Source organism: Spermophilus citellus, assembly GCF_964194105.1.
Source record: "Spermophilus citellus genome assembly, chromosome: 4".
In the NCBI taxonomy this organism is placed as follows: domain Eukaryota; kingdom Metazoa; phylum Chordata; class Mammalia; order Rodentia; family Sciuridae; genus Spermophilus; species Spermophilus citellus.
This window is the reverse complement of record NC_138185.1, coordinates 36687795-36759883: the sequence shown is the minus strand read 5'-3', so window position 1 is coordinate 36759883 and position 72089 is coordinate 36687795. Positions and strand designations below refer to the sequence as shown.

Genomic DNA, 72089 nt, shown 5'->3' with positions numbered 1-72089 from the left:
CTTGCTGAAAAATGGGAGGCCATTTTGGATCTCTTGGCAGAGATCCAAGGTGGACCAATTGAGAATCAGCCAGGGCTTGGCTAACCACTTGACAGCTGCCAGATATGTAATGGAGGCCATCCTAGATCATGGATTCTCCAACCAACCCTCTAGCTATCCCAATCTATTGGGAGCAGAGAGGGGACACAAACCCAGGTTATCACTTTCCAAAGCTCCTATTCTTAATAGGAACACTGTACTCAATTCTCTAAAATGTGTAACGTTCCTCAGGATATTGATGAAACTTACAGCTGTTAAATACCTATGAAGGCAGACTGGTATGCAGGGAAACAAAGGTAGATATTTGCCCTGCTTGTGAATCCCAAAATGTGTTTATACTCCAAAGACCTATGGGATAAACCTCATGGCAACAGAGATTCATAAAGATTTTTTAAAAACATTTTTTCACTTGTAGATGGACCTTTATTTTATTTATTTTTATGTGGTGCTGAGGATCGAACCCAGGGCCTGGCACATGCTAGGCAAGTGCTCTACTGCTGAGCCACAACCCTAACCCCACATAAAGATTTTAAACAAAGAGTGTTATGAAGGTCTTATTAAGATAAAACTTCAAGCAACAGGGGCATAGATTGGGCAGAAGGGAAGAATAGAGGCAGATAAAACTGGAGCAGCCGTCTAGGGGTAAATTCATGGATCCTGAGTCGAGATAGTGACAGCGATGGTGAGACCCAGGGCAGAGCTGCTTAAGAGGCATTAGGAGAAATATCTACAGGGCATGCCAGTTCAACCCTGTACAATCCCTCCAAGACTCCTCATGTCAGCTTCCATTGGGGGCCTGAGTTATGCAGGTGCTGAAATATGTTTGACTTGAAAGAGACTGAGATAGAGACAAAAAGGAGAAGAAAAAATAAAACAGAGAGGGATTAAAATATAGGAGCAGTGTAGTTTCACATGAAAATCCTTAGGAGGTCAGAAAATTGGAGTTGTACTCTTCCTCTGATATCATTTACTTTGGAGATCGAGTAAGTCACTTTACTATAACCCCCTTGCCTCAGTTTTCAACTCTGTCCAAAGGGAAGCCTCTGAAGGATAGTGTTTGTTAAGGTTAAAAGCACAACTAAATGTAGTGTCTTATTGATTTCTTAAATGGCTTTCTCTGTGAGCACTTCTCATGTGAAGGCACTTACAAGATCAGAAAGAGTGAAAAGGAATTTACCAGAACCCTCTTCATTAGTTTCCCATATATCACCAATTGTTAGATTAATTAGACACTTAGATTTTTCTCTAGTGGCTTTTGGGAATTTAATTCCCTTATCCTTATATTATCTGATAATATTTAACAAGAAACTTAGAAGTCTGTTCCTACACTCATTGAATCAGGCCATGAATTTCTAGTTCAAATCCTAGGCCCATGTCTTACTAGTTGTGTTATCTTGGTCAACCTAATTAACTAGTTTGTGCTTCCGTTTTTTGATTTGTAAAACGGGATTATAACATCTATTTTGTTGGGTTGCTATGAGAATTAAATGAATTCCCATATGTCCAGTTCTTAGAATAACACTTGGTATACTGGAAACTCTCTCTCTCTCTCTCTCTCTCTCTCTCTCTCTCTCTCTCTCTCTCTTTCTCTCTCCCTGTGTGTGTGTGTGTGTGTGTGTGTGTGTGTGTCTAACAGTTGTTGTCATTGCTTGTAAGTGTTAACTAAAACTTCTTATTTCTTCTACAGATTTGCAAAGTCAAGGCAAAGCCCTTATCACTGACCTCAGTCTCTGTTTCTCCCTGGCTGGTACTATTGGTCTTTGTTCCTGTGCTTGCTCTTCTTAATTTTATCATAGCAGCAACATATCAATGCCTGTGGTTCAAGTATGATTATTACAGGAATGAGATTTCCAAAGAACCAGAAATCATTATGACCAAGGACAATTTCAGTCAAAGTAAAAAAATTACTTAAGGGTTCATCAGGATTGTTCCAGGTCTTTGATTTTTTAATATCTATCAGTTATTTTCTTCTTAAATGGCAGAATTAATGTATCAAACACAACATTGTTCTGTATTGAAAAATTCCTAAGGTTCTGACACAAATTGGTATGAACATAATATGTACACAGAGATATGAAAAATTGTGCTCTATATGTGTAATAAGAACTGTGATGCATTCCACTGTCATATATAAATAAAAAAATAAATAAAATTTCTAAGGTTCTTTCATTACATTAGTCTACCCTCATTTATGGATTAGATGAGACTCAAATCAATTAAGTTACTCTGCTGCCCACACAGCTGTTTGGTGGCAAAACCACAAAGGTGCTTGCCTACTGGTTATTTAGAAGCCAAATTTAAATGTGCAGAATTCCAAAAGAAATGGTTATAAAAGTCTATTTTATATTACCATTGAGCTACACTGCTAGTAAAAGAATACAAGATGAATCAGACAGTGGGAAAGAACTATTGGTGAAGAAAACTCTCTATTACAAGATATTGGGTGATAAGTCCCCAATCCTGGGTTATGCCAGCTCCTCTGATGGCTGCTTCTTTTTTGTTTGTGTGGTTCACTCATTCTCAGGCCCTTATCATCAGTTAAATTGTACATCGTTCTACTCTTGGGTGCTCCACCGTGTTTGCTCAGATTCATACAATGTTCTTGGCTCCTTTATAATTTTTGCTAAACAAATACCAAGTGTTCCTCACTTCTGCCTCAGTTCCTTTGCCTTTGTTGTGGGCGCACTTTCTACAAAGTCTGGCAGTTTCTCCTAGAGTTACTATCTTCACTGTTTTTCACCCTACTGTGATGATAATTTTTTCTTTAAAACACAATAGATGCCCACTCATAAGTTTCCTTTTTTTTTGAGGGGGGAGGACCCAGGATTGAACCCAGGGGTACTTAATCATTGAACCACATCCCCAGCTGCTGCCCTCCTCCTCCTTCTTCTTTTTTAAATATATTTTAGTTTGAGACAAGATCTTGCTCAGTTGCTTAGGGCTTCCCTAAATTATTGAGGCCAGCTTTGAAATCACAGTCTTCCTGCCTCAGCCTCCTGAGCTGCTGGGACTACAGAAATCCCTTCTATAGTATCCTCTATTATAGGTTTTAAATATCCACATACTTTTAAGTATTGTTTCTTTTCATGGGTATTTTTTTATTTTTTATATTTTTGGTACTGGGAATTGAACATTGAATCCAGGGGGCGCTTTACCATTGAGCCTCATTCCCAGCTCTTTATAGTTTTAATTTTGAGACAGGGTTTTCCTAAGCTATTGAGGATCTTGGTAAGTTGCTGAGACTGGCCTGAAACTTGTGATCCTTCTGCCTCAGCCTCCCAAGTTGCTGGGAGTACAGGCATGTGCCACTGGGCCCAGCATGGGTACTAAGGCTAGAATGAGTTGCCCCCTCCTTTCCAAGTGTGTGAGTCAGCTTTTCTGTGACCAAAAGACCTGTCGAGAACAATTAGAGAAGGAAAAGTTTACTTGGAGGCTCATGGTTTCAGAAGTCTCAGTCATTAGATGGCCCACAATAAGGCAGAACATCAGGACAGAAGGGTGTAAGGGAAGAAAGCAGCTCACAATGTGACAAACAGGAAGTAGAGAGACTAACCTCCACTCACCAAGGACAAAATATATACCCCAAAGTCAAGGCCAAAAAGTCAAGGACAAAATATATACCCCAAAGTCAAGGCCCCTGCCTCCTCCAGCCACACCCTACCTGCCTCCCAGTTAATCCATACAAGTGGGTGAATGCACTGATTAGGTTTAGGCTCTCATAACCCAATCATTTCACCTCTAAACTTTCTTGCCTTGTCTCACACAGGAACTTTTGGGGATACCTCATGTCCAAAGCATAACACCATGTAATTGCTGGATGATAGGTTTTATTTAGCATAATAAACCTGGACCTGTTTGGGGATGGTCGAGGAAACTATAGCTTCATTACTGGGAGATGGACTTGGAATGCTGCTTCAAGTAGGAAGCTCAGAATCCTGGAGGACTATAGACGTACTCAATTTCTAGAGCAGGGTGAATGGAGAGGGGAGACCGTAAACCAGCATGGGGTCCCTAAAAGGTGAAATCAGTGCTTGAACAAAAACCTCAACTTATGTCAGGACATATTATGTCTGGCTTTTAGAGTCCATCTTTGCACTGGTGAAGTATTACTGACTCCTCTTGCTATTGTTCATTGTTTGTGCAGCGAAAAGCCCCTTTCTGCTCATTTGGAAAAAAAAAAAAGATAGGTTATTACTCCTAAATAATTATATAAAAGAGAATATAAAAATAAATAAATAAACAGGGAAGAAAGTTAAAATGAGCTACCTTGAAGGTTAAGTGAGATCTGTCTCCCAGGAGTAAAGAAGCTATTCCTGATTAAGAGCTGGAGTTTGATCACATTTTAGATTAATTTGATCCCAAAGAAGATAGAGGCCTCATATCCAGCTCTCTCCAAATGCAGGTGCCTCTGGAAAGTGCATTTCCTTTAAATGGTACCATCATTTTCTGAGAATGTCATGTAAATTGAAATCAGTTTCCATCAATATTTAATCTGACTGGCTCAGAGAGATGGAAGTCTGGGACCCTGAATTGATTAATCACTGAGTTTTAAAAGAGAGTCTCCTTCACAAAACTGAGATTTGGTGCAATCACATATACTAAGTTTTGTGATGTAGTTAGCTGAGGAGATGAATTTAAAATGCGAAAGAAATTCTCCTATAAAAGCTAAGAAAATAAGGTCTCCAGAAACCCTCTTCCGTTTTTCTGGGAAGGCTTTCTGTGCCTAATAACCTCAGAAATGGCCTTTATGGCTAGTATTGCACAGGAGAGACAGAGAGAGCAGGGTGGCTGAATACTGGGACAAGGCATAGGGTGGTATGTCTGTTACCCACTGGTATGGAAGTACTGTATTGTACTGTATTGTAGAAATTGGTATAGTCCTACATGCTTGCAGGTTTGAATCCTAGCTCTATATGAGTGGCTTCACTATATGAGTGCCTTCATACATGTATGTCAATTTTTTGTTCTAGGTGTGGTTGATACAAAGTAGTGAACAAATCTGAGTGCTGTATGCCCTTCACAAGCTTTCAGTAAGTGTCAGAGAGAGGACTACAAGTCATGATTATTCTAACAGGAAAAGGGAATGGATTTAGGGAAAATAGAAAAAAGGGTACAGTTTAAATCCAGAAGAGTTGGGAACATGAATATATGAATCACTCATATGAATATGCCTAGTCAGGAATTGGGCTGGAATTTGGGTCTGAATCTGTCTAATGATTAAGAATGAAATGATGTCTTTATGTTTCATATTGTAGAAGAAATATACTCTTAATTTTTCAATTAAAGGAATATATTTTTAATTATTTTTTCTTCTACTCACAGAATATCAGGGTAGGCAATAAGTGTTCCCCATGGAGGGCTCCCACTTGGCAATCATTATATGTGGTTATTAAAAATTTACTTGAATGTCTTCAGTGGTGAAGAGCTCACTACTTCAAAACACAGTGTATTCCATGCCTGGTAACATGCATAACGTATTCCACACTCTCATAATGTGCTCAAAGCTGCTTCCTCATTATTTCTATCCAGTCATTCTGGCAACGCAATAGATATGGAATTCACTTCTTCCCCAGAATGTTCTTCTTGATACTCTCCTCTTTGCCTTCCTGATGGTATCAGGGATTCATCCTCATCTTTTCCCTGACTGAGTATAAGCAATGCCACTTTCTTTTATTGCAATCATCCATCTTCTCCTCTCCTGGCTTTCCCTTTTAAAATGGTGAGTCTGAAACAGAACAAAGTGGCATCTGACCAGTATACAGAGTTTTCTTCTTGCAACCTGACCATTTACCTTACACCAGGACCGTAGTCTAGAGAAAAATGGACAATGCCCGACGTTCATCTCTGTCAAAGTGTTTGACATTCTTATTTCTCATTCATGTGTTCTTTCTTATAATCATTTGATTATAAACTCCTTGAATGAAGCTTCTACAATAGGTTTTGACACATTGCAATTATATCATAAATCTCTTTCCAAAGAAGTTCTTGAAATGGAGAAAGCCCCTCTGTTTACATTGAAAGATCTACTTCAATTTACTCCTTAAAATAAGCAGCTAAAAATCAGAAAATCCTATCATGAACATTCAACTTAAATCAGGACCATTTAGAACATGTGATTGAGGGGGAATCGTTGTTTTTTTCTATTGAGGGTGTAGGATGGCCATGTGTTAGTGGACCCCAAACATTTTCTTTTATTTGAGAGCAAATTTTAAATTTTCTTTACTTTTGGACTAAATTAAAATCTCTAACTATTTATTTTATTTTATTGCACTACTGGGGATTGTACCCAAAGGTGCTTTACCACTGAGCTATATCCCCAGCATGCCCCCTCCACACATTATTTTATTATTATTATTATTATTATTATTATTATTATTATTATTACTACCACTACTACCCAGGCTCTTTTCAAATTTGTGATCCTCTTTCCTCAGCCTCCTAAGGAGCTGGGATTACAGAAATACACCACTATGCCTGCCTTAAAATCTCCTCCCATCTCTGTATCTTTTTATTGTCTTGCTCAGCATTCAGTCAGTTTCTCCATGTTTTCTACAGTCCCACTATTTTCCAGTTTGCATCACTTTCCTCACCAGGAACAAATGCTTGCTGAGATTCTTTGCTTAAATATTCATTTCTTCTCTTTGCAAAACACAATCCACTTGGGTTTTGTTCCCTGAACGAGCTAGAGATTTCCCTCTAACAACATGTGGAAAAGAATGATCTTGTGTGTTGTTTAAATGCTACTTTCTAAAACCAACAGGAATCAGATGAGGATGAAAGGAGAAATGCAATCCTCTGAGAGAGTAGCAGGGAGCAGGCCAATAGGAACAGAAGCTTACATTTATACCATGGGGATACCAGGCATGCCTCTGAGTGCTTGCTGTTTACTCATCTGATTGTCACAACTCAATGAGGGAAGACTGACTATCATTGCCATTATAGAGATGGAAAAAATGAAGTTTCAAGCCATTAAATAATTTATCCAAGATTTCACAGAAAGTCAGGGTGGAAGTGGGAAGCAAAACCCTTTCAGCCCTGTCACCAGAGACTCTGCTTCTTAAGAAACCTATTCTGATGCTACCTACTGGGATTCCTCCTAGCATTCTCAGAAGCCATCTATTCCCGTGACTTTACACAATCTCATTCTCTCCTGACCAATCAATCCAGAAAGAACCCTCAATGGCAAGGATAAAAAACTACCCTTAAGACTTCTAAAAAAAGCCAAAGTGATGTTGACAGGAGCTCTGCACAGTAGTCAGGAGCCATAGCTTCTAATCCCTGTCCCTTTGCCATTTATCTGATCTTTACTCCAAAGTCTTGCATTACAGCCTGGAAAAAATTTTCTCTCATCTCTAGAATTCTATATTTATAATAAAACCAAAAATGTTAGAGCCTGAGAGGGTTAGCCAACGTGTCTAGCTACACTTCCTGAATATGTGGAATAGATGAGGTATTTAACAAGTTCAGACACTTAGAAGTTTACCCAGAGCTCATTCTTGTCCAATTACTCTATTAATGCAATGGGAGAATGGTTCAAGTCTCAGTGCGGCACTAGGTATCTTCAACACCTCTCCAACACTTGCTCATCTCCCTTTTTAACGAAGAAAGAGCAAGCTCCAGTTGCAGAGTCTTTGGTGGACAGTCATATTCATTGTAATGGTTTTGTGTTGACTACCAGAAGAGATTCAAGCAACCCTAAAACCTGGGCTTACCAAGTGCATATTTCACCTTGGAAAAGGACACCAGCCAGTGTTAGAGAAAGCAAACATTTCTGGATATGTTTATATGTTGGGCATGCAGGTGATAATGATGACTTTCAGAATAGGTGAGAGGGGCCAGAAGGTCTGCCTCACCTTGGACCTAGAGCAATAGTGTTGGCCCTCTGTGGACTGAGAATTCTGAAACCAGATAAACTTTTTTCCTCTATAATTGTTCTTATCAGGTCTTTTGGTCACAGTGGTTAAAAAAAATGATAAAAACGTGGATCCCTGAAAGACCTAATAGAAAGATGTCTTTAGCAGTAGGGCCTCTTTGAGGTTACCAAAGACCAGGAAAGTGTGCCCAACCCTGAGGGAAGCTTTCTGCATCTCTTCTTCTGTAGATCAATGCCCAGTAAGCTGTATGCTTTAACAGCTTTAAAGAAATATTTATCCTTCACCTGCAGCTCTCTGTTGATGTGTCCTGTTGTGACAACCACAGGGTATTTACCTTTGGTTGATGGCAAATTATACTGGTTCTCTATTTATAGATAAGACATAAAGTTTTCCTGTTAAATTGATTAATTTGAGTGAATTAAAAGCATGATATTTGCTCTCATTAAACTTACTATCTAGGGCAGAAATAGACTTTGTTGATTTTGATATAGTAAAGATGCAAAAGCCTCTCTCTGTCTGATAGAAAAGATAACCCATAAGGTGACTATTTGATTGCCCTGTGAGCCATTAACCAGTTTTGTATTTAACCCAGACATATTTGTCAAATGCCCATATATCCTCTGATTTTCTAATTCTCTTTGAAACCTTTTTTTTTTTTTTGGTACATGTCTCTTTCCTTTAAAGTTGAAGAATTCTTTAACATATGTTTGTTCTATATTTGTAGGTAAGACATGTTTTACATTTTTCAAAATCGTTCTTCTGACAACACCCAATAAGGGAAACTCAACAAGTATTTATTGGTCATATCCAGTGTTTCAGGCACTCAGATAATCTTAGTTCAAAATTGTGGTAAGTGCTTTAAAGGAAAAAGTGGGAGCTTACTTTCTATTTGAGAGTCAAGGAAGTAGAAGACAGTAAGATAAAAATATGCAAGAAAGTATATGAGGTTCATAGACTCATAAAATTGTGAAGGTGATATGTGATTGGCTGAAATTCTCAGTTATATGGATATATCCCCTTATAGACACATAGAGACTCAAAAAGGCCCCATGACTGGAATCCTAATCTGATGGATCCACCAAAAACACATAGAATTGCCTTTTTCTGAGACAAGATCCATTGTTGAACCATTCCCAGGGGCAACTCTGCCTTCTCCTCAGTCTTATGGTAGCATGTGCATGGTGAGAAAAAGGGACAGGTAGACAGAAGTAGCCCATGAAAGAGGCAGAAGCCACCCCTAAAATCAACTACTGCAGTGCTCCATCATTCTTAGAGGTGCAAATCTGGGGAACACTTTGCCAGTTCCCCCAAAGCAACCACTGGGTTCAAATTATTTTAAGGTCAGATAAGAAGATAAACTTGCAAGTGATTCTCAAACTTTCTTCTGCCCCCTCCTTGTTATTCCTAGAAAAATTTCAATAGAAACCTCTTTCTAATAACAGAGTTCAACTTCAGAAATTCTGTGGTGAAAAGGACGCTAAGGTAATTGGGGAAAGATGCCATCCCCCCAGATTATCATGCAACCCAGCCTCCTCTCTGGAAACCTTAGGCAGATGTTTAACTGCACAGACTGAGGACTATCAAGGTCTGAAATACACACCCCCTCAACACATTAGGAGGATGTTGACTTTTGTCTTTAACACCTTTCTACCTTCACTGTCAGGGTCTTCCCACCACTATCTTGACACTCTTCCCTCTTGGAAGTCAGTGGTTTCACAAGAAAAACACATCTCAGTTAGTTATCACATTTGATTAAACACCTCACCCTGAAGTGTAAATATCACATGGCTCCTCCTTTCACAGAGATATTTGCGCCCCTTAGCTCCATAGCAGCCCTCTCAAACAGTGGAATTCAGCTATCAGGGAAAGCCAGATAAGGTGGATATTTTGGGAAGGAGGACTTCCCCCAAAGTCTATTTCTCAAATCACATTGCTTTGGGACAATTATGACAGTGATTTATTGAGGTAACGAAGGCTATTACTTTGTTCTCGCCATTTAAAATATCTACATTTGTTTAGTGTAGCTGATTTCCTGGCATATCTGAAATATACTACAGAACTCTATAAAAGAAAGTTTGTCTTTTTTATTTTAAATATTTAAAAAGAAAATATTTAAAAAGAAATTCCTTTGAATTTCTTTTTAAATTCAAATTTAAATTTGAATTTCTTTTTAACAATTCCTTTGAAAACTGCAAGAAATTAATAGGAAAAGCCAAACCATGCACCAGGGCAAACTAAGACCAAAAGATGTTAAACTATAACCGAAAGCCAAAGTAGTAGGGAGCACATGCTACTTGGGAGGCTGAGGCAGGAGGATCATGAGTTCAAACCAGCTTCAGCAACTTAGCAAGACCCTTAGCAACTCAGTGAGACCCTGTCTCAAAATTAAAAAATAAAAATAATTGAGGATGTATTCCTGAGTTCTATCACCATACCCACTGCCTTAAAAAGATAGTAAAATATACATACCAGGTTGAGTTCAAAACACATGTGACTTAATTAAAAGCTAGCTAAGCAAAACAGTAAGTCCAATACTGGAAAAATTGTAAATCATTCACATGCACATGCCTAGTAAACACATACATGCACACAAGCATTTCCCAAACCCCTAAGTTAAAGCTGCCTGAATGTGAAAAAAAAAAAAAAAAGAGGAAAAATCATAAACACACAAAGCTAGTGAGTGGAACAGAACATTTTTATGAGGCGCCTTGCCTGCTCACTTTGTCCATATCACATGTCATTTATGCATAGTAATATCAATTAGTCATCTTGTCCCCATCCATGCAACAGGATTATCTATTTTATCACCATGAGTAATGTGCAGATAACACCAGAGTTTCCCTGATGGCTGACTGCATCCATTTATTTTCTATTCATTTCTGAGACAGGAGAATTATAAAGCTGTGTGTCGGAAATGCAACATTTGTCCTGTACAAACTTCTTTATCTTTATTTGCCCGATTGTTGGCTATATTTTTTAGCCTACTGGCAGCCAAGGGTCACATTTCCATGAAGATAAATTTCATATTGGACCCGCTGTGAGCTGATGTCAGTGCAAATCAGTGCCAACAGAGATTCGAAATGATGGTGAAGAGGAAGTTTCTGTATTTTATTTCTGTATTATATTGTCCTGTTTTCCTGCTAAAAGAGCCAGGGACGACTTGGAACCAGGGTCTATTTTTCTGCTTTGCTCATCTCCCGACAATGGATAAAATAAACTCAGTCCTCCCTGTTGGCCAGACTTCAGTCTGATTCTTGATGTGATGTCCTCAAATCCTAAAGGTCCTAGAGTCGGGCGCCCTCACCTACAGGCCCAGTTGGGCTCACCAGTGGGGTGTCTTGGAATTGGAGTAACTGAGTTTCACCCAGGGTTTTGCTGCCAGTGAAGGTCGGGCTCAACTGTGTCTACAGCAATGCTTCCTGTCCATTATCAGGGCTATTTGACATTGGATGTGTGTCCACTTTTTGTGTACACTGGAAGCCAAATGGCATAGCTCAAAGATAACATTTTGCCCTGTTTTCCTCCCATTTGAAAATGAATTCAAGTTTTCTGTATGGGTAAGCTCAGTTTGGAGTCTGGGGGGAATTCCAGAGTCAAGAATGTTCTGTTTGTGAAGTAATCCTAGTAACGTGTGGAATTTTCATCGTGATTTTTTTTTTCCTTGTGAAACCTAAATGTTGAAGAAAAAAATGCAGGAAACTGGCAATTAGAATCCATTCCCTTCATAACAACAGCAGGATATCAGCCAGAAAATATGTCCTTCAACTGGTGTAATAATTGTCAGCAGTAAAAATCTGGGGAGTCACCATGGACTATTCTGTTTAGCCTTGGGGGACTCTCGAGTAATGGTTCTATCACATAAAGAAATCATGTTTCAAGGGCTGGTTCACATGGTGTTTGGAATTCAGAACATGAGTTCTGATTGAATGCATGGTGTAAACAAGCATTCCAGGTTGAACTCCACAACCCCCAAATGCAAAATATATTCTACCTGAAAAGGTTACAAAATAAACAGTAGACCTTATGATGGAAGAAGATAAATGAGCCACTGAACCATTTGTAAACAATGAGTTTATTACATCAAAGACTGGCTTCTTAACATCAGTGTCACTCTCCCTGTTTAATGATTTCATGAATTTAGTCAGTATTTAGTGGGCACCTACTGTGTGCCAGATACAGTAGGTACATGAACAAAACTGACAAAAATTTTTGCCATAACATGAGGAGAGAGAGGGAGGGAGGGAGAGAAGAAGGGGGAGAGAGAGGAGTGCGGGGAGAAAATCAAGTACAATTTATAAGTGCTTAGAAGAGAACTAAAACCCAAGATAGGGGTTAGGAAATGTATGGAAAGGTGTGGTTATAATTCTGGATTTTAACACTGAGAAAGTACCATTCTACATTGGTCCTGAGGCAGATGGAGAAATAAGCTATCTAGCATTAATGGTAACCTCAGGCAGAGGTCAAAGCAAGTGCAAAGGCCCTGAGAAATGCCAGATTTGCTTAAAATAATAAAATATTTCCCAGAGGCTGGAAGCTGAGACATGGGGATCACGAGTTCAAAGCCAGCTTCAGCAAATGTGTTAAGCAACTCAGTGAGACCCTGTGTCTAAATAAAAAAAATATGAAATAAGGCTGGTGGTGTGGCTCAGTGTTTGAGTGACCCTGAGTTTAATTCCTAGTACAAAAAAAAAAAAAAGAAAGAAAATATTTGTTAACTTCTGTTTCCAAGGATGGACTTGAAAATTGTGCGATTAGTGGAACCCCACTAGGAAATACCCCAAGTTACAGAATATTTGAATTACATTCTCCACACTCTCTGGGTGACTGCTGAGCTTCTGCAATTCTCTAAGAGACAATCAGCAGGGCAGAAAGCTGGGAAGATTTATGTTCATGGCTTTCTTGTGTACTCTAATTTATGTGCAAAACAGAATCCAGGAATGCTTCCAATGTATAATCCTTTAGTTAATTTGTAAGCATGTGTTTTTATATGTGTGTTTTAAGGTATCTTCTGTAAGTACAGAAATTAGAAAAACTTTCATTGTGAAATGTGTCATACATACAGAAAAGAATGGTATATGGCTCAGCATTTTGTCACAAAGCAAACACCCAAGGAACCCTCCCCCAGGTCAAGAAGCAGGATGCTGACAGTAGCTCTGATGCCCCCTCTGACCACCCGCCTTCCCTCGAAAGGTAAAATGCTCTTCTGAGTTTAAATAATCACCTCTCTGCCTTTTTGAATTAAAAAACCAATAATAAATGGAACACCATGTCCCCTTGTCATTAGCTTCACTAGTTGTCAATGACAGGTCAATCATATGCCATATAAACCCTTTTATCCCCTTCACCCCTTTATCACCCCTGCCCAGATAAGTTATTTAAATGTTTTGCTTTATTTTTATTGAGTAATAATGCACATAAAATAAAATACATAGATCTAAAGAACAAAGTTCCGTGAGTTTTCACAATTGTTTATATACACATAAATTGACATAAACATTGGTCCTGATGAGTTTGTTTAGTATCTGTTGCAAGCTTTCTTTAATAATTGAGAACTCAGAAGCACAGTGTCTCTTGCAAGCCCTACACAACAGTGAAAATCCCAAAGCATCCAGCTAGCAGTCCGACAAGGTCTCTGAAGAATGCTTATATTGATCTTTTAAACCCTTTCTAAATGTAGACTGTTATCAGCTTCCCACTCCTTTTCCCGTCCCCTCCTGCATTTTCCTTCTGTCGGCAAAATAGTTTGTTATGGATTGGTGATAAGAATCAGTGTCCACTGAAAGACACGTCAAGACCACCGCCATGGGAGGCCTTCAAAGCATACCAGGCCACGTTACGCCACAGTGTGAAGGGGCTGCCTGTCAGGGGAGTGCAACCCATGCCCACCGACTCTCTTCTGCTATTTTCCATGGATAGAAGCATATGGGGTTTATAATATGATGGTTCAGAAAAGTGCACACAGCAAAGAGAGTGGGCAGAGTCTCTGGTTAGTAACTCCCCTTGGTGATGCACTCAGTGACACTGAGCAGGATTCAGCTCTCTTGCATCCCTTCTCTTTTTCTTCTCCATCATTTGGCATTCATTGCTAGTGATAGGTAATGGTGAGCCATGAACACCGCCCCCCGCCCCCCCCCACACACACACTTGGTTACAGGTAGCTCACAAAAGCAGAACTGTCTTCATTTCATATTTCTCATGAGGCCTTCTAACAAAATTTGCATTTTCACATGCAGATACTCAACACCTATTTGCTATTAAATGATGTTTGCAAATGAGTCAGAAATTCATGATCTTATGGTGTAATTAAACTTCATGTTATAATTATACTTAGACATTAACTGCATATTTTGCATACTCACCAATATTTTTATTAATCCACAGCTTTAAAAAAATAGCAAGCAAACTAACAACAAACATCAAACATTTTGGAGTTTTCTAAGGTACCCCTAACTTCTGACTGTGTTTAAATTGCATGTGTTGCATGTGGGGTATTTTTTGTTTTTTGTTTTCACCCTTTAATTTTCTTAATGTGATTGAACTTGGTCAAACAGTATCTGCTTCAGTGAGAGGCTCATATAAAACCTCTGCTGCAAGAAAACAAAAGTACAGTTTCCAAACTGGCCTGTGTTACTCACAGTTCAGAGTGAAAGAATCTCTGTTAGACAATGGCATTATAAAGCCACGAATGCCATTGCATGTACATGCAGGTTTTCAGTGGGCCTAAATATAATATAGAACCTGTGACAGACAAAGTACAGTTTCAAAACTCCAGGAGTCTAAATTTTTCACCTGAGAGGGTTTGGTGTAAAGGTAAATTGCTTTTCGTTTCCTGTAGTCCTTCTGCAGCCTTTCATGGGAAAGTGAATTCAAGGTATGGGATTCCTGTCTTTTAAGCACTGTCTCTCTGACATAACGTGTCCCAAGTGAATTTTCAAAGACTTGCCCAGGTTTTTGCTCTCTGGACTCTCATGGAAATTAACTATGGTTTTGCCGGCCTCTGCTTTGAAAAAAGCATCCCTCTTATTTTTGTGGGAACCTACATCCCATAATAACAGTGGTTCTCAGTGGGAGCAACATAAAAGCAAATTAACCCTTTAAATTACAGGGAGCAGACAGCAGTAAACTCACCCCCGGCTGAAGCAGCATTCCTGTCTGCTTTTCACGAGGCACAGAGCTCTTTTAAGGCAATGAAATGTCAGTTGGGAGGTAAAGACTGCAGAGACTCACTTCTGGGAAACGTCAATCTCCCTTTGTGGCTGTTATTGATCAAAATAAGGTCAGATTAAACTCTATGGAAGAGGCCCCTAGCCATCAGAGGACAAAAAGACTAATCAGAGGAAACAGGGACAAACTTCTGTTTAGCATTTCACTTGTTCCAGATCCTTTCTATAGATACTATTTAAATGTCACTCTATTCCTGTTCAGTTGGCCCTATTTTTTCTTACTTTTTCAATGACAAATTTGAGATCTAGAGAAGTTATAACTTATGGTTCTACATTATTTGAACATTAGTGATTGGGAATGTGAACCGAGCTCTCTCTGATCCTAGAAATAGTGGAATTGCTTCCCAGATTCCTAGGCTGAGGGTAGCCTGCTAATTTGTAGACGAAGTCACTCCTTCTATGCTACATCTGATATCCAGAACATTAGTCATGAATCACTGAATAAATGAAGGAATATATTCATCTCATCTAAATCCCTGGACCCCAGCAAAAAGTCAAAATTGTCTTTAATAACTGTGTGTCATATCATCAGGGATACATATTGCAAATTTTCATGTGCATGGAAATCTGTGATCAAGGCAGATAATGAAATGTGTGGGTTAGACTTTCCTGTCCTCTTTAAAAACTCACTCAGTTCCATATCTCTTTCAAAAGTTTAAAGAATTGGTTTTGCCAAAATCCCCAAGGCTGGCAAAAGAGGCCCTAAGTTCCCAGTAATGTCAATTCTCAGGTGCTGTAACATTTTATAAGGGCTTAATGGGTTTCCTTGCAACAAAGAAGAAGAGTATGGGTAGAATGAGTTTTAGTGGGGAATAAAAGCTGGACCTGAGTCAAGGGCAGCAGTAGGGACCTCAGTTATTAAAATGCATACCTAGAAGGATGTCTGCATAGTTGGGACCCAACCAGGAAAAGAGTTTAAATAAAAATAAAAAAGTCATGGTCCTGTGACCCAGAAGTATTAGAAAACATAGTGTGGAATGTGTCATCTGCAATAAGCAGTGAGGTCACCCTCCCTGCTTTGTTGATCCCTGTATGGATTTCTTTCCTTGTATTCTCTATTAACAGCTGATGTTCCTGCCCCCAAATGAGAGAGTGAAATAAAACTCCTGGATAATAAGCAAGGAAAACACACAGGCACACATACACACACACACACTCATTCACACACACACTCATTCACCCACACACTCATTCACACACACACAGAAACAACAAAACGCAAGTGCCACCACCCTTAGAGTGAGAGTCAGAATTCTCAAGCATTCTATAGATTTTCCATGTCCTCATGCACTTGGTTGTAGTTTCCATATCTACTAAAGAAAGTGATTCAAAATATTTGCATGGAAGCAACTGTCTTTCAAATCTTGACATTGTTTGTTGTTGTTGTTGTTGTTTTTGAATAAGCAGTATACATACCTTAGAAACAAAAAGGGCCCAGGTATTTGAATGGTTCATTTGTAAAGTAAAAATAAGGCTCATGAATTTACCTTCACCTACTCCGTAGCTTAGGACTTAGCAGACCTTCAATTCCTATTTGTGGGACGGAGGAATGGCAAGGCAAAAAATGCTTGCTCTGGAAACCAAAGGACTAGCATCAATAAGGGAAGAGCTAGTGCTTCATCTAAAGAAAAATTTCAAAGCACTCAAGATCTCTTCTATTCTCCCAGTAAAGATCTATCAAAATAAACAGAGCGTGATGCTTCATCATGTTGGTACACATGCCTCTGGAAAATTCTTTTGTTTATCTCTTTTCAGTGTATGACACCTCATTATTCCTTACTTCTTCCAGTCTTTTCCACTCTCACCGACTGGAGACAGTGCATTCTATTTGTTTGGGGCTAGGAATGATGCTCCAGAAGTAGAAGTTTCTAAGATCAAAATCTATTTACAATAGGTTGAAAATATGAATTGTCCACATAGCTGCCCTGGGTGTATCTAGTTGCCCAGATGTAAAATCTAAAGGAAAAAAAAAAGTCCTATCTTTTTAATGGTGTGGAAGTTTAATTAATGTAATGCGAATCAAAGGCTGAGAAAGGCAAAAACTGAACCTTGTTGGGTAGGGATGGAGATGCTGTATTTTTTTCTTCCCCTGATGGACAGCATATTTCCTCTCCCCTCCTAACTTTTACTAACTAGAATGTCTGTCTTCTGGAAATCTTCCCACATGGTCACTTTCCCAGGATTTTTCAAGTGGTATTCCTACCTCTTCAGAAGAGGATTGTGGTCTGTTTATTTTGATACGTCTGTTATGAGGGCAATAAGAAAGATCATCAGTATGTTGAGAGTTTCTTCTAAGTCACCAGCTCTTTTCTTATAGATCCCAGTTCACTGATTTTTCAAAACAAGCATTTCTTGGCTGTTTTCCCCTAAATTCCATAAAACACTTCCTACAGAAAGCAAGGTTTGTGAAGACCAGCATAAGAGTGAGGAGTTGGAAGATGATTTTATTTTTATTTAAATTTCAAATCTTGTAGGACAGAATATAATGACTTCCTCCCATAATATCCCCTAATCTCTTAAAGTCATCTCAATTAAATACAACCTAGGCAAGAAGTTGTTCACAATGCAATTGCGGCTTCAAGTCCCTGGGAACAAGAACATGTGTAACTCAGTTGAGACAATTATCTGCAATTGGCTTTAGATAAACAACTCTGAGGTAGGGGCCCTCTGCTTCTCTGCTTTACCTTTTGAGTGAATGAGAGAATGAGCCTCAAGTGCATGAGCCAGAGCTGAAAGTGAGAAGGCAAATACTAAAAGTAGAAATAAAGAAGCCAGGGACAAGAGAATTCATCCTGGTTTGGAAAAATGGGTAAACTACATATGACATCCAAACTGTAACCTATAAATAACAATCTCCAAAAAATGCATGAATGGGGCAGATGAAGCATTTACAGGTATATCACAACTCTTCGTTTGAGCTTATTGTCCAAAGCCACCTATTGCCCAACTGTGACTGGTAGGGAAAGATTTGATGAAGAAGAATCAGGAACATATTATATGTTGTGTTTAAGTGGAATATGGTAGTAAGCTTTTTATGTGAAAGCATCAAGATATAAGGAGACAGCTCAACTGTGTCATGGACGGTGTCTTTGATTGAATACATCTGAAATGTAATTTTACATCAAACAGAATGAACACAATTTCTTTCAGAAACAGTTTCTGAACTTCAATTTTAAAGCAAGTACACATAAGTGACTTTGGAATTGAGGTATAGCTCAGTGATTTGCTAGTGTTTGCCTAGGACGTGCGATACTGTGGGTTTAATACCCATCACCCAAAAAAAGCAATATTTTGTGTAAAGGACAAATGCATCCAAATCCCTGCTACCATCTTTAAATAGCATCTATACTAAAGCTTTCTGAAAGAGCAGGTGGGCTGCTGAGTTAATGTCCTATAACAGATTAGACTCATCAAAATATCATCATAGAAGCTACAATGTTAGTAACCTCAGGAGAAAGCAATAGTTAACTTTAGGACTACTTTCAAAACTTAATTAGTTTGGAAAATTTACTTTTTCTCTAATTTCTGAATAATTTGGAAACAGTTCAAACAGCATTCACAGTTCAAACTGAGTTTTTTCTAAAATAAAATAACAATATGTAACTCAACAGGTTTCCTGGAGCACTTTCACCTTTATTAATGCATTTGTTTTTCTGAATTATTTCGTGATGTGATTATGTGTGTGTGTGTGTGTGTTGGCGTGGGACAGGTCCTCCCTTCCAAAAATGTCATTTCATTTCTTCTGAAGTCCTCCTTTTATTTTCCCCACAGTGGATGTCTTCCTAAATGAGGTACAGCATAAGAGATCCTGACCCAGTGGTTCCCAAAATTTGTCTGCACATTGAAATCATCTGGAAAATTTCAGAACATACAGTGTCTGTGCCTTATGCCAGAGATTGTGATTTGTTGGTCTGGGTGAGGCCTGGACTTTGGGATTTTTCAAAGACCTCTTCATAATTCTAATATACACGCCAGCTTGGGAACAACGCACCTAGACTCTTTGGATCTCATTTTTCTCACCTGTAAAGTGCATGTGTGGGTGGAGTTGAAAGGGCTAGAAGGTATGGGGCAGTAATCACAGCTTCCTGAAGTAGGTTCTGGAGAACTCGGGTTTTCTCTGATCCTCACAAAAAACCCAAGAAGCATTCTCTGATAAAATCTCTTTGGGAAGGAATGTGCAGACTACATTGGTTGAATGAATAATAATTGTCTTAATGAATGAATCAATCAATCTATCAACCCCAAATCAAGAGTGCTGGTTCAGGTCCACCTGAACCACCCACTAATTATGAATCACTCCATGTCACTTACGTCACCAGAGCTCAGTTTCCTCATCTGCAAATTGAAGCATGGACCAAATCTCTAGTGAGATGCTTTATACATCTCACATTCCACGACCCCATGACCAGAAAAAAATCTCTGAGATTCCTTTTATTGTCAGATTCCATGAGTCAAAGGGAACCAATGATCTTATCTAAGTCACCCAAGTCTACTGCATGGGGGGGAATGTTTAATTGGTCTAATTTTACAGTGACTCATCTTTAGGCCTCTAGGCAATGTAGCTGCAGACTATGATTCTTCTCTCTAGTGGTTAAGACTCATTTTACTCCCAAAAGCTTTTTCAAATATTATCTTCCTTACTGTTGCAAATAAAGACAGTAGAGCCTCAGTCAGGCTGATTCATAGCTACTACTTCTCAGGCTCATAACTATACACGGCAGGCAACACAGGACTCCCTTGCTTTCTGTTCTTGTCCTGCCAGCACACTGTCTGGACCTTGCCTGGGCCATCTCTGGACATTAATGAATGCTGCATTCACTCCAGTGCATATGAGAAGTGACTAACAGAATATTTGGGTCATCTGCAGTCAAATTCAGTGTTCTCTTATGCCATCTACTCTTTTTCCTCACATTAGCCTGGCAATGGGTAAGGTCATACAAAATTTCTCAAAGCCCATAAGAACTTGGTGACAAGGAAAGAAAGTATAAAAGTCTGGTGAGTTCTGTACACCTTCTGCGTTTCAATGGCTTACCCATAAAACAGTTCAGATATGTTCGTTGTGCTTCCTTTGAGCAAATGCTGTCACACAGTCCTGCAAATTAATAACTGTAGATTAGTCAGTTATTTTGAGAATAAAGGATTGCCCTTGATTCTTCAGATCAGCTACTGACAGAAAGTAGTTCCTGGGATAAATTCAGCCCACAGACTGTTATTATAAAGAAAGTTTGATGGAAGCACAGTTACATTCATTTACTTGTACTTTATAGCAATTTTCCCTCTAAAAAGCAGCACTAAGTTTAAAAGATCCTATAAACTGCAGAGCCTAACATATTTATGATCTAACCTCTTGATATAAATACTTTTAAAAATGTTACTCCTTCCTCCCATCAATTTACAGATACTGAATTATCAAAGCAATGAAATAAACTCTATAAGGAATACAAAGAAGCAGTAAAATAATTTTCTGTTCTTTCAAAACATACCTGAATAGTCACAGTCATCTTGTTGCAATTATTTATGTACAGAATCCTTGAGAAGCTTAGTCTTGCACGCAGTCTTACACATAGGGCCTTTGGGAAGAAAAGAGAAACTTGCCCATAGCCTTCTTCTGTACTCTAACTGATTGAACCAATCAGATAAAACATTCATTAATTATAAAGTCATGTAATCTCGAGGTAAAGGGAACAATTACTGCTAGCCCATTCCCTCTCGTCAGTGCCACAGAGCTAAAGTTGGTGATAAAGTTTTATAATATATAGAAAACTTGCCTTTTCAACTATCATTTTATGTATATATAAACAACGCACAACCTTAAATATTTGTGGCACATATTTCTAAATGCTTCAACATACTGGGTTATTTTGCAACTTTTCTTTTTTAGAACTGTTACTAAAATATGTTTTCTCCTCATCTGGGACCCAGTGAGTAAATACTCGAATGGTTTTGTCTGGATTTCTTAAGGAGGAGGAGAAGATTGTAACAGTAATTTATATTTCAAGAAGTTTTAAAACTTAATCTCATTCAACTAATTTAACCCTGGATATTTTTTTTTTTCCTAGAAACTGTGATGTGATTGATTTTGGTTCTGAAGTAAACCTTTTTTTTTTCCAGCATAGCAGCAGATCTGACACCTACATGTTTGAAAAACAGAAGCTAGAACAAATCCGAATTAAATATGAATTACAAATAAGTTGCAAACTAGTTTAAGCAGTGCTATTTCCACAAATCATTCCCAAGCAATGTGCTCATGGAGTGTGTAATTCCACTAACAATTAACACAATGGATGATTCCTTAGTCTCATTGAAATAATAACAACAACAACAATAATAACAACTATAGTTATATTATAATAATATTATATCTTTGGGGCACTGCTTTTCTACTGTTCAATTTAAAATTCTAAAGTCCATGTCTTTGTTATTCACTTGCTGACAACCAATCCTTTCACTTTTCTAAATTATTCCATATTAGGATTTCATGAACTAGTAGATCAGGTTACCACTGCTTATAGAAAGCTGCTGGAAAGTGCAAACTCAAGTGCTGGAATTTTAATGCCATATTTCAGTGGAGTGAATGTATGGTAGAGGAAGATTAATTAGATTTAAGATACAAGGAGAGTCCAACTAGGTTTTGCCCCATTACTCAACATGCCTGAAAATTACACTTAGTGTGTGGGATTCTTCCCCCCAAGGGGAATGGCAACAGAGCCTCCTCCCCGTGTGGCTGGGCCTCAGGAGGGAGATGTGCACAGTCTTCTTGTGCTCATCTTGCTCTTTGCACACAGAGGCCTATTTGTGCCAGTAGAGCTCTGCAAGCCAGTGGGAGTTCTTTTCTGGCACAAGATTTGCAAAATGAGAAATGGGCCTCTATGGTTAAGGTGGATTGGCATGCAGCTCCAACTTTGATGCAAAGTTCTCAGAGAGGATTCGGCCCCCAATCGCTATTAGCAGGGAAAAGCAGAGAGAGGTATGTGACACATTTCAACCATTTGCAAGTAGATTCTTGCCATCGTGAATTAACCCTGGTTGAACAAGAAACAAAAAAAGACCTCCAGGGCTGAATCAGGAAACCTTCCAGATGAGACAGAAGGCCAAAAATGCCCCTTGCCTTTCTTCTCTCAAGAGCTTTACATTTAGAAGCCCTTGAAAAGCTGTCTTTTTTACCTATCAAAATGCTTTAAGCTTCAGTGCTCACTCATTAAACCTTCTGTAGTTCTTTTGAATCTCTGTCCTCTAAGTTCTTAGAGCACACATTTGTATCGCAGAACTTGGCAGTTAAACTCCAGAACTTTTTGCTTTCCTATCTACAGACTTGGAAAGACATAAGCAAACTGTGGGAGGTCGGACTAACCAACTGAGCCTACCACCATCAGAGGACTAAGCAGTTGGAATAGTGGTCTCGTGAACCAACCTCTTTGTTTAGCTGGTTGGTGTTCTCAGGGTATGTCACTGTTCTCAGCCTCTCTCACAGCAGAGCTTTTGAGAATTAATAGTAGTCTTCCTCAATATCTTGATCGTCTTAGGATCTGTGACTGAAGTTCCGGTTACCTTTTTCTTCCAGTGACCTAAATTCCTCCCAACTGATTTCAATTCTAGGTCTCATCCACAGGCCCAGTCCCTGAGCTCATCCTGGAGAATCCTGGAAATACAATGTTTTCATAATTCTAAGACGTTACCCATTTTAAGACAGATCGTGGACTTACTAATAATGAAAGTGACACTACATTCAATGTATTCAATTTTACTGATTATAAAATGCAGTGTAATTTTAAAAAATAGTATGGTTTAATATTTTATTATTTAATATTTATTATTTTTATTTATTAATTAATATTTGATATGCCTTGTTCACAGTGGAACAGATTTAAATAAGGTATATCAAGAGTATCAATACCAAATCCAGTGGAACCTGGAACTGAGTGATATTGATCACAGATGAACTTATGCTCATAAGTTCCAGAGTAGCAACAATTTAGCCTGATGCAATATGAAACCCTACCCATTGCAATGGTAAATTCTTGGTGTTACTATTGCTTCCCCATACAGCTGTTTTTTTTTTTTTTCCTTTGAACCCTTATCTTATTTGCTGGGATACTATCTGTGTCAGTTTGCCCTTGATGTTGTCTTTTTTTTTTTTTCTTATTGGTTCTGTATTTTCCTTCATATAATCTAGAGCACTTATGCACATTCCTAACACTTTCCAAAATACATGCACTTACATGATCCTTCCTAAAGACTTCATTGTATTTCAAACTATGTTGCCATGATTAATTGAACTAATACCTCGGTTGCTGAATGTTTATAAGTAATGTATACCCAAATATAATGCAGAATAAATTGTGAAGAGATTTTCCATTTTCCAATGAGAGCAGAGAAAAAAAATATTTTGGACAATTTCATTAGATATCCTAAGCCGTTCAGAAATAGTTGTTCATAGATTGTTATTGTGATTGGTTGCACTGAGGCAAACTCCTTTAGAAAAATTTCCAAGAACTGACAGTACTGGGTAAAAATAAATGAACATTTTTAAGTTCTTTCAGAATTTCTTCTAAAAATTTAAAATTATTTTAGGCCCATTAAGAGTATGTAGAAGTTATAAGTCAAGTTTTCTGTTTATGGTTGGTTTTTTGTTTTGTTTTTGTTTTTATATACAGGGGATTGCACCCTGGGGAACTTAACCATTGAACTACATCCCCAGCTCTTTTTATTTTTTTAAGACAGGGTCTCACTAAGTTGCTTAGAGCCCCACTAAATTGCTGAGGCTTGCTCTGAACTCATGATCCTCCTGCCTAAGACTCCTAAATTGCTGGGATTACAAGCATATGGTACTGGGGTGCCCAGCTCCATGTACTCTTAAGAAATTTTATTTGTGAGTTGTATTTTTCTAAAAGTGTTCAAAATTGGTCTAAAACTTCCATTTTATTCAAATGAGTATTTCTCAAGTCTTAACAAAGTCTATATTGGTGTACGATGATCTCTTTATTTTTTCCTGATGTTGGTTATTTATGTTTCTCTCTCATTTCTCTTTTTTCTTATTAGTTAGCCAAATGTTTTTAAATTTTATTTATGTTTTCAAGGAAATAAATTTTGGCAATGTTAATCCACTCTATCCTGTTTTTTAATTTTTATTACTTTATTCTACTTTGTGAAAACTTTTCCATAACTGTACTTTGGTATTTTCTCTAATTGGATTCAGGGATATATAGGATATGCACAGTTTCAGGGGACACCATCCTTACACATGGTATAAATGCCCCTCCTCAGGAATTTGTCATGTGCCAGATGTCATACTTTTTTTTTAACTGTTTAATTAGTCATTTACTAATGCATTGTGTTTAAAATATATCATCTTATTTTTAAATTTTCTTTTCCCCTTTCTTCTGTTTCTTTGTCTTTCCTTCTTGCAATCTTTAATTCTATTTAAATTTTTCCTTATACTAATTTAGAAATTAAAATATTAATATTTTCAAAGCATGAAATCAATAATTTAGTCACCTCCTAGGAATTATATTAAAACCTTTTCACTCTTTTTTACTACATTCCAAATCAACCTGTTAATGCTGTTTGGTATTTGAATTCTGTTTTGATGTTTAATATCTATGATCATGCCAATTATTGTTATTTTGTATGTTTTGTTAGACTTACACACATTATGATTAGGTTCTGTGTTCTTCGTTCTCTTGGTCATTTTTTATTTTGTTTGCTGGTTCAACTTGCTTCTGCCTGAAAAATAGTTTTTAGTATTTCCTGAGGTGTAGATTTGCTGATAGAAAGTATTATCAGTTTTTATTTACCTGAAAATAATTTTATTTTTTTCATGTGGACAGTAATTTTTGCAGGCGTAGACTTTCAGAGTGATAGTTACCTTCCTCAGCACCTTATAGACATTCCAATTAGCTTTCATTTTGTTGTTGTGAACTCAGTTGTCAGTCCATCTCTTCCAAGGTCTTTTTCTTTTTGTTTTCAATATTTTTCTTCTCTTTTTAGAATTTTCCAATATCACTATGGCTTTATTAGGTGTAAATACATTTTTATTTTCCAGGCTAGAGTTCTGTTAATCTTTTTGACTCAACATTTTTGTCTTTCATCAAGATTAGAAAATTCCTAGTTATTATTTATTAATATTATCTGTTAAACAGACTTACATTCTTTTTATTTTATTTTAATTTATTCTAATTTGTTATATATGACAATAGAATGCATTTCAATCCATATTATACAAATAGAGCACAATTTTTCATTTCTCTGGTTGTACACAACATAGAGTCACAGCATTCATGTCTTCATACATGTACTTAGAGTAATGTCATTCCACCACATTTACTCCCAGACCCCCTTCCTTCTCCTCCCTCCCCTTTTCCCTACCTAGAGTTCCTCTGTTCCTCCCATACTCCCCTCTCAACCCATTATGAATCAGCAACATTCTTATATCAGAGAAAACATTTGGTTTTCTGGGATTGGCTTACTTCACTTAGCATTATATTCTCCAACTCCATCCATTTACCTGCAAATGCCATGATTTTATTCTCTTTTAATGCTGAGTAATGTTCCATTGTGTATACAAAGTTTATTTATCCATTCATCTGTTGAAGAGCATCTAAGTTGGTTCCATAATTTAGCTATTGTGAATTGTGCTGCTGTAAACATTGATGTGGCTGCGTCTCTGTAATATGCTGTTTTTAAGCCCTTTGGGTATAGACTGAGGAGTAGGATAGCTGGGTCAAATGGTGGTTCTATTCCCAGTTTTCCAAGGAATTTCTATACTGCTTTCCATATTGGCTGCACCAATTTGTAGTCCCACCAGCAATGTATGAGTGTGTCTTTTCCCCCACATCCTCACCAACACTTATTATTGTTTATATTCTTAATAGCTGCTATTCTTACTGGAGTGAGATGAAATCTTAGAATAGTTTTAATTTGTATTTTTCTGATTGCTAGAGATGGTGAACATTTTTTCATATATTTTACATTCAAAAAATACAATTAAAGTATTTTAGATCTTAGTTAATTTTACCTCTAGACCTGTCGTCTGCATTCCATGCACTATCTCCCCATGCAACATCCTGATTAATTTTTGCTAAGGTTTCTTTTAATTATAATTTTCTCTTAGATTATAGTTAATAAGCATTTAAATCTATAATTTAAACATTTAATTATTTATTATATTTTCATTTCTGGAAATACGACTTTTTTTAAACACGCTAGATCATTTGTGAAGATTTTCTATTTTCTACAGACATTTCTAAATATGATCCTTTTTTATTTAAATCTAGCAAATAAATAGTTTTATAATCTATATTTAATAATTCTTGAGTATGACATTTTTTAGCGTCTGTTTAATTCTCTCTTTCTATCTCTTCATGTTTTTGCATTCTATTGGAAGTATTTGGAGGAATATACTAGTAGTATCTTTCTCTTGTCAGGATTATTATTACTTCTTTTATCCACTTATTGATACTACCAAGGATGGTGCTACTTTGACTTAAGTTTATGTGTGTGTGTGTAGGGGGGGGTGTTTATTTTTTATTCTATTTTGTCAGGGAGCACCCAGAAATTGCAAATTTGGGGCAAATGCATTTATGGTCACTTTATTTCTTCTTTACCTTTTGGCACAAGGTTTGGATGCCTACCTGAATCTGATGATTCTCCAGACTAAGAAGTTTCTGGTTGATGCTGTTCTCCTTTTTTCCACAAAGGTAAAGTTCTCTAAACCCAACTTTATATCAGTCGGTTTTGGCAGTTGTCTTCAGGGTAAAATCAAACTTTGTTTTCTATCTCTTGGTTTTCGTCTTTCCTTACAATCCTGACCTGTTAAATCTTTAATTTTCTCTTTTGTGAATCTTTAATTTCTCTTTTGTGACACTTTATAAAAATTTTAAATATTTTATTCAGATTTATTTTATTTTCAGCCGAAAGCTTGACATGATAACCTCATATGCTATGATTACAAACAGAAATGCTCCAATTAAGATCTTCATAAGTTCACAGTATTAATCCTTTGTCCTCTTTGCCATAAATATTTTTCAGATAGTTTTTTGTCCATTTTACCTTTGTAGATATTAAAAAATGTAATAGATTGGTTCATGAATGAGCAATCTATGAGCCACACGAAACGATCATTTACTGATAAGCTTTCAGAGATATTGTAAGTGTTTCTTATAATATACAGAAGATTGAACTAAATGACAATCAAAGAGCTTTACAAATCTAGGAATATTGGAATTTTCTATTTTTTCTACCTTAAAATTTATTTTATTAAATTATGTTTAATTTTTACACACCCAAAAAAATCTACTTACTACTCTAATCAATCAATAGTTTGTATTTTACTTCATTATTATTTTGTCTTGAATATTTGTCTCATTTAAAATTTTATAATTTGCATGACTAATCCTTAACCCTTCTGTAAATCATGATTATGCACCTTTTTAAGCCTCTCACAATCCCCATCCACTTTGCATACTCATTATTGGGTCTTCAGAAAGAGTTCATTTAATTTGAGTTGAAAATACTTACGATAAATAATGAAGACATTGATTTCCTAAGTGCTTCTTATTTATTATTCATGTAGCCTGTAAAACTTCCATATGAGGTGTAAAATGATAGTATTTTAATTTGATAAATAAGAAAATTGAGGAATAAGGAGAGAAAGGATCAGATGAAAGTTAAGAACTGGTAGAACTCAGGGTTTGGAATCAAAATGTCCAGATCCATAATTGCAAATTAAACCATTGCACTAATGCACTAATCTTAAATTGTCAAAAGTGGTTGAGGAAAGAACTAATAAATATTTTCAGAATAACCACACAAGACAATAAATACAGTGAAAAGGTAGTGAACAGTTGAATAGTTAATAGTTGGAGAGAACCAGCCATCTTTGATAATATGATTAAAATAGAATCACTTTTTCTTCTCTTTCCCACCCATGTGTGTGTGTGGGGGGGATAATATTTGTTCCTTTCCTTTTAATAATTTTTCTTTATAAAATTGTAATTTTTTCATTCCCTCATCCTCACCATGCTATAAAATAACCATATAAGAAGATTCACTATTTCTCCCTGGCTGCTGCAGCCTCTACCTCTTCCCTCGCTGTCTCTTGATTGACATGTTTTGTGCAGTTGTGCAGTTCCAGCCTTTCAGTATGTTCAAATCTTGACCACACCAATGTCAAAAATTGAGGGAGTATATACCATGCTAGACCCAAGCAGGTAGACTTAGTAACCAGCATTTTCTCAGCACTTGGTCTTTTTCTGACTTAGGCATTTTTCTTAGGCATTCTCTCTGTGTCTTGACTTTGACTCACCTTGTCAGCCAGCCCTTCCCCTGTTTGCATACCCTGTGCCTCTTTCAGTAAGATTAGAATGGTTCCACGGCAGGCTCTGCCAGGCCAGGCTGCCATCCTCATCACTCTCTGTGAACGTCAGAGTAGGACTCTACTGCAGGTGACAAGATTTGCTATGATTTGAATTAGCCTTTAGAATAATATTCCAGCAAAGCCCTGGTTTGGTAAAGAATGAGTGGGATTTCACTGTGGGTGCCATCTCATCTGAAATCATCATCAGAAGTGGCTTTATCCAGGAGACATTTCAGAGCTTTGAACTGGTAGCAGTATAACAACTAAGATGCCCAGGTCCTACATTGTCCTTTGACATTAGAACCCGGGAGATGCTAGGCTGGGGGTATAGCTTAGTTGGTAGAGTGCCTGCCTCCTATACACAAGGTTCAATCCCCAGCACCACCCCCTCCCCCCAAAAAAAAACCACTGGGAGATGCTCAAAGGATTAATGCTCTCTAGATCTAGGATAGTCCCTGAAATGCAGATTCAGCTTCTCCTGGATTTGGGACAGATGGAGGAAGATTTGGTAGGTGAGAGAAATGTATTGCTCAGATGTCTATAATTTTCATTTCTTTATACCGCCCTATAACATTCTTTCTTTCTCTTTCATCTTTATAAAGAAGAAGATTTGAATGGGTTGTGGGAAGGGAAATATTATTATCATCATTATTTCTTCTTTTTTTTTCCCTCCTACAAATCCCTGTTTATCAGTAGCCACACAATCTCATGAAACCATAAAATGTCAGACCTAGTCATTTCCTTAGAGTGCATCTAATTCATACTTCCATTTGACAGTTGAAAAACAAATTCTACCAAGAGAAAATAAATGACTTTACCAAGGTCACATGATTTCCTCATGGTAGCAGAGATGTGAGAATCTGGCTCTCTAGATTCCAGGCCCAGCAGGAGTTTCTTAAAGGTCTGATACTACAAGGATTAAGCATGCGAAGAGTTGCAGGCCCTGCAAAGCTGTCTCCTTCCCACAGTCACCATGGATAAATTTCACTTTGTTGGATAAGCCCTGATGATTCTCCATATAGCCCATATCAGTTCTCAAAGTGGGTAAGGAAGAAACCCACAAATGATGCCTTTGTGTCCCTCATCCCACTCCATTATGGTCCAGAATTTGTTCAAATGCCTCAGAGGCTTCTCCGCCCACCCGTTATAGAACAGCAGCGCCCTCCACCTTCAGTGCCCAATATCTACTGTTTTAATTTTTTCCATAGCACTGAGTATCACCTGAGGCGTCACAGATGTGTTGGTTTGCTTACTTATTTATTTGTTATCTTGTTTTTCCTCGAATATCAGAAAGAACCCAAAATGGAGAACACACCGAGAAGAACTGAAAGTTTCTATACTAATGCTAAGGTTGTTTGGTGTTGACTTAAAAGTGCAGCCAAAACAAACAAGTTCTGATAAAGGATGAATGTGAGGAAAAAAAGAGAATAACGGCAAAGCAAAAGGATGGATTATGAACTCACAGGAGATCAAGCACACCACCAGATGGACTCACTAGCCAACACGCAGATGGAGGACTCAAGAACAGAGGCCCAGAAATAGAAGAGAATACCTGTATTACTCATGTTTTGTGGCAATTATACCACATAACAAACCACCCCCAAAATTCTGGCTCAAAGCAGTAAGTTTTATTGAGCATATTTCTCTGTGGGTTAGGGATTTAGGCTGGGCTCACCCGGGCCCATTCACATTTTCAAGGTTCAGTTAGCTGTTGGCTGATTTAGGATGGCCTTGGGTAGCACAGCTGGAATGACATGGGTCCTTCCCTCATGTCTCTCCTTCTAGAAGGCTATTTGGGACATGTTGTCATGACTGTGACAGAGAACTATTGGATGACCAAATAGGAACACTCAAGGCATCTTGGGGAATAGACAGAACTGGTGCAGCAGAATTCTCACTATTGGCCCATGCAGGTCACAATGTCCCCCAAGAATCAAGGAAGTCCCCCAGCCTGTTGATGGGAGGGGCATCAAAGAGCATGGAGACAGATAAAGAATTGGGATCTTGGAGCTGGGTGCAGTGGCACATACCTGTAATCCCAGTGGTTTGAAAGGCAGAGACAGGAAGATCATGAGTTCAAAGCCAGCCTCAGCAAAAAAAAAAAAAAAAAAAAAAAGGAAAAAAAAAAGTGAGCCGCTAAGCAATTCAGTGCAACCCTGTCTTTAAATAAAATACGAAATAGGGCTGGGAATGTGGCTCAGTGACTGAGTGTCCCTGAGTTCAATCCCTGGTACCCCCCTCCAACCCTCCCAAAAGAAAGAAGAATTGGGATCTTAATATAGCAGAGCAATCTCAGAGACACTATGAACAGAGAATTTCTAAAAAGCTCTCCAGTGCCTTTTTTTTTTTTTTGAGGAGAAGGGAGGTATTGGGGATTGAACCCAGGAATGCAATATCTATATTGCAACTGCAATAGCTACTGAGCTACATTCCCAGCCCATTTTAATTTTTTATTTTGATATAGAGTCTTGCTAGGCTGCTCAAAGCCTCAATAAATTGCTGACACTAGTCTTGAGTTTGAGATTTTCCTTCCTTAATCTCCTTAGTTGCTGGGATGAAAGGCATGTGTCTCTGCCTGGCAAGTGCTTCTTTTTGAAGGTAGGACTATTTCATGTAAGACCTGGGTTTGAGAATTTCAGTCCTTTTCTTTATTGTTGCTAAATATATATACACAGATGTATAGATAAATAGAAACATATAAATAGAACTTATTATTATGTAACAGTATAATAGCAATGTTTTACTCCTCTTTTTAATTTATATATGACAGTGGAATGTATTACTATTCTTGTTACACATATAGAGCACAATTTTTCATTTCTCTTATTGTATGCAAAGTAGAGTCACACCAATTCGTGTCTTCATGCATGTACTTTGGATAATAATGTCCATCATATTCCACCATAATTTCTAACCTCATGCCCCCTCCCTTCTCCTCCTACCCCTCAGCCCTATCTAGAGTTCATCTATTCCTCCCATGCCCCCGATCACTACCCCACTATGAATCAGACTCCTTACATTAGAGAAAACATTTGGCATTCAGTTTTTTGGGATTAGCTAACTTCACTTAGCATTATCTTCTCTAACTCCATCCATTTACCTGCAAATGCCATGATTTTATTCTGTTTTATTGCTGAGTAACATTCCATTGTGTATACATGCCACATTGTTTTTATCCATTCATCTACTGAAGGGCATCTAGGTTGGTTCCACCATTTAGCTATTTTGTATTGTGCTGCTATAAACATTGATGTGGCTGTGTCCCTGTAGCATGCTGTTTTTAAGTCCTTTGGGTATAGACTGAGGAGAGGGATAGCTGGGCGATACTTATACATACACATTTATGTCCATTTATGTCACTCCCTTTAACACTGTTTTGCAAAAGCTCCTTAGAGTCTGCTAGTGAGGTGGACTTCAAGTCCAGCACAAGGAAGTCATAAGAAAAATGTAAGTTGGGTATATTTTGGTACCATCACCAGGGTGGCATGAATGACTGATCTCTTAAAGTATTTATTTTCCTCTACTTTATCCCACCCTAACCTATAGCAACTAGAACAACCCTTTTATTTCATTAAAGTCCTTGTAACTATATTGAATCAAACTTAAACTTGGGGTGAAAAGACCCATTCATTTTCCATGTCTGCATTGTAACTGGCCCCAAGACATACCCTGTGGTTCCCAGATATCCGTCTGGCCACATTGTAATTGGGCCAAAACACAATATGCCCAACCATCCAGCCACCAGCATCCCTTGGGAACCCTCAGCTTGGCGTAGGGCTCATGATTATTCAGAGAGGAAAAATACCTCATGTGGGCACCTCTGTCTCCTCCTCTCTGCACGCTTATTATTCTAGGTGCAAAATAAAATATAAAAAAGGAAAACCAGATGCTTGCTCATCTCCTATGACTCTACAGGGGAATTCCAATCACACAGAGAACACCCTGTCCCTTCCTCCCACCTTTTCCACCCTACACAGCAGGAGGAACTAGCCTTGGGAGGGAATCCTTTTCCTGTTCCACTGTCTGTAAGCATGTTTTCCAGATCATTCTTGACTTTTCAATTTCAGAAAACCACTTCATCCAAGGGAGCTCTAGGGTTGGACCAGCCTCACCATGTACTTCCTACTTTTTGTAGGTAAAATGTTTACTTGTCTGAAGGGAAATGGCCAATGCAAGGGGCACACCATTGCCTGATAAACAGAGCTTCACACTCATGGCAGCTGGGGGTGGTGGGGGGAGGCGAGTGGTTATTTTCCATGGTCTGTTATCAACAGGAAATCTAACTGCAGCTAATGCAGCAGGAGATTTTGGCTGGGCTCTTGAAACAAACTTTTGAGAGCCCTTAAGATAACTGTCGCTCACCTTCCAGACTCATTAATCATTGGCTAGCTGAAGCTGTGGAGTCAGGAGGAAATGAAGAGGGGACTGTAGAATACGTGTCAAACAAATCACACTATTAAGCTGGCACCCAACTCAGGAAACTCCAGGGAGAGACAAAATGTACACTAATGTGCCAAGTTAAATCCTAGCTCTGTGACTGTGTGTGTGCGTGTGTGTGTGTGTGTGTGTGTGTGTGTGAGAGAGAGAGAGAGAGAGAGAGAGAGAGAGAGAGAAGGAGACAAAGAGAAAGAGAGACTGCATGGTGGTGGAGGGGAATAGGTAAGGAGAGAGAGAGAAAAGTCTGAGGTCTAAAGAAATAACAAGGCTATGAGATCAAAAACTTGGGCCCATCATTCTCAATTACCTTCCTCATACTCTCAGCAATGAGAATTTATTGCCCTGTCTGTGAGAAGGTGGGAGAGATACAAAAAGAGATAAGCTATAGGGCTGTGTTCCTCACTTCCACGAAGAGCAAGGTAGATCTTGAAGGACTCCACTACTCTCCATTAACTTTATGAAGCCTGACTTGGCCGTAATGTTTCGTAAATGCTCGCTAGTCTCCAGCCAGGATTTTTCCAAGTGCATCTAATTGCCCACTTTATCACAGGCCCTATCAGGTAAATGGTGTTCCACCTCCTCTAGGCCTGCCTGAGGCTGACACCCGGGACCTGTCAGGCAATGAATCACAGAGCCGGTTTGGGGGCCCCCTCACCCCACATTCCTGCATGAGGGTGACAGTAAATTATGACATCTGCCAGGAAGATCAGAACTCAGCAGTGCTACCGGATGTACCTAAGCCACACAAGGGAAAAGGTCTTTAGGATGTGACTGGAGATATGTCTGAGAGTTCTTAAAGGAACAAAAAGCCTCTTTCCACAACAGCAGCAAAAAGAGATCGTCCCTGGACATTTAGTTTACTCTTTGCTGATGCTTAATGACCAATTTTTATTCTGGAATGAATCACAGTGCCAGGCAATTGTAAAGTGTCCCAGAGAGTGCTTAGATGCATCCTCTCAAGGCCACTCAGAGAAACAGGCAGCATTGTGCCCAAAGATGGGATAAAGAAACTACTCAGAAGCTTTGGTCAAAACAATATAATAGGAAGTGCATAGCAGGACTTCAAACGCCTGAAACATACGTTCTTCCCTTTACTAAGGCCTTCTAAACTTTATTCCTTGTTTTGCTAATTGCTGCTTTGGGAGCATGAGTTATATTTTTGTACATGTATGACTTTTAGTTAAAATCTGTACAAGACTGATACTGAAACTTACTATCAAAACTAATTAACTAAACACACACCAAAAAAAATGAAAGGGATTTTCATTTCAATGGATTTTCACAAGGAATGTCCCCAATATTTAAGTTTGCAAATTAGACCTAAGAGGTATTTCCATAGGTATAGAGCCTGTGCATGCTGGTCTAACATGGCTGAAAGATCTTATTTGGTGACATTACAAATTGTCAATAAAAGGTTTAATGTTCAACACTCAGGAGTGTTTCTCTGGCACCTCCACTTGCAAATGACAGTTACACATTGGACTTATGGATGGTACACAGTAAGTAAATGATGCAAAAAGAGCAAGATTTGGTTTGATTCCCATCATGATGATTTATTCATTGATAATCCTGAGTATGGCATTTAACTTCTCTGGGGTCAAACTTCTCATCTTAAAATGTGGATGAAAATATTCAGTTTGTAAGGGTTAAATGAAAAACAGTATATTGCCAGGCATGGTGGCTCACACCTGTAATCCCAGCAGCTCAGGAGGCTGGCACAAGGATCGTGAATTCAAAGAGACCGTGTCTCACAATAAAATATAAAAAGGACTGAAAATGTGGCTCAGTGGTTAAGTACCCATAGCTGGGTTCAGTCCCTAGTACCAACACACACACACAAACACACACACACACACACACACACACACAATATTAAAGCACTTTTTTTAAAAATAAAATGCTTCTTTTCCAGCTGAAACAATCTAGTATTTATTGAAATGTATGTGATGCACTTAGGAACTAAAAAAGAAAATGCTAGTCAGCAGCAGTGGTGCATGCTTATGGTCCCAGATACTGGGGAGTGTGAGGCAGGAGAATCACAAGTTCAAGGCCAGCAACTTCGATCCTGTTTCAAAATAAAATGCAAAAAGGATTGAGGATATAGCTCAGTGGTAGAATGCTCCTGAATTGAATCCCCAGTGCCTCAAAAAAAATGTTATTGTTAATATCATCTGTAGATGAAGCAACAAGAAAAATGTGGTTCAAATATACAATGGAATATTATTAAGCCATAAAAAATTGTTTTCTCATTTGCAACAACATTGATGGAATTGGAGGACATTATAGTAACTGAAATAAGACAAGCATCAAAAGATAAACGGCACAGTATCTTGCTCTTATGTGAAAGATGATTTCATACAATAGAGAGTAGAAGAGTGGTCACAAGAGGTTAGGAAGAATAAGGAGGAGAGGGTTCAGGAGGTTGGAGGACAGGTACCAAAGTGCAGCTACATAAGTTTTAATGTTTCATAGTAAAGTAGGGTGGCTATAGATCACAATTCATTATGTATTGTATGAAGAACTACAAGAAAGGACATTGAAGTTTCCCAACACACACACACACACACACACACACAAATATTTGAGAAGCAAATGCAAATTACCCTAATTGATCTTTCCATATCATATACATGTATTAAGTTGTTACATTGTACCTCATAAATAAAGTGAAAGTATTTCATATATTTCTTGAGAAAAAAATTAAAAATCCACTGGGGTGGTGACAGATATAGTAGTTGGCAGTAGAAGGTTAAATTGGTCATTCACATATGCAAATATATCTATTCCTTTCTTTCATTATTTATTGAAGAGCTTAAGAAATGTACAGAATAATGGCTACTGGCTGCAGGTGGGGTGTGTGTATGTGTGTATGTGTGTGTGTGTGTGTGTATATACACACAAATATAAATAAGCCAAATTATATTACATTGTGATACATGACATGAAAAAATAATCATACGAGCCTATTTAATGATAAAATTTTCTGGAAGGGAGATTCCAGAAACTTTAGTATATGCTCTTAGTTTTGCACCTAGAACTATTTATACCTAAATGCCATTTTTTAATAATAATGGTTCAACATTTAATGGCTTGGATAATGTTTTTCCACACTGTAGTTTTTGGCAATATTGGAGATAAGTAAATAGAGGGATGCACTTAAGCAGCCAGGAAATAGAAAAGCTGACAAGTCATCGTAAGCATGCATGACAAGTAGAATGAGGTTGGTTCACCACAATTAGAAGCAGTAAAAATCCTAGAAAAAACATGAATGGATGAGGCATCTTCTAACCTTCCTTGCGTCATGGTCAATATTTCAAAATACCAATAAAATACCACCTATGCTCAAGTGCCTGGTGGAAAAATTGAAATAAATTGTTTTTAAAGATTCAGTGGTTTCCTTTCCCTTCATTCTCAGGTTGCAATCCTTAGGTCTAAAAGTGAAGCACTATTTTTTCTGTCTTCTATTAGCTAAACATTTTGTTTAGTTTTGTTTGAATTTGCTTTCTAGTACTGGAGATTGAATGGAGGGGTGCTCTACCACTGAGCTACATCTACATCTCCAGCCTTTTTTTTTTAATCAGGGTCTCCCTAAGTTGCCCAGGCTGCCCTTGAACTTGGGGTACTTCTGCCTCAGCCTCCAAAATCCCTGAGTTTATAGGCATAAACTCCTGTGCCTGGCTTTGCAAGCTTTTCTAAAAGAAATTATCATCATCATCATTTCTGAGATACATAGAAACCACACGATCAGTACTGAGAATTTGTGTAGATTAAGTATAAGTGTAAACACAGTTAATATACAGTAAGTTTTGTACTCTATTATAAACATTCATTTATTTGAAATTCTAATAATTCATCTAGGTTCTTAGTTAAGATAGCTGACGGGCATTATTTTCATGCTAAAGCACAGAGCTTCCTAATAGATTTTGTGAATCCTGTCATTTAGGATCCTGGAATTTCGCTGAAAACATTCCATCCCAGTCCACAACTGCTGATTTCTTGATTACAGTTGTTAACACATCACCAAAGGAAAACACACACACACACACACACACACACACACACACACACACACAATAACATGACCAGCATGGACTCTTCAGTTTCTCAAGTGGTTTGAAAAAACATTGTCCCTTAATTTTTTTATGAGGATTCCATAATTTCTTGGGGTTTTCCAGCTGCCTTTTCATCACTGACCCTGCCAGCCACTCTTCCCAGGCAGAAACAGGGATACTTGATGGTGGTTGTGGTAAATTTACAAGGGGAAAAAAAATAAACAGAAGGCCCTTGTCGTGTGTGCGTGTGTGTGTGTGTGTGTGTGTGTGTGTGTGTGTGTGTGTGTGTAACTTTGCAAAGCTGTTCATTGTACAGTTAATTTGAAGCTTGCAATGCAGGGAGCCCGTCTGGCTTCTCTAATTGATCATTCTCTTCTGGTGTTATTTCTTCCTTAGAGAGTCCACAGTGGGGCTCTCAGCAGGCATGTGAATGGATGGCCCTCTCTCCAGGTTCCCACATTCCTCCAGGACATCTGGGCAGCAGGATGCAGGCAAAGCAAAACTGTCTAAGATTTCTACCATCCAATCCCATAGGTTTAATATCATCTAAATGAGTGGTAGGGAAACATGTTCTATAAATAACCAGGTAGTAAATATTTTTGGCTTTTCAGGCCATATGGTCTCTATCACAATTACTCAGCTTTGTGTCTGCAGCATGAAAGTATCCATACGTAACACATAAATGAAGGAGCATGGCCACATTCCAATAAAGCTTTATTTATGGACACTACAATTTGAGTTTCGTCTAATTTTCAAGTGTCATGAAATAGTTTTTGTTTTGTTTTGTTTTGTTTTGATTTGATTTTTTTCAACCATTTAAACATGAAAAAGCATTTATAGCTTTTAGAGCCATACAAAAATAGACAGTGACTGCATTTGGTCTACAAGCCATAGTTCACTAACTCACTAACCTCTGGTCTAAATGTTTAGTTCTTCAAATTTATGCCTCAAGCCAATACCTGCTTTGTGGGACCCACAAAATATTATTGGTATTTATACTAACTTATCCCTCAAAAGTCTTCAGGGTCCAACATGGACGTTGCCATTCTCTTTTCTCATTGCTTGTTTGCCCGCTAATTTATTAATTGATTGATTGATGTATGTACAGGTCTTCTCCATCTGATAAAAATACTTTTATATCTTCCACAGAGTGACAATAGTGAGGAGACTGTTAACCATTCTTGAGCACTCATTGCTTATACTCCAAATCTTGTCCATCATTAAATTCTATGGATAGTGTTTGCAAAACATACCTCAAATCCATTTGATTCTCTTCATCCTGCTATGATATGTGAACCCCAAATTCATGTCATAGACGTTTGACCCTACTGCAGCAATATTGGAAAGCACAGCCTATTGGGATGTAATTAGGTTAGATGAGTGCATGAGAGTAGGGCCCCTGTGATAAGATTGCAGGCTTTGTAAGAAAAGGAAGAGAGACATGAGTTTTATGCAGTGGTGCTTTCCTCCTGTGTGGTGTTATGACATGGAAAGAAAGCTTTCATCAGACACTAACACCTTGATATTAGGCTTCCCAGAATATGAGTTGAATAAATTTCTATTATTATTATTATTAAATTATCCAGTCCATGGGATTCTATTACAGTAACATAAAAGAGTCTAAGGCACCATCCTGTTACTACCCTAGTACTTATTATAAGTTTCTATTTAAAACTTCTCCTTTTCTGAGTTTTCCATTAGCTTAATCTTTGTAAACTGAGTTGATTTTGTTTCTGAGATATGCAAAGACTGAGTGATCAATGACAATATCTGTTAGCACTATAGAAGTTTTCACTCTTATCCTTCTCCTAGTGCATCTCACTGTGCAGCATCTGATAGAAACACGATAATGCATTGTTGTGGTTTGGATGTGAGGTGTCCCCCAAAAGCTCCTGTGTTGATGCAGGTAGCAAAGTGAGTAAATTATGAAAGCCATAACCTAATTGATAGATTAATTCTTTTGATGAATTAATAATTTGAATGGGCTAACTGGATGCTAACTGTAGTGTGGTTGGAGAAAGTAGGTCACAGGGGACATGCCTTAGGGGTTACAGGTTTTGTCCCTGGCTCCTCCTGCTTGCTCTGTTTCTCTCTCTCTCTCTCTTTCTCCCTCCCCGTCTTTCCCTACTTTCTCTCTCTGTCTCTCTCTACTCCTTCCCAGCTGTCATAAGCATAGGCAGAGCAGTTTTTCTCTTCCATGCCTTTTTCCCATGATGTCCTGCCTCACCTCAGATCCTGAGCAATGGAGTCTGCTGTCCAAGGACTGAAACTCTGAAACCCTGAACCAAAATAAACTTTTTCCCTTCTAAGTTGTTCTGGCCAAGTCTTCTTGTCACAGAGACAGAAAGTTGACTAACACAAGCATTAATCACATAGTCACTGACGGCTTTCCTTTGTCATGAAAAATGATGCAAACTCCTAATTAAACTCTGCAGGTTCTACAAGAGACAAACCCCACTGTCATCTTCATCTTGTACCACTGCACATCATTCTCACCCTTGTTTATTATGTTCAGCCCAATAACTGACCTCCTTCTATCCCTGCCTAAGTCATGCTTTCCTGGCTCATTGCCCTCCCCCCTTTTCTCTGTCTGGGTGGTCTTTCTCCAGTTCCTCGACAGCTGACTCATAGTCAACCTTTAAGATTCAACTGGATTTTTACCTCCCTGACTGACCACTCATATCCAACGCAAGCATCTCCATCGTCTGCACCCTGGTGATTTCTTTTATAAACTCTCCCAATATCTGACAGTTTTGATTACTCCTCACCCCACCTTTAACCGGTTCACTATGTCTCTTACATATGGAATATACGTGATGTGATGTTAATGGTAGATAATTATCTGTTAGCTTCCCAGTATACAAAGGCAAGTCTCACACAGAGTAGCTACATAATAAGTATTGAATAAACGTTTGAAAAAAAATCTGTTAATATAAAAATTGAGATCAACCTTGTGGCATAATTTTTAGCTTTTTTTTTTTCAAATTTTTTTAACTGATCAGTAAATGACACCAGGAGAAATCTATCAATCATGCCACAGTTTTCATTTTATGTTTAAAGTTTTGTTGTATCTTCAAATTTATACAGGAAAATAAATAAATTGCTTTGTTATTAGAAGTAATAGAAATTATTAATAAAAGGAAATCCCATTCCACTAAAATTTGTGTCTTCAGTTTTCTAAATTGTGCCCTCAAAATCTGCATGATTGTATTGGAACACAGGAGTACTTTAATGTTTAAGGTAAACAGAGAAAAGGTAATCAGATGCTGATACTGAGACAAAGCTCAATTTAACCCTCGAATGGAGCTCTGGGGAAGGTCTTTGAGGGTTTTGGCTAAGGAACTATTCTTCTCTGTTAACTTGTACATCTCTCTGATTCTCTCTGCATTTCTAAAAACATCATTTACTCTGAAGGATTATTAATAACAGAGATGATTTTTAAAACGTGCATGGATGGGGACTGTGGCATGAATTAAAATCCTCAATGAGTTTTTGTGGCTTGTGTAATGTCATCTCTGAGCCTCCTAGTTTCTTCTCTGTAAAATAGACCCCCAAAGTAATTTCTCATTAGGTTATTTTGAAACCTTCAAAGATATATAAGGACCTGTTGTGGTATATTCCACAAATTAGACATTTAAAACTAAAATACCAGTATTAAAGGGAAAATAACAAGAACATCCTTCAGATGTATGTGGACTGATTCCTCAAAGTGAGATAAACCAATATTGAAAGACGAAATATTTCTTTGTGGAGTCAATGGATTCAGATGCTTAACATAATGGAAAAAACTGAGTATTAAAATAACAAATTAAATAGTAGTACAGTCTAGGAATAGAGTTTCCAATGATTAATATGATTTTAGTAGGGAAGGTCAAATAGGTGGATTTAGCACTAAATAGATGAGTCTGGGGAACACTGATCATCATTCTCCTGAGACAGAAAGACAGCTCTCACAACTGTGGTCAGCGTGATTATGTTGAGATCTAGGCTAAAGGATTTTCAGTCTCCTTTAGTCAAACCACAATATATTGATTAAATATTTGCCCAGAGTTTATTACATTTGTGCTCCCCAAATTGTCTGCTTAGTAGCCATCAGATTGAATATATTTTTCCGTGTCTTTAGTCATCAGGAAAGCATGGAAAACTCTTTTATCCCTTCATATTACTCATTTTAGCCACCATAAAAATTAAACAACATATTTTATCTCTGCAAGTGGTGAATTCTCTTTGGTGAATATTTGTCTGAATTTAGCCCATTTAGAACTAAAACATGCCAAAGGTTACAGTTTCAATTAGATGGGATGAATCTGTTCTGGAGATCTGTCATACAGTGTGTTGACTATAACTAATAATAATGCATTTTATATTTGAAAATTGCTAAGAGATCTTAAATGCTGTCACTACAAAAACTGATAAAAATGGGAGATGGTGTATGTGTTCATTGGCTTGAGTTAATCATTTCATAGTATTTTTTCTACAGAATAATTAATTAACGTAGATTTCCCTCAGAGAGACAATTTTTTTATTAGTTGCTCATGACAATACAATGATTTTGACATATCATACATTTGATTCAAATGGGGTATGAATTCTCATTTTTCCACGTGTACAGATTGCAGGATCACATTGGTTATACAGCCACATATATACATACAGCCATACTAGTATCTATTGTATTCTGCTGCCCTTCCTATACCCCCCTCCCCTCCCCTCCTCGCCTATCACCTCTCTCTACCCAATTAGAGAGACAATTTTAACAAACACTTTTCCTGTTGCTATTGATATTATTGTTGTTGTTGTTTTGTTGTGTTGTGTTGTGGGGAGAGGAATTCAAAGAAACTCTGTTTGTATGGAATGGACAATGCAGTTCAGTTAAGCCAAGCTAGTTTAAACCCTCAGTTAAAAACAGGAAACGATTGAAATGAATGATTGAGACATGACTGGTTTCTTAATGGAGTTTAATAGTTGTTTATTGAGTGAATTAAGATTCACTTCAATGAAAACATTTAAGTCAGTTGTTCTAGTTTCATATAAACTATAATGACAGGAAATAGTAAAATGAACTTTACACAGGAGTATACATATTCTTGTTTGAACAATGAGAAAAACATGAAAATACATGTGGAATGTTTTCCTTTGAAGAAATTTACTTTGCATGTGAGTACAAAGTAATTAAATGCATGCAGAAAAGAACACAAAAAAAAGATATCAAAGAGCATAATAAAACTAAAGATCTGTCTCTTCTGTGTCCTAGGCACCCAGTTCCCTCCCTGTAGAGTCACCAATTTCTCATAAAGACTCCCAGAAATAAGACCAGATATTAATATAAGATATTGCTGTTATAACAGCAAGGAGTGCTGAAAGAAGGTAAGCAGTAGAAAACCTTTTATATGCTTTTCTATTTTTCCAAATGTTCCCATCAAAGACTGGAAAATGGGGGACCATAAATAAGAGGTAAAATTCTTAAGAAACAGAAATATTCCCAAACATTTCTATGCCATCTGAGTCCCTTGGCACAAAATTAATTAATGTTATGATTTTTAACTGCTTTATCCAAAATTTCACAGAACTAGAGTTAAAGATGGGACTCTGCTAATCTCCATGGAGAGAATGAAGGATGGATAGAGGTACTCTTCAACTGAGAAAAATATTTTTAAACAAAAGCTGCTTCCAATCTGAAAGCGCTTATCTCTGAGGTAAGAATGAGTCTAAGCCTGTGTATTCATTCATAAAAGGAAATTTGTTTAACAACTAATATGTATCACATGCTGAAGATGTGAAGCTAAAAACAAAAACATAATCCCTTTCTAAATTTTTTTTTCATTTTCCTAGTGGTCACTTTTATAATCCATCTACTACATTGCACAGAGTACTCATGAATGAAAAGTAACTTTTGATGAATTAATAATTTGAATGAATTATTAATTTGTATAAGACCATTTTCCAATATGCTTTCAGAAAGTAGATTATTCATTAAGTGGTGGTTGGCTGGTTGAACTTGGGAGACATCTGAAGCTTCAGGAAAAAAAAAAGAATGATGAGACACCACCACACACTTATTTAAATGGCTAACACTTACAAAAATGGATGATATCAATTGCTGGCAAGACTTTGGAGCAACAAAATCTCTCATTCATTGGTAATGTGAATGCAAACTGGTAAAACCACCTTGAAAGAGAGTTTGACATTTTCTTCCCAAAAAGAGTGTCCCTAGAGGTTTACTCAACAGAATTGAAAACTTACATTCATATCAAAACTTATATGTTAATAACAGCATTTTTCATAATCAACCAAAATAATATTATATATAGTTATCTGGGTGTCCAATGTGCTCTTTGCCATGAAAGTGTCATTGATTCTAGGTCCTTCCAGCTAACTGAGCAAGAAAATATAAGTGTGTGTACCAGCATGTATACGCACTTACCTCTATAAATATTTCCACATGCAACCATTTGTACCTACATTATGCTAAACATGATGTTTCCAACTCTAATCTATTACCATGGACCATTTTAGCTTCCTATCTTTGCCTATCTGCGACTTCACACTGGCACCCACCATTTACTAAACCATTTAGTTTAGTTTGTATGGTGGTTTCAGAATTGTTAACATGTATACCTCCAGGAACACAGCCCCAACAAGTAGAATTCAGTGCTTATATATAGATTCTTTTCCTTGTATTGTCATGTTCAAAGTTACTATACCGATGCCTTTCCACCATTCTAATGAGTGAGATTGTTTCATGCTTTTGTAACTGTTAGGTTATTTGGTCCCATTTTGAATTCCATGTTGGCATTGGTGGACCTAAATGGCTTCTGTTTTGTTTTGTTTTTTTAATGGGTGTAGACTGAGGTTCACCTTTTGCTCTTCTGTGAGAGTATCAGGACCAAAACAGAGTTTCTTCTTCATTCTTGATCTCTGGATGACAAGACACATGAAGCAGTCCCCCTCAGTGGACACAAAAGGTGAGCAAGACACAAATATTGTGGTTTAAGCCTCCTGAAATGTGAAGATCATTTGTTATCTTAGCAGCATTGACTTAAGCAACTCCATTTGCATAGAAAATGGTCAGTTATTGAGAATAGTTCATGAACCCCAAATATGCATTCAACTGAACTGCACTGTCATTGATAAGAGATGTGTAGAAAGCAGTGATTCAAATTAAAGATCATGTGTGTGACTATTAATTTAATTCACCTTAGAACCATGACATTTCCTACCACTCCTTGGAAAGATTTGTTATGCATTTTTGTACTTACTTATTTACTTACTAATTCCCTATACTTTGTAAAAAAAAAAAAAAAAAGAAAAGAAAAGAAGAAATGAAGTTTCAAGGCTGGGATGTAGCTCAATGGCAGAGTACTGGCTAATATGTTTAAGTCCCTGGATTCAATCTTCAGCACCAGGGAAAAAAATTAAGTTCAATTAAATTGGTTTTATTTAGTAGTTTTTCACTGACAATACAGAATGAAGCACAAAATGTTTTCTCATTTTAAGACCCATAGGTACTTTTTTTCCCTTTTATACTGGGTATTAAGCCCAGGGGTACTTAACCACTGAGTCACATCCCCAACCTTTTCTTGTTTTTATTTTGAGACAGGGTCATGCTAAGTTGCTTAGGGCCTCACTAAATTGCTGAGGCTGGCTTTGAACTTGCTTGTTATCCTCTTGTTTCAGCCTCCCAAACTGCTGGGATTACAGGCATGCCCTACCAAACAGGACTTTAGGTACTTCTTAAATTATCAATGTTCATGTGCAAATTGGCTTTCCACAAATTGGCTATTTGGTGAGTTTTTCTCATGTGCTAACTTAAATTTCAGTGAATTGATATCTCTCCCAGTTTTAGCTACCCTAAGGCTCACATTATAGATTGAGGAAAGTCTGAGTTTAGCCCAGAAATTTTAAATAGCAAGAAATTGTCTGATGTGTCTAATTGTCTATTTTTATTCATATTATCTTTAGAAGTATTTTCAAGAGAAACCAGCCTGCATTCCCAAAGAGAGTTGAGAATGATAAAAAATGGAAATGTGAATTTGCTCTGAGCGGCTACACTAAAATAATTTTCCCAGACTAAGTCACCCAAATTTTTGTGTCAAGGACCTGATCTTATACAATTGCACTGCAATGCTTCCCCCAGCATGAACTGAGCAAGGTGATTGGAACTAGAAGAGGTCAAGGACCACAGGTGAGAAGTAGAAGTAAGTCATGCTAGACCATCCTTATTAGCTCCACGAGGTCATCAATGTAAGAAATACTGTCAGCTAGATTGAAGTGTTTGGGATTATACTGTTGGAATCCAGAGGCAGTATCTAATATTTCTATCAAGAGTATTGCTTAATGATGCTCTGACTTCACTCCAGACCCCAGGGGATGAGAAACTTTGAGATGTGGTTGAAGTTATTATAAACAATGTCTTTTGTAGGTTACTATGAATTCTAGATTACTATCTGATAACTGCACACTTCCTAGAATTCATAGGCCAGCAGTCCCGAATGAGCCCACATTGAATCTCAGAGGAAGATGATTTGAGAGAAACATGAGGTTCTCTCTCATTGATGTTAAGGCCCTCACATCTCTTTGTTGTGCAGGGACCGACTCAGAGACATGGTATTAAGAAGAGGTCTTAGAAAGGCAAGATTCAGCTAAGATATTTGAAAATCTTACAAAGGCAGGGAGGGCTGCCATTTTCTTGGACAATCTGTAGAGCTATGGAAGACAGGTCACTCATTACACCTGTGGCCAGTCACAACATCATGAGCCATTAAATGAACATTAGACTCCACTACCCTTGAAAGTCTGTCTAGGAATGGAGTGTATTTCTTCTCCGGAAGGTTCTTAGGTGCTTAATTTAAACATTCAAAACATTTTGAGAATTGAACCTCAATCTAGATGATTGCATGGGCAATTCAGGATGACTGGTGGGGAAAAAAATATTCCCAGGATATCTGAGCATCTAGATATTGCTTTTTTTTTTTTGATGTTATCACTTATGGGTTTAGGCTCAGTGGCTATGCACTGCAGGAAAGATTTAGATTAAGAACAGTCAGAAGCCACAAATTACAATCAGTGTTTGGTCCATTGATATTGTCTAAAGAAAGAAAAATAAATGTAGGGACATACATGAGTATTCTGAAACCTCCAAGAATGATATATTTGATTTTGTTCTTGGAGATTGCAAAGATCAAATTCTCAGAATAAAAATGTACATTGGGGTTATTTTCACTTTGCTGATGCAATAGACACAGCTTTTGTGTACCCATGTGATGATCTAACAGTGAGATGGCTCATTAATCTAGGTCACTAGTCACATTTTCTGTGAATTTTATCTTCATAAATCACTGAGCTGGTGTTTCCTAAACTGTAAAATGAGGCCAAATCCTACCAGTGATTTCACAAGTCTTTAGATAGAGACTGGAAAAAGGAACCCATGATGTATAAAGTCAAATATGTTTCTGTAACAACCTGAATCAATTTCTAAACAGGAGAGGAACAGTAAGGTAATGGGCTACCTGGGAGAAAGAGGCAGGCAAGACTGATTCGCAATGACTTAGAGATGGGAATGAGCTCAGTCCAATCACATAATACTCCCTATTGTGCTCTGGCTTAGTTGAAAGTCAAATTCAGGAAGCACATTCCATTAGACTAAATAAAGCTTCCATCATGTGTAAAACGTCCAACTTGAATAGGCAGCTATCCTATCACTCATCAGACTAGATGCATTTAATGGGTATCATTTCTTCCTCATATTCCTATGTGTTTATTGTTTTGTTTTTAGTATAGGAATTTGGGCATCTTATTAAGCTTATTATTTTCTGTTATGCCTAGGCTTACGTAAACACAATTCTACAGGGTGTACATGCAAATATGTTTCCTTTAGATTGTTAAAAGAATGGGACAATCTGATTCAACTTAACTATGAGATTAGAAGAAAGGAAAAGTGAAAAAAAATCATTAAGAGCCAAGCCAATGTGATGTAACTTGCATAAGAAGGTGGAAATTATAAATTGTGAATTTCCCCACTCCAGAGGTTCTGATTTGGTAGACTCAAGATGAAAATGATGGGGAAACTGTATTTTCAGGAAGTTTCATATTTTTTTATTTTAGTATAGGAAAGCATTGTGTTGGTTCTTGGTAAACTAACTTGCCCTTAAATTGCTTAGAGCAAAAGGAAAAAAGATGAAAAGTGAATTTTCTTTATTCTATTAAAGGCAATTATCTGAAAAAATGCACGTTAAAAATTGTCCCTGCAAACTTTTAATATGAAGATTGAGCAGCATTTATCAGAGCTGCTGAACTGCACAGCTTTTGTAAATTGTATGATCTGAGTCTTAGGTGGCTGCTGACCAGAGCTTCAGTCCTAAGCAAGTGTTCATTTATGACTGAAGTCAACTAAGTGTAATTCTCTATACTCTGGCAGATTTTGCAAGGTAATGATATGCCACATACAAAACACCAAAATCAAACAACAAACTGGAGAATATACCCCAAAGTGATAAGTTAGCCCCAGAATAATTGGGAAGGGGGGGGGGTTAGCTTCTTTAGTTCTTTTTAGGGTTAATAGATCAAAAGTGTTCATTTTCAAACTCTTTAGAAGTCCCCCAGTTGGAGACCCAGAAGTAGGACCTGAGGTAAAGATTAAAGAGCAAAGTCTTTGGGAGGTGATTTTAAGAAATACTGGTGGAGGAGCAGCAAGCAGTGAGACTGGCAAAAGACAAACAGCACTTTACCAAGCAAGTTACTATGGACAACTGGGGCTCATTCCAAAAGGGAAACTATGGAAAACAATGTAGAACATGTACTTCAGAGTGAGTTTTCCCAAGGGGAGAGGATGCTCATGAGAACTAAAGTGGTAACCAAGTAAGTGGGGAAAAGAGTTGTAGACCATGGAAAACATCAGCTAATAGGGTTTGGAAAAAGTGTCTTTGAAGTCAGCTACTTGGCCTGATATAATGTACAAGGGGTCTGGCTAAGCAAGAACCACATACCTTATCATATTTAAAATGTCTCTTTCATGAAAAAGTCAATCCAGGTTAAGGAGCAGAGAACATTTTCACCAGAAATAGTTTTCAAGTGAGTAGAAATTCTAAAACTGAATGGCACATGACAATGTCCTTCTCACCTGGCATCTGTCATTTGTTTTATAAATGCCAGTGGTCTGATATGCCCCCTATTAAGTTATTTGGTTCCAAAAATGTACATAAGAAATTATGAATTTCTCATTTAAAAGTAAAAAAAAAAATTATTTACTAATAGAAATGTTTCTACGCACCTTCACAAAGTAAATAATGATTGGATATGTAAGGAGGATCAGTATTTTATCCATCAGGAGAAATCTCACATGGCTTCATATGGCCCTTTAGAAAACAACCAAATGTGTTTAACAAAATGCATAGGAATCTAGCATTATTTTAAATTTACACAGTACCTCCCCCTAAAAAGTAGGAGTATCAACAGCTGCACAAACTACAGCTTTGCAAAGAATGAAATCCATTGCCTTGTTCATGGAGGTCAAACAATTGGAGTGCTGATGGATTTGATGCCCTAAAGCTATGTGAGTGGAATCGTAGACTTTCTTTTTTTTTTTTTAATTAGAGATTTGCAATCTCATCAGATGGAGACAGCATAGAAAATAGCATTCGAGATTTAGATTTTCTTAAACTTCTGATGAGTTCTGAAATTCAGAAGACTTCCTCTTGTGTGCTCTATAGAAACTATCAGGCTACCTTTAAGTTTGAGGCAAACAGATACATATACAAGGTATAATTGCACAGTGGATTAATTTTGCCTCTTAATTCAATTTATTTCCACTTCCACTTTTTTTCCCCCTCCAGCAGTATTTAAAGATTGTAGAGTTTCCTGGCTATAATCATTCCTGGGAATGCTTTCCAAAGTAACTTAGCTTAAAGCTACCAGTTTAGCAATGGGACAATTAACATCAAAATATCTTCTAAACAGAGTGTCAATTTCTTGAAGTTATCGTATGTCTTGGTCTCTGTTATACCTAAGGGATTCTTTGCTGTCATTGAAAACTATTGTTAAACACATATTTTCTAACAGAAAAAAAAAAGAATCCTAACATCAATGTGGTAATTTGAATATGGGTATATGTAATTTTGCAACTCAGACTAACTCTGCTGATTTGGGTAATTTCTCTTCTTTTTTATTTGTGAGACTAAAAGCTAAATCTAGCACCTGTGAAATCCTGAAAATCACCACTATCAAAACCTTTATGTCTCTTAATGATAAAACCACATTAAAATTGTTCGAGTTAAAAGGGTGAGCTATTAAGCTAAGTGGGGACAGAAAGAGTTGAGAAAGATACTGATTACAAGGTATGATCGAAGAAAATTGTATGTATAGTCCCCACATTTATGTTATACCTTTATGTGTCCCTTTGACGATGGAAGTAGAGAGTGACAGAGAAATACAGAGAGCAAGAAAGGGAAAAGAGAGATAAGAAGGTAAAACCAGAAGATAAATGTTTTAGGAGATGGAAATTCCAAGTACTCCAATTTGATCATTACGCATTGGATACATGTTTCATATTATCATAGTATACCCCATAAGTGTGCATATTAAAAATAAAAAAAACTAAAATAATAAAAAGGAAGTCAGGAAGTCAAGGAAAAGAAAGAAGGAAGGAAAAAAGAGGAAGTAAGAAAGGACAGACAGTAACCCTTTAAGGGTTGATAGACATAATGAAAGTCTCTTGGTCTTAGCTCCCTCATCTATAAAATGTAGGTGTTAAGGAAGAATGGTCTCTAAGGACTCAAATAATTCCAAAATGTTCTACTTCTCTGCTTATAAAGGGAGAATCTGACTGTAGCCACCAGCCAGCCAATGAAACATTTCAGAATGGCAAGCTCTCATATCTTTGGATTAAAATAGCTCCTTCCTTATAAAATGATTTGTGAGAACATAGTGTCTCTTAGTTTTTGTGCATTTTTTTTCTACACAAAGATCAACTTACCAGGCCAAACTCTGAAAGGACTCAAGGAAAATTGCCAAGTGGCAGAAACAGTCTCTAAGTCAACCAGATTTCTCCTTATACCAGGAGCTTTGGGGTCATGATGCCCACTGACGCTCACTGGGTTCAGCAACAATCAGTCTGCAGGTGGTGCTTTCTGGGGAACAGTCTGATACCTTCATGGATAATCTGGCATTGAAGTGCAGAGGTTTATTTCCCATTGAAATAACAGACACTAACCAGGTACTTTGGTTCTAGAATCAATGCCAGTGCAGATGTAGAGGCATCTCTGCCTTCAGCCTCCACCTCTGATTCAGTATGAGGCACTGGTGCTTTGGACGAGAAGGAGCATTTTCACCTGGAGGTGGAAGAGGCCATTTTGGAATAAGACAGATCTGTTTCAAGGGATTTCCATCATGCAACATTCTGGAGAACTTGACCCAGAATCTGGGGCACCTCAGCAATTTCCCCCACCCAATAAGTACCTGCAAAATAAAAAGTCCCTTTTGGCATCTCCTTCTAGAGTTCTTACTTGTCACAAGGAAAGTGAGAGTTCCTGCACGGCCAGAGAGCTGCTCTTGAATCAGCTGACCAAAAAATATATCAGACTCATGGTCTAAATAAAGTTAATACACAGCTCTTGTCTCTAAAGTTTGGATGTAGTAATCACTGTATATCTAGGGACTTCTAAATCATTAGTCCTAAAAAGGAAGAGAGAGAGATATAGGCTAAGTATATAGCATATTCCTTTTGCTGGTAAGTCACCAAATTCCCAGTCTAATGCTAAAAGCAAGGTGAGCTGGTGTACCCTATTAATACTGCACAGAGCTCAAGTTAGGAGTCAGCATCCTGTCAAGTGAACCTGTCCTATTAAAGGTGTCTGATGAATGCACATTTCTGATGACATTTGGTCACCTCTATAGTTTCAAATTCCTAAAACCACCAGACAAGTTAATAATATCCACAGGACAATTAAAGGATAAACATTTTTCAGAATTATACATTTTTATTAGTTCGCTATATAAATCAAACATGGTGCTCATAAATGTGTCAGACATTAAAATAAAAAAAAATGTGTATTCATAGTCTCCTCTCAGTCCCATATATCTGATTTGATTTGAAGTCAAACAAAAAAAGAAACTAATTTGAACTACAGAAGTTGAATATATTAAAAGTACTATTTGTAGACAGATTCGTTTGCTATATTGAGCTGTTCTTATACGTTTCAGACAGGATTTAATTTGTTCAAATCTGATTTATATGCATGTTTTACAAAAATATGTAACAATTTTTTTCAGGATCTTAGAAGGAATAAATTATTCTTTTACATTTAACTTAATTCATAAAAGTTCCAATGAATTGCAAATTCAAAAAAATAAAATTTGTTTCTGGTTCCAGTTGCGTCTAGAAAGCAGGGGGTAAAAGTGGGTTACAATTATAGTCTATTGTCTTTATAAGCAGTCATTCTTGATATGGATTGAGAGAAACTTCCTCATCTTTTGGATTTCAAATAATGAATCTCTTAATGTCTAACAATGTACAGCATATCTGTTGAAGATCAGACAAGATAAATACAAGATTGAAGAAAGCAACAGCTTGGGCAGAGATGCCTCAAGAAGAAGCCTGATGTCCATAGCATCTCATCAAAGGCAGAGAGAGCATGCTTAGGCAGGAAAAGGCATTCCATTTGGAATATTCTGAAGAACTGGAATCTTTGCATTTCTTATGCTCATTGGAGATTCTCCTCACCCCAAAGAAGGATGAGAACAGTGATCTTGTTTTAGAAACGTTTCTAGGAGGAGCAGTGATATAAAAGAAATCATAAGTGGCATTTGGTCATGTGTGTGTCAAAGCATTTAGAATTAGCTAAATAAAACTCATGAGATCTACAGACTCGTGTGTGTGTGTGTGTGTGTGTGTGTGTGTGTGTTTTCCACTGTGGGTGTTTTTCTTTGGTTGTGAGGAACAACTAGTGAGGATTAAACAATGAGAAAGAAGAAATACTAATCCAAAAAGGATATAGTTTAATCAATGCAATGCAAAGAAAACCAGGTCAACCTCCAAAGCAACACATTAAGCACATCAAAAGTATTAATAAGAGTTACTCTAGAAGGGAGTGTTTGGGGCTTGACTTTGCTTCTGTACAGTGATATTCATGTTAAAAGAAGCCAAAAGAAAGTCAGAATTATTATATATGAAAGGGAAGGTATAATAACAGACTTAGAGCACTCAGGAGATATAGGTTTTGTGGTTAATTTCAGGAACTAGGAGACTCATAAGAGAAAATATATGCCGTATTGCAAAGAAAATGAAATAATGTACCATCTAATCAGCAGGGGAAAATGATGGACACCTTCTTTGTTCAGATACCTTCTTTGGTACACAAACAGTATAACTCTACATCTTGTTAAACCACAAGAAAGGGATAAAATTGTAATGGATTGCACCTCATGTATATATCATATGTCAAAAATACACTCTACTGTCATGTATAATTAAAAAATTATATTATCTTCTCAGTTACTTCGAATGACCATCTTATAGAAAATTTTCACTCATCCACCTACAGCCCTTGTCCCTTTTGTCCTGCCCTGTTTTTTCCCATAATACAACACTTCCTAACATACCATACTAGTTTCTCATTTCATTTATTGAATGACATTATTCCCCTAGCTGCAGGGTAAGCCCACTAAGGGCAGACAGCTGCTTGTTCAACAATGATCCCAAGCATCTAGAACTGTGTCTGGCACATTTCAGGCACTTGAAGCACATTTGTGAATGCACAAAAGGATAGAAAATACAATTTGAAAAGTACATTTCACATGCTGAGCTTGAACTGGGAGGTTTTCCATTCTAAAATAGGTGCACTTGATATTGTTACAAAGAGGAAAGGAGCCCAACATTACCACTTGCCTACTCCATAGGAAATTGGCAAACATTACAGAAAGAATGTAAAAATTCGTTACATATCATGGAGAATGAATTTCATGAGAATTGTGTCTGCTGCTGTGAGAACTAGAGTTTGAATTTGGGAATCTGGCTTTATGTGAGATGTTATAAACTACATAGATTCTTATATCCCCCAAATACAGTGAACTTGAGCATCCAACATATGACACAGGTCCATCAAATTTTTGAAATTTCTTAGTAGCATCTACCATCCACAACAATGTTTATCAATTGATGAGGCATAAATGCAGTGGTATTTAGTCTTGAAGTACTTTAATTTTAGTCTACCAAGTTATTGCCTTAAGCTCCTTAAATTCCACAAGATAATAGTATAAATATGTTTCATATTCTCATTTACACCACTCTGAGTCATCAGCAACCAACAGATCAGTTAATCAAACACATTGCTGCATGTTCCCTATAAACTAGAAAGGAGGATTTGGATGCATTTAAGATAACTGTCTTCTTGAAGCTCAGGGTAAATGTCAGAGAACTATCCATATCACCTCCACATTCATAGTCCTCATATTATTTAGATTTCTTAGTACAAATGGCCACATCTCTCTGCTTGAACACATTCTCTAGTAGGGGAAGTGTGCTTGGCCTCTACATAACAGAAGAGTCAGGGAGTTACAGGGAGTTACTTGCCCCCTCATTAATGATGGACAAGAGTTGGATGATAAATGCCCCATTTTATCACCACCTGGTAGGCACAATTGCAGATTTTCCTGGAAGTCTTCTGTAGAATTAGGCTGTAGCTATTGACAGTGACAACCTTCTTGGGCAATGTACCTAGAGTTGCCTGCTGCTCCTTTGCTCTCACTTCCCCATTCTTCTATCAGTGCTGCCCCGAATCACATCCATACACTCAAATCCTCAACTCAGGGATTTGCGTTCTACAGAATCCCAACCTAAACAAACAATTGATCTCTCATTAAATAACAGTCTCTGTGATGAGGGATAATTGTCACAAAAGAGAAAGGCTGCAGATGACAGATATGCTTCACATTTCAGAAAGGAATGGGGATATTTGCCAGATTTGAATGATACAGTAAATTTTCAGTTAGAATATGAGAAAGGAGAGATGTTTGGTTTCAGGAAAGGAATACAAAGTATTTGTGGAATTGAGGGAGAAGCAGGGTTTTCTGCAGAAGAGGTTTGAAAAAAAAATTGACCAAATACCTATTAGCAAGCAAAAGGTGCAACTATAAAGTGTTGCCTGTTATTTATTTATTCATTCATTCATTTATTTATCTATGTGTTTATTTGGTACCAGGAGCCACATCCCCAGCCCTTTTTTATATTTTATTTAGAGACAGGGTCTCACTGAGTTGCTTAGCAACTCGCTAAGTTACTAAGGCTGGCTTTGAACTCATGATCTTCCTGCCTCAGTCTCCCCAGGTGCTGGGATTACTGGCACATTTCACCATGCCCAGCTGCCTGTTATTTTTTGAATGGTCAACCAAATGTTTAGAGTTTTTTAAAAAAATGATCCCTCTACTCCCATCCCCTGTGGTAAAATTTCTGGGAATCACAACTTGTGTGTAATAGCTGTTATTGTCCCCACCTGAGTCCCCTTCACTAGCCAGTGTATCCACCCCTCTCACCCTCTTTCCCAGCTCCTGCTGGCCACTAATTGCTCTCAGTTCCCTGTTTCTCTGTAGAAGTGCTGATGGTTGAATGGGAGTTTCCTTCCTAGGAGATTGCTTATGGGCATTCTGCAACTGACCACTGACTGACATAAATGACAAAGGGTTACAAAGTGCTGGGCCCCCACACCTCTGGGTGGTACAATTTATATTTCAAGAGCTTCCATAGGATCAGGTAAAATGATATACTTGTTTAGCATATTCCATTGCCTTTTTAAATTATCTCATTCTGATGCCCTTTCTCAGGAAAATATATCCTTGATAAACCATGTGCACCCAAATCTTTGTCTCAGGCTCTGCTTCCAAGACCCACCATGTTTAATGTGGACTATCTTCATATGCCCAGTACAACTTGCTCAGGACTTCTCAGACTGGATAGATTCTCTGGAAAATGGGAAAGGGGCTTCCCACTCTTCCCCGCTTCCCCCACCCATCTGCAGATTTTGTGAGGATCTTCTATTAATTTGAGCCTAATGTACTGCCTAAAGCAGCTCTATCCATGTAAGGGCCAGAAGGCCACTAATTAATAACGTGGACGTGACCTCTGGCAGAAACGAAACTACAATAATAGCAGCACAAAGACATGGGAATTGCCCTTTAGGCCAAACTACCCCACCCACATGCAATGGAAATAATGAGCAGGTGACTTTCTAAGAGGCCTAAAAATGGATCCTTCAGGAAGGCTTGGGAAGAAAAGAACCATAAAACTGTTTATGTACCAAATCTCACGATCAATTACAGGGACTAATGTCTGGGAGGCCCTTGCTTCAGGTTGTCTGCATCCTCATTTAAACTCAAAACAAATCAGAATTAAACACAGTCCCACCATGCCTAATATTCCCCAGATGACTTCACATGCGACTATTAGCAGAACATGGTGTTTTTCTTTCTTCCCTGCTTTTTCTTTTTTTTTTCTTTTATAAGGGCATTCTTTTTCAAACTCATTGTGACACTGGAGTGCCTATTGCCACTATGTAGTATCTCTCCTTCTGTCATTGTGTGTTTGGTCTTCAATTAAAAAAAAATAATGTGCTTCAACATGAGTATAGACTCACTTAAGCCAGAAGTGTGTCTGTAGCTCAGGTATGTATGAATAATTTCTTAATACATTTCTAACCTAAGAAGCAATGATTTGGCCCATGGAGGGCTGGAGTGTACTCGGGACCTCAGACAACCAGCAATAAACCTGTTTTATTGAGATGTTCAAGATCAGCATGCTATACCTCATGACCCAGCAATTCTTCTCTGAGGAATACACCCAACAGAAATGCAGATATAGATCAACAAAAGACATGTACCAGAATGTTCATAGCAGCATTACTTTGTAGAACCCCAAAATGGAAACTATTCAAATACTCATCAACATTAAGTTGTTCTACACATATACAATGGATTACTGTACAGAGCTAAGAATGAACAATGTCCACTACATATTACCATATGAATGAATTTCAAAACATAATGTTGATAGAAAGAAGACAGACACAAGCAGGCACGCATTAGTCTATAGCATTACAAGTGTGGATAGTGGCTTACCCTTGATGTGATGGGAAATGGTGATTGAAGTAAGTCTGTCTGGGCCATATTCAGAGCATTGTAATATTTTGTTTATTGATTTGAGTTCTGGTTACATGGATGTGTTCACTTTGGGGAAAAAAAATCATCAAACTGTAGGTAAATAATTTGTGCCCCTCTACATGTTATTCTTAAGGACTAAATAAAAAGAATAACTTACTCAGCTGAATGGAATGATCCATTAGTTAGGGTCATTTGAATTTAATTTCCTTTCACGAATGTTGATCATTAAATGCCAAGTGGTTAAACTAAACACAGGGTATTAACAGGAAGACTCTTTCAGACTACATTGGAACATGATGGTGAACCAATACAGGTTACCTTGATTCATGAAATTCAGGGAGAATACAACAGCACCATTTTTGTATTTATCCCTACCCCACTCTCAGGGAGAATATTAACCTCATTAGTTATTTTAGAATTATAAAGAAATTCTATAGATTATATTTTTAAATCATAAAATTTTAAATTGGAAGTGAACTTGTAGAATAATTTATAAAGCCTATGCATTTCACAGATAAGAAAACTGACCTCAAAATTTTAAATAATTGGCTTAAGGTCACAAGTGTGGTTAGCAGCAACTCTGGGAGGAGGTCCAAGGTCTTGATCCCTTCTTCTCTAGACCACACAGCCTTCTTGTTTTCCAGACCTTCTGAGAAAGTCCATGAATACATTGGTCTGTTAGAGAATTTTTTAAAGATCAACTCATTTACTCCCTGTTGGTTCAACATATAGGATGTGAACTGGCTCAAATCCTCCCACTTCAATCTGTCAACAATCAACAAGTAGATTGCTGGCATTTCTGCTTCAACTTAATGGTTGATTTTTAATTAACGTATTGTTTCTGTGCTCACTAAAATCCTGTAGCTCACACGAACAGACTTAAAAACCAAGAAATATTCTCAGGAACTAAGACAATTGAGGCCCTCAGGGTCACTTTTTCAAAGGCAATAACCTCTTGAGGGAATCAAAGTCCTTGGGACAAACCTCTCCTAATTGTCTTGTTTGCTATGGAGATTCCCAGCCCTGACTTCTTTTCAATGCTATTGTGGAGGGTTTTAAGAGAAACGATGTTGTACCTCCACTCCAGACTTCCCAAATCAGATTCCCTAGGCCTAGATTCTGGGAATCTGGATGCTTAAACAAGGAGAGAAATGAATTACAGTAGATGGGGTAGAGAGAGAAGATGGGAGGGGAGGGGAGGGGGGATAGTAGGGGATAGGAACGGTAGCAGAATACAACAATTACTAATAGGGCATTATGTAAAATTGTGGATGTGTAACTGACGTGATTCTGCAATCTGCATTTGGGGTAAAATTGGGGGTTCATAACCCACTTCAATCTAATGTATGAAATATGATATGTCAAGAGCTTTGTAATGTTGTGAACAACCAATAAAAAAATAAATAAAATAAAATAAAATCTCATGGGTGATTCCGAGATAGACTTGGTTGGAAAAGGCTGGTCCACTGTACCTCTGTGGCATGACTTTCTCCATTCTCTCTGCAATCACTCAGATATATGAATATTTAACAAATAAAACAGTATCTGGAAAATGTTTATCTCTCAAATATTCCAAACCTCAGTGTTTATTCTTCTCCAAAAATTTCATTGATTGCATACGTAGGTTGGTATATTGCCCACTTGAATGTCTACTACATCCAGCTAATAAACAATTACTTTTGTGTTCATGCGTGCTTTGTATTTATAAGGCAACCAGGAAACTAAGGGATGCTATGGTTTGCATATGAGGTGTCCCTCAATTAGTTATGTGACAGACAATGCAGGAATGTTCAGAGGTGAAAGTATTCGATTATGAAAGCAATAACCTAATTAGTGGATTAATCTATTTGATGGATTAATACTCTGAAAGGACTACAGTACTAGGTGGTAACTGTAGTCAGGTAGGGCATGGCTGGAAAAAGTAGATCACTGGTGAGACATGCTTTTGTGGCTTATACTTTGTCCCTGGACTTCTCTGTCTCTCTGTCTCTCTCGCTGTCTCCTCTCTCTGCTTGCTGTTCACCGTGAACTGAGCTGCTTTCCTCTGTCACACCCCTCTGCCAGGATGTTCTGCCTCACTACCTCAGACCCAGAGCAATGGAGCCCACGAACATAAATTGAACTCAAAATAACCTTTTGATCTCAAATAACCTTTTTTCTCCTCTAAGTTGTTCTTGTCAAATACTTTTGTCGCAGCAATGAAAGACTGAATAACAAAGGGGGTAACAGTAGCATCGATGAAGATCATACATACATTAGAAGGAAAGAAAATCCAAACAAGACATGAGAAGAGTCTTTGGAAACAACGCCAGAGGAGGCTGGAAGGCTCAGGAAAAGTTGTTTAGATGGAATAAGAGTGGATTGTCAAAGCAAAACTCGTAGCATTTAAATTTCAGTTAAAAAGTAGAGAAAATTCTGCTGTAAGAGTCTGTCTTATATAACTGAATGAGTGTTACTGACCCACCTTGCTATAGAATAATTTGAACACTGTTAACAAGGAAATATAAAGTATCAACTTTAAAAATCCAGATATATTATATCTACTCGGCCGTAGTTAAACATAGTTGAGATTTTCAAAAATGACCCCAACCTAAATAATTTACATCTAATGGGATTGTAGATGAGTAAATATAACTAATATGGTGCTGAGATAAAATTCAAGGACAATGACTATGGATATCCTGCCTTAGACAGTTCTAATCATATGAAGCAACTCCTGAGGTTAAATCCTAAGGGATAAGCAGGAAAAAGAAAGAGAATTCACTTTATGCATAGACCAAGGTACCAAAGCATACAATGAGAAAGGTGCTACTGTGTTTATAGAACTTCACAAGTTCAATATGATATAAACATAGAGCACATGAATGTAGGAAAATCCTGTCTCCTTAGCTCACAAGTTCCTATTCATCTCTCATCCACACTGGACACATATATATGTGTTATGAGCTCCTACATATTTATACACTCATATATACAGAAAGACAATGGTCCCCAATGTAGGATGTTTTGCTTTATCATCAGCTTTTGTTTGTTTTAACAATACCGGGGACTGAAACTGGAAACACTCTACCAAAGAGCTACATCACTAAGTCTTTTTAAAAAATAGACAGTCTCACTAAGTTGCAAGGGTGGGCTTCAAACTTGAATCCTCCTGCCTCAGCCTCTTGAGAAGCTAAGATTACAAGCATGTGCCTCCATTTCAGGAAAGATAAATTATAGGTGTGCACACTGCACCCCATGCCCTATGATTATTTTATTTTACTTTACTATGGTGCAAAAGCTATATATAGGCATCCCATACAAACCTGACTTCAGATTTGAATTTTGATTTTTTTCCAGCTCTAGTAATATGCAATGCAATACTGTTACAATACTGGACTGCAACAGCACACTGCAGCTTCCAGTCAGTCACATTATCATGAGAGTAAGCAACTGATACTCCACAGTGTGCTATATTGATGAGTTACACATTCAAGAGTGAGGCATATTCAATGCATTCAATGCATTTTATATTCTCAGTGTATGATGGGGTTCATCAAAACATAAATCCATTGTGAGTCAAGGAACACTTGTATATCTATCCCATGGTCTAGGGAAGGTTCTCAGATATACATCTGATTGAATAAATTTCTTCTAGTTTTATCATATTAAATTGAGGAAACTGAAGTCCAGAGAGACAAAATGGAAAATCTAAGATCACATACTATTTAGTGGTGGAATTAGATATTAAAACAAGATTTGGGGAGCTACTGTTTGTCTGCTTTGTCAAGACAGACTACATACAGGGTCCTGAATTGTGGGAATCTTTCCAGCTTCCTTTGAATATATCCAAAGAATGTTGGGAATGGAAAATTGATTTGAATCCTGATTTCCTAAAGTAGGTTGTGGCTGCTGGCATTATGAATGCATCATAGAGAATGACTCTGAACCGATGACTCAGTAATTCAGAGCCATTATAAAAATAACTGAACCAATCTTTAAAAGTTGGACACGTACATTAGTAGGTAAATAAGTGATGCATTAATAAAATTACAACTTTAAATTTTTAGGGACTTTTTTTATGCCTGAGTAAATAGGCAATTTACTGAGACTGTAATGGGAAAAAAAATGGATCTTGACACACCTTTAGAGTGGTGAATTATTACACATTGGATTCCAAGGACCTACCAAAGACAGAAAAAGAAAAGAATTAGAAATCTTGTGTAAATATCATCATAGAGCTATGAAGACAGAATCAACTATGTCCTATCCACCCTCAAACAGTAACACTCAGACATGAATCGAATATTTCTCTCAGATCCATGGTGTTACAGAAAACACTTTTCAACAAATACTTTCTATAAAAAGAGAAAAGCTGCCAATAATTTCAATTGTTGCTTAAAATTTTCAGTGTTGCCGCTCAGTTTCTTTTTCTTTCAATTTTGAATTTAGTATACACTGCTCTATTATTTACAACAATTTCCCCCGCCCCCAAAATTTCCAAAGTGTTTTTTACTAAAACCATCCATCACACACAGTCATTTGCCGGGCTTCACCATTAGACCAACCACTGTGGCCAAGGCCTGGTTACTAAGAGTCTAAACAATTCATGTGAATCAGCATTTAGTGAGTCCTGGCAAGACTGTGACAGCAAAAGGTAGATTCTCAATTAATTCTTCGGAGTACGAGAATGAGCAAACACCTGTAATTCATGAATGTAAAGGGATAAAAGAAGTAAACAGAAGTACAAACTAGGAGCCCACATGCAGTGGGGTGATTAAGGCTGACAAGAGGAGGAGATTTTTGGAAGGGCAGTGTTTATCCAGTTGTTCCTTGCATATTTGGTATGATTTTTAAGGACCAGGCCTTGAATACTGTGTACAGATGTTTGGAGTTTTTTTCCTTAACACATGGGGAGACATTACTGATAAATTAGCAGGATTATTTCTGGGAACAGCTGAAGCAGTAGGGGCAATTGAGGAAATGAAAATAAGAGGGCAAGAGAAGAGTCGATATGTTCTTTAAGCGATCTGTAGCCTTGCCCAGGCACGGCAGTACATGCCTGTAATCCCTGCAGCTTAGGAGGCTGCAACAGGAGGATTGCAAGTTCAAAGCCAGCCTCAGCAATGGCAAGGTGTTAAGCAACTTAGTGAGACTCTGCCTCCAAATAAAATTCAAAATAGGCCTGGGGATGTGGCTCATTGGTTGAGTGCCCCAGAGTTCAATTTCTGGTAACCTCCCCCTCCAAAAAAGAGAGAGCTCTGTAGCCTTGGTATTCACAGCAGCATAGGCATCACCAAGAAGTTTGTTAGAAGCGCAGAATTCATGAACTCTTCCAAACCTGCTAACCTGGAATCTCTTGTTTTTCTGAGATCCCCAAAGGATTTGAGTGTGAAAGGCATATTTGAATTGAAAATGTTGAGTATGCTCATCTTGGTAAGGTTAGGGACCACAGCTTTGTTGGAGGCTGGATCTTGAAGAGCTGGGATTGACCCAAAACATTGAGCAAGGAGCAAAAGAAATATAAAATTCATACTCTAGACAGGGATAAACCCTGGAGAAAGATCCGAAGACCTGAATCCCCAAATGCAAGTGGAAAATAAGAACTTGCTCAGAAATGAAAGGGCCACGGAAGTGTACATACAAGATGAAGTTATGGCTGGTGCTGGGACATCTGCAGATACTCTGAAGGGCAACTGATAGAGAAGAGGAACAGCAGTCAGGGAGGCAGTGAGTGAGGGGTGACTCAATGCAGAGTTACAAAAAAGGGGCTTGAGGGGATTGTTTGCATTGGATGGCAGGAAGTTCCAATTTGGAGGGTAGAAAGAAGGCAATTTTAGTGTCACAGAAAAGTGATCTATAACTCTGAGTGATCAATTTTATGTATAAAGTAGGAAAGAAGATGCTCCAAATGACATTAAAGTGCTCAGCCTGTTAAATTGCAGAAAGGTGATACCAACTGCATATCAAATTGAAGGTATGGTACCTGGAAAATATTACCTTGCTGAGGAATGAAACTCTAGAATATTCTATTCAGAAAGTGCACACAAGATGTCCTTGGTGGCTTTGGTGTCCCCTGAGTGCCATACATTTAAAAATAAACAAATAAGTGTTTACCAAGCAATTTCTGATTGAAAAAAATAGGATTTTATATGCTTAAAATGCCAACTCTGAACGTCACAAACCTAGGGAGTAGGATATTTATTATTATTCCTCTTTTACAGATGAGGAAACTGAGGCATGTAAAGGTTATTTAACCTGCCCAAGGCAAAAATCAGTGTCTAGATCAAGATTAAACTGATTGGTGATGTCATAGTCAGTAATCTCAGCACCATGCTGGGTTCCCCTCTCCCACACAAAACTTAGTCCTGCCACAGAATATTCCCAAATTCAAATATATACCTATTTTTTTAAATATTTATTTTTTAGTTGTAGTTGGACACAACACCTTTATTTCACTTGTTTATTTTTGTATGTGGTGCTGAGGATCGAACCCAGGGTCTCGCAAGTGCGAGGCGAGCTATCTACCACTGAGCCACAACCCCAGCCCTAGATACCTATTTTTTATATATGAAAAATTTTGGTGTACAAGATAGTTCAGTCACTGCATCTTTAATTTTTTTTTGGGGGGGGCAGTACTAGGGACTGAATCTAGAGGATCTTTACCACTAAGCTATATCACCAGCCTTTTTTATGTTTTATTTTGACACATGGTCTCACTAAGTTGCTTAGGGCCTTGCTAAGTTACTTGAACTTGTTTGCAATCCTCCTGCCTCAGCCTCTCAAGCTGCTGGGATTATGGGCATGCACCACTGCACCTCACTCAAACCACAGTTATGAATGAAAAATTATTAAAAGGAAATATTTCTTGGAACTATTAAGATGGCTGCATATATTGGGATGGAATCAATATTGATTCCATCAATATTGGTGCTCATTGGTGGTAGTGTTAGCAGAGACAATTCACATCCTCTAATATCTCACAAACTACTCTGAAGAGCCATGTCAGTGAGAGATCTTCTAACCTAAATCCCAGGTATTTTTAAAGGATAGTCTGTATCAGAAAGGAAAAAAGTGAAGAATATGATGAAAGAACGGCAAAGATAATCATAATGCTTGATAATGAATAGACATTGGATCCAGCCTTTCCACATTCAGATCGACCTTCTTTCTCCCTACTTTCCAGGTCTGAATCCTTGGCAAATCACTCAATCTTCTATGTCATTTTCCCCATGCAAATTGGGGTCAGCTGTAGTATTTGCTTGTAAGTCATGCTGGAGGAAGCAGAATGACATAATTCACGAGGAGCTAGGAGTAAACACCAAAGGACATGACAATAATCCGATCAGTAATCATGACCAACCCATAAAAACTAAATTGAAAATGGCAACTCCTCTTCTGCAAATTGTCTACCAGACTGCTGCATATCTGTCTCTGTCTCCATCTCCCTCAATTGTGGGTTGAAAGATGAAGCCCAGGTTGGCAGGAAAAAGTCTCCTTCCAGTTTTCTTTAAATGAGCTCCAGAGGGCTTTTTTCCTTTGCCACTACTATTTACTCTGGCACTCAAACTTAGCAGCAAGAACTATTAGCAAATACCCCCAAATCACATGGATATCAATAGAATAAAAACCTTCCAAGATTCCATATCCTGCTTATGCCTCCAATCCAGAAACATCCACTGACCTCCTTTTAGCACCGGCTGATGACAATGCAGATATTTCAGGCTGCAGTTCCCAGATCACTGCAGCCTGTCTGAGTTTGTTTTGCCCCTGGACTATTTTTGCTCACATGGTTGTTCTCAGCCGCAGACATTCAGATGGAAACCAGAGAGATACAAATACTTGGGAGGAACCTAGAAACAAATGTAGGAAGAAGCATCCAGTCTGACCATGGCGCCCACAAAAGACTCTGTAGACAGAATATGAGGGGCTGGGAATCCATTCCCTGCTACTTGAGAATGTGCCTAAATCTTTCTTAGATATTTCGCTATATCCTACTGGGATGGAAGGGTGAATACTGAAAGGAGTAGATTGGAAAGAGCTTATTAATTTTGTTGTGTGAATGTGTTCTCACGTGTGTGTGCATGTATGAGTGTGTAACCAAAGATTTTTCTTGGGGGAGGAGGGCAATAAAAACTATGTGCCTGCTATTTTGTGCTTAGAGATAAAATACAAATTTGGCCTTATTTACTTTTTTTAATTAGAAGTCAGGCAAAAACAAACAAACAAAAAACCTACAAATATCCTTGTGTTTAGAAATTTATAGATAAGCCAGGCATATTGGCACATGCCTGTAATACCAGTGACTTGGGAGTCTGAGGAGGAAGAATCACAAATTCAAGTCCAGCTTCAGCAATTTAGTGAGGCCCTAAGCAATTAATCAAGGTTTTGTCTCAAAAATAAAAAATAAAAAGGGCTGGGGATGTGGCTCAGAGGTGAAGCATACCTGGATTAAATCCCTTGTGTGTGCATATGTGTGTGTGTGTGTGTGTGTGTGTGTGTGCGCGCGCGTATATGTGTGTGTGTGTATATAAATATATATAAAATTATATATAATATATACTACATGATATATATTATATATCATATATATCAGCATAAGTTAAGGTGTCTTTCAATTCAGGAGACAGAATTCTTTTTAAAAAAAAGACTCTAAGCACTATATGAATAGTATCTATTAAGGGGATTAATAAGTACTCCTAACCCCAGTTTGCAAATATCCAAACACCCTGAATGGAAGCAGAACTCTATACTTCTGTAGACCTCAAAATTGTGGGAAGTACATGGTACAGGAGCATCCAAACTTCTATTCTTTATCCAGAGCACTGGGTTCTTTCTTTTCTCCTTCCCACCTATCCCCCTTTGGACCAAAGTCAGCCAGAATTTGGGGATTCATAGTAAGGGAAGGAAGCAGGACAGCATGAGGCCACTCTGCAAAGGTTCTCTAATTTGAGCATGAATCAAACTTACCAGCAAGCTTCATTCATCACAGTCCTGGATCATATTAACTCATCAGCTTATTGTCACCTTTGAAGGATTTCCAGCCAGAATCCCTCCAACTCTTGCATCCTAGAGAGAAACAGAGTACACATTGTTATCTGGGTCCCTTTTGTCCTTACTTAATAAGAAAGTTGAGCCACTAGATCTAAGCAAATAGAAATAAAAACACATATATCCCAGATGAAACCAATGAGAAAACTATAAGGAATACCTACTTTCACAAATGTCCAAATCTTTGAACATGTGTCTATTAAAAGTATCTTTTAAAACTACCTAGAAAAATGTCGTGCAGCCTGCCAAAATAAAATCAGGTTATAGAACATTTTCACCTTTTCGCCTTCCAACAAATCGCTTGTTTTCCCATCTGAACAATAACCTTATTGTTTGCACGAAAGTACAGTACATGACTAGCCATGTTAGGAAGTGAATGAATTGTTGTGCTGTCAACATGATTTTTTTTCCCACATACCTATTATATCTAGGAATTCCTTCCAAAGTTAGAAACTTTGAAGAAAATGCATGCTGAGTTTATCGGTTTTCATTATCCAGAGTTCTAGGGACATTTCCAGAAGAGTTGCTCAGCAGTGTGAAATTATCATCTTCATTTCTACTTGCATAAGTTTCTGAATATATATTGTTGAACCCTTGTCCAAGTCTGGGGAGAATTTTGATCCATCATATTTTGCATGTTGTATGTAAGCTCAGGTCGTAGCCCTCTGTAAGGGTTCATTTTACTTCCTATACAGAATTATATGAAGACATCATAAAGGTTTAGGCATGAAATAAGACATCCTTAATCTTTCACTTCCCTTCTCCATCTTAGCACTTCAGAACTCAGGAGTCTACTGGCAAATAAAAGGAATTATCAGACCTCCAGCTATGTCTGATCTGGATGGTCCTCATTTTTTTTTCTTAACTTGGCAAAAACAAAAATAAATCAGGTACTTCAACTATAAATCAGAGGAAAAAAATGTCTTGTGGATAACACATGAGCTGAGATGATGACTCCACATTCAGCCAAGCATAATACAAACAACAAGGCACTTAGAGCTTCCTATTCTGTTCCTCAGCAGCCACAAAGAGCAAATCAGGCCGAGAAACTTGTAGTTGGGTGAAGTCAGTTCCACGCAGCATCTGTATTAGTCAGGTTTTCAACTCTGTGACCAAAATACCCAACAAGACCTACGCAGAGGAGGAAAAGCTTATTTTGGCTCACATGTTCAGAGGTTTAGTCTATGGTTGGCCAGTTCCATCACTCTGGGCTGGAGATGAGGCCAAAGGGACATGTGGCTGGGAAGCAAAAAGAAAAAGGAAGGGGCTGCAGGGAATATAAATCCTTCTAGGGAATGCCCCCAGTGACACCTTCTCCTGCCACACCCTACCTGTGTAGGGTTACCACCCAGTCAGTCCACTCAAACTAGGATGGAGTGATTAGGTTAGAACTCTCATAATCTAATCATCGCACCTCTGAATATTCCTACATTGACAGCTTATCCAAACCATAACAGCCTCATTTCCAGCCTCATTCAAGGCCATGTCTGCATTAATGAACACCAGCACTCACATTCAAATTAATTTGCTCACAAAAGTCTTATCATACAGACCAACCAGTCTTCAGTACATATCCCTCATATTTATCTGTTCTTTATCCTGCATTCTTACTTGTCTTTATTTTCTTTAAATTTCAAAGGGATGATTCAGCATAAAAATTAAAATAAAATGTACCCTTAGGTCCTTGGTATGCTCTCAATTCTAGGGCCAGATCAGATTTGTGTTAAGACCGCCACATACGTGCATAAATATGCTGTCTTGGATTCTTGCCGATATCTATACATAAAAAAAAAAATGAGTGATCATTCTTCAATCTGATTATTTTTTTTCTCTTGGGTGAGAGATGGGAATACACAGAGGCTAATACGCTTCTCCACCTCACTCTCTCGTCCCTCCAAGAGGCTAGCCCAAGCATGCTCTCATAGCAGAGGCAGAGGTGTGCCACTGGAAGTGGAAACATGCAAGTGAAGTGGGACTTCAAGCCTCTACATGTGTTTCATCTGCTCACAACTTATTGGCTAATACTAGACTCCTGGGTGCAGTCAGTCAAGGGGCAGGGAAGTAGACTACACTACCTCACGTGTCGAAAGGTTGTTTGGCCATAGGAAGGAGGAAAAGGTGGGGTTAGTGCAATGAATCTGCAACAATTATAGGAATTGTCACAGTTAGGTGATAAGAAAGAGAACCAGAGATAGTTTGTGTCCTAAAGGAAACTAGAACTCAGAGCTCTAACCTTAGGGTTTGTACAATTTATTGATGACACCCACTGCCTCTATTTGACTGAAGAGTAAAGAAATGACTGGCAAAGTATTTCATGTATTTCTGCATTTTCAAATATAATCATACTATCTAAAATAGCATCTAAGGATCCTATATGTATAAAATATGTTTGAACAACTTTCAAACAAACATGAAAAACTGTATTACCTATCTGATGTTTTAGGAGTTAAGATTTTATGCTATTAGAAAGCATAATGCATCCTAGGCAAGCAGGGGTAGGGGGATACAGACACATAAACAATGATAGCTGGAGAAGTTTAAAATCTACTTAAAGTGACCATATTTGGCAAATAAAAACATATGATACACAGTTAAATCTGAATTTCATAAACAAAGACTTATTTTTTTTTACTGTAAGTAAACCCTTTGTCTTTTGGTAATACACTTATATTTTTTTAATTTATTTTTTTGTCTGAATTCAAATTTAACGGGGTATCCTCTATTTTGTCTGGCAATTCTAGCCTACTAAGAGATTTAAGATATATACAAATTATGACTAACAAAGAGTAATATGGAGAGACTGTGGGAGCTCTTTTGCCATGACTGCTGGGCCGATATCCGAATGGAACTAGGATGCCACTGTGTACGTGGGGTTAGTGATGAGGTTAGTGAACCACTGCTCTGAGAACTCTTTCTCCAGGCAGGGCCCATGGTCAACACCCACATTCAAAGGATAGAGTCACTGGCCAGCACCAAGGTTATGGCTTTTTATGAATTGTTGAGTGAGGAAGATGCTGACTATGCCATTAAGATTATGAACATGATCAAACTCTATGGACAGCCAATATGTATAAACAAGGCATCTGCTCACAGCAAAAACCTGGATGTAGGGGCCAACATTTTCACTGGGAACCTGGACTCAGAAATTGATGAGAAGCTGCTTGATGATACTTTTAGCGTCTTTGGAGTCATCTTACAAACACCTAAAATTACGCGGGACCCTGATACCAGCAACTCCAAAGGTAATGCCTTTATTAATTTTGCTTCGTTGGATGCTTCATATGCAGCAATTGAGGCCATGAATGGGCTGTACCTCTGTAGCCACCCTATCACTGTATCTTATGTGTTCAAGAAGGACTCTAAGGGCCAGCGTCATGGCTCAGCAGCTGAACAACTTCTGGCAGCCAAGAACCCACTCTCCCAGGCTGACTGTCCTCATCAGCTGTTCACAGATGCACCCTCTCCCCCTTCTGCCCCCAATCTTGTGGTGTCATCACTGGGATCTGGGCTTCCTCCACCAGGCAAGCCTCTTCCTGGCTCCTTCCAACTCTGGTGCCGCCTCCTATAGCCCTCCCATTTGGGATACCTTCAGCCATGTCCCCACCACCTATGCTGCCTGGGGCTGGAGGACATGGCCCTCCATCAGCAGGAACTCCAGAGGTTGGACATCCTGGTCATGGGCATTCTAATCCTCACCCGTTCCCACAAGGTGGGATGCCCCATCCAGGAATGTCTCAGATGCAGCTGGCCCACCATGGCCCTCATGGTTTAGGACACCCACATGCTGTGGACCTCCAGGCTCAGGGGGGCAACCACCACCCTGACCACCACCTGGAATGCCTCATCCTGGACCTCCTCCAATGGGCATGCCCCCTGAGGACCTTTGTTTGGATCTCCAATGGGTCACCCAGGTCCTATGCCTCCACATGGTATGTGTGGGCCTCCTCCACTGATGCCACCTCATGGATACACTGGTCCTCCACCACCCCCTCTCTGCACCCAGACCCATGCCCAGCCTCCAGTTTCCCCTCGTGGCCCACTTCGGGCCCTCTCGCTCAGTAAATTCTCATTCTTCTTCCTCCTGTTCTATCTTTCCAATATCTTTTAGATTCCTTGGACTAATCAGAGTTGCTGTAGTTCCTTAGGGTGAGGGCACTAATCCCTCTCAGTCCCCATTCCAATGCAATTTTTTTAAAGGAACTTTTTCTTTTCTTTTTTTTTTACATTGGTCCTAAGTGTTTTGCAGATGCCCAGAGAAAATAAAACTTTGATTCTTTAAAAAAAAAAAAAACGAATAATATATACAAACACGTATAAATTAAAAATCTAGTAAAAATATCAGTGTTGTTCATTCCTAAAGATTTTTTTCCAGAGATTGCTGTAAGTACTCAGAATAAAAGTATAATTTTATAATGAAGAATAAAGTGAATTTTATATATCAGTTAACATCTCCCCCCCTAAAAAGAAAAAAAACTTCTTACCAAAATTGTATCAAAAAGAAAGTATAACAAGATATTTGTTTCACATGTGTATAGGGCAATTAATTCCATGACAGAGTTTGAGTGAATAGGAGTTGAACTTTACCATGTCAAGGCAGTCATTAAACTTTCAGGGTTGTCATATGACTTTGATGGACTAAAAAGTGAAAACAAAGAGTAGGAACTCTGGATTCCACACACCACTGTGAAAAAGGCTGTCCCACGAAGATCTGATGCTATGGTCTAAATATGAGACATTCTTCAAAAACTCATGTGTGAAACAATGAAAGAATGTTCAGAGGTGAAATGATTAGATGGAGAGTTGTAATCTAATCAGTGGATTAAACCACTGATATAGATCCTTTAAGTGCTAACCATAGGCAGGTTGGATATAACTGGAACTAGGTCACAGAAGGGTGTGCCTTTGGGGTATAAGTTTTGTCCCTGGTGAGTGGTTTGCTCTCTGCTTCCTGGTTGCCATGTCCTGAGCTGCTGTCCTTCCCCACACCTTTCCACCATGATGTTATGCCTCAAATCAGGGCCAGAGCTACAGTCAGCTAACTGTGAACTGAATCTCTGAGACTATGAGCTTAAATAAAATTTTCCTCCTCTAAGTTGTTCTTGTCAAGTATTTTGGTCCTAGTGACACAACAGCTAACTAAAACATCTAGTAAACAGGTATAGATTCAGTGAATCATTTCTTCTAAATGTCTTTCTGAGCGTTCCAACTGGTGAGGAGATGATAACCAGTGAACTCAATTTTATACACCCTCTTTCTAGAAAACCCACCTGCAATGTCTAGGACACCCATATCAGAGCTTGACATATGAAGGCAAGAGATAAACAGTTAATTGGAAGAATTCAAAATTATAAGTACAGTTAATAAATAAGGTAAAAGTTAAAATGAAGAATAAAATAGTCATCAAAGATTGGTGGTGATCGGGACTAGTAGACAAGGTGAAGTGTGTGGTTCTATCAACAGCTGTCAGTGGGGAGGAATTTTAGGAAAAAAACACTACTAACAAAAACATTTTCCTTCTAAATCTGGACAACTTATCTGTTAAAGCTGGTTCCCATTAAATGTTTGTTAATTCAATTTATAAGAGCCCCAGCCCAGTGGCTGCTGTCTGCTGCACACAATAGGGGCAGTATGTGTACAGACTGGCACTCTGCCAATATATAGTGTCATACAGACTGGTATCTTGTATGTAAACATTGTTTGAATCTCTAATAATCAAAAATTTTTTAAAAATCTTTATGGCTCTAGTATTCTTATAATGCAAAGCAAATATTGAATTTCCTGTGTTCAGTTCCTGTGTTCAGGCTGTGGGCTTTCTTGTTGGCAATTGAATGTGAGTGGCAGAGGTTTGTTTGAACATTTTCATAAGGTCAAAGTTTTTACTTCCGCTAGGAAGAGGAAAGGAAGTTGCTTCTAAAGGGGAATCAACTTCATGTGATAAGTTTTATTGTCACTGGACTAGGACACTGCATTAAAAGCTATTAAAAAAAAATAGGATGTTTTTTTCCTAAGATAAATATTGAAAATGTAGAACTGATACACATAGTGTCTTATGGATATATTGGGGATTACTTTTAATACAAGCTATAATTTTTTACAAAATAAATGCAAAAATAGTGGTACATAAGATGGTGGTCTTATTTACTTGATAAATTGTATCCCTATACAAATACTAATGATCACATTTATCAATATAAGCTACGAGAATAAAACAAAAGGGAAAGGTGAGAGAGAAATTATTCGTTCTGTTTTCCTGGTCTCTATTCACTTTATAAATATCTACCCCACACTCTTATTCCATTTTCCAGCCCACAAGTAGCCAAGCAATGAAGGAAGTTAGCATTGGTTCTCTCACACTACAAGTCAGGAAGTCTTTATTGGGAATCTTCCAGGTGCTCACACTGTTATAGATAGAGTGGGTGATCAACAACAAAAGCAAGATCTCCAGCACATTTCAGTCCATTTAAGTTCCCCACAATGGCTTTCCCCTGAATTTTGTTATTTGCAACAAAAGCCTTTTCTTATGACCTATACAGTAGTCAATAGCCAATGTGGATCCCATAGTGGATATGGTAAAAATGACTGAAACAAAGAGAAATCTCATCCATCTTACTTCTTCAGGAATTATCAAGTATTTACCATGTCCCATTTCTTATATAAATATTTGTTCTTGAATGTATGTCTGTGTGCATGTAGGAGAGACAAGGAAAGGAAAATGGTGGAGGGGTGCGAGAGAGGGAAAGGGAGGGGAGAGGGAGAATTAAACTGTATTTATTAGTTCAATTTAAATAGCTTCAACTGGAAAATCTCGATGTAGCCTTCCAAATGGTCCACCACTGGGCATCTATTCCACAAAGGAAGGAGGCAATTAAGAGATTAAAAATCAGAGTGGATGTTTGATATAATGGGGAACAAACAACAGGTTAATGGACTGTTTGTT

At 37.9% G+C, this 72089-nt stretch overlaps 2 long non-coding RNA genes and 1 pseudogene across 3 annotated transcripts; 1 reads left to right on the top strand and 2 right to left on the bottom strand.

Annotated features, from left to right (window-relative positions):
* Positions 1–41808: 41808 nt before the first annotated feature.
* On the bottom strand, positions 41809–60281 carry LOC308648485. The gene is made up of 4 exons (XR_014021839.1): positions 60246–60281; positions 56651–56771; positions 56081–56188; positions 41809–43978 (listed from the first exon to the last, which is right to left on the bottom strand). It is a non-coding gene; the product is annotated as an uncharacterized lncRNA (long non-coding RNA).
* Positions 60282–63283: 3002 nt separating this feature from the next.
* LOC308648486 lies at positions 63284–65166 on the bottom strand. The gene is made up of 3 exons (XR_014021840.1): positions 65072–65166; positions 63786–63954; positions 63284–63409 (listed from the first exon to the last, which is right to left on the bottom strand). It is a non-coding gene; the product is annotated as an uncharacterized lncRNA (long non-coding RNA).
* A 2805-nt stretch (positions 65167–67971) lies between these two features.
* On the top strand, positions 67972–69260 carry LOC308648134 (splicing factor 3B subunit 4-like; annotated as a pseudogene). Its single transcript has one exon. The product of its transcript is annotated as a splicing factor 3B subunit 4-like (transcript).
* The last annotated feature ends 2829 nt before the right edge of the window (positions 69261–72089 follow it).